At 32.5% G+C, this 72,089-nt stretch overlaps 3 protein-coding genes across 3 annotated transcripts; 2 read left to right on the top strand and 1 right to left on the bottom strand.

The window, feature by feature from the left end:
- Positions 1 to 28,723: 28,723 nt before the first annotated feature.
- On the top strand, positions 28,724 to 40,422 carry LOC134708441 (uncharacterized). Its single transcript, XM_063568966.1, has 9 exons — positions 28,724 to 28,801; positions 30,364 to 30,492; positions 31,657 to 31,799; positions 32,474 to 32,596; positions 33,049 to 33,162; positions 34,482 to 34,634; positions 37,420 to 37,628; positions 38,543 to 38,698; positions 40,144 to 40,422. Exons 2-9 carry the CDS (start codon positions 30,365 to 30,367, stop codon positions 40,306 to 40,308), a joined length of 1,191 nt encoding a protein of 396 aa, XP_063425036.1. The 5' UTR covers positions 28,724 to 28,801; position 30,364; the 3' UTR covers positions 40,309 to 40,422.
- A 2,666-nt stretch (positions 40,423 to 43,088) lies between these two features.
- On the bottom strand, positions 43,089 to 59,904 carry LOC134708439 (IQ calmodulin-binding motif-containing protein 1-like). The gene is made up of 14 exons (XM_063568964.1): positions 59,696 to 59,904; positions 58,652 to 58,814; positions 57,887 to 58,025; positions 57,109 to 57,208; positions 55,873 to 55,972; positions 55,100 to 55,195; positions 54,301 to 54,375; positions 51,290 to 51,398; positions 50,744 to 50,853; positions 49,152 to 49,294; positions 48,139 to 48,287; positions 47,053 to 47,184; positions 46,367 to 46,523; positions 43,089 to 43,923 (listed from the first exon to the last, which is right to left on the bottom strand). Exons 1-14 carry the CDS (start codon positions 59,802 to 59,804, stop codon positions 43,733 to 43,735), a joined length of 1,773 nt encoding a protein of 590 aa, XP_063425034.1. The 5' UTR covers positions 59,805 to 59,904; the 3' UTR covers positions 43,089 to 43,732.
- Positions 59,905 to 59,922: 18 nt separating this feature from the next.
- On the top strand, positions 59,923 to 71,475 carry LOC134708440 (checkpoint protein HUS1-like). Its single transcript, XM_063568965.1, has 8 exons — positions 59,923 to 60,041; positions 63,186 to 63,313; positions 64,320 to 64,496; positions 65,302 to 65,409; positions 66,955 to 67,029; positions 68,450 to 68,546; positions 69,138 to 69,281; positions 69,975 to 71,475. Exons 1-8 carry the CDS (start codon positions 59,990 to 59,992, stop codon positions 70,058 to 70,060), a joined length of 867 nt encoding a protein of 288 aa, XP_063425035.1. The 5' UTR covers positions 59,923 to 59,989; the 3' UTR covers positions 70,061 to 71,475.
- Positions 71,476 to 72,089: the final 614 nt, after the last annotated feature.

The raw sequence follows: 72,089 nt of genomic DNA, 5'->3' as shown, positions 1-72,089 counted from the left end.
CTTAAGTGTCGTTTGTTATCTGTTGGTCAGTTGTATCATTGACATTCATACCACATCTTCTTCGAGTTCTACAGGAATACACTTTTTCTTGAGGTTAACTGAGGCTTTTACCCAAAATACGGAAAACAGTTCCAGAGGTCTTTTATGTCAAGTTTTGTAGTCAACAACCTACAAAAACAATTTCGACGAATGATTTGTCTTCAAAAAACATGTATTAACAGGTAAAAAGTTGATTTACAGGTTATTTTTCATTTTCAAAGGATGAGATGACATTAAACAGACAGACAAAAATCGTCAGTACACAATTTTAGTACTCAAAATTAAGACTGGAAATTGGGAAAATGTTATAAAGACAGCAACCCGTCCAAAGAGCAGGCGAAAGCCCAACAATAAGTCTTTAATGCAGCGAGAAAATCCAAACCCCACAGTTTGTCCCCACTTGGTCCTGTCACACTAAACTCAAAACATATAAATGAACTAAAATCAAAAAAATCATTTAAGACTTACAAAGACCAGAGGCTTCCAACCTGTCACAGGCACAGAAATGCGGCGGGTTTAAACATGTTTTGTTAAATCTCAACCCAACTTCCTGTACAGCTAGCCAATGTAAAAAAAGAAATCAACGGTAATAACTGTCTTTTCCTAGATTTAGATATTTCGGTTTTAAACTTTAATTTACGACAAAAGGTACGATTTCGTTATTTTCCCGTTTGAATTGATTTTCATTGTCGTTGCGGGGCCTTTTATAGCTGACTATGCAGTATGGGCTTTGCTCATTGTTAAAGGCCGTACAGTGACCTATATTTGTGAATTTCTGTGTAATTTTGGTTTCTTGTGGAGAGTTGTCTCATTGGCAAGCATACCAAATCTTCTGATTTCTGAATAGGTAACAAAAGAAACGAAGCAAAATGACAATGATACATAAATGGTTAAAGGTCTACTAGCAGTTTACTAACATGCCTGACCTCATTTAAACTGATTGAATGATTATGTCACCATCACATAAAAATCAAGCAAAATATCTCCTGGACGGGGTGGAGTATAATATTTGTCGATATAAATTTTTTAGCTGTCTAAAGCCTTTTGTTGTCATATCTGTGATTAATCAAACGGATTTAATCCTAAAATACGCGTGGCGTGCTGATACACTGAGTTAATACATTCTGATTGTTGTTTTTTTTTATTATTTAAAAGTTCGAATTCGTTTAAGTATAAATCAGATATGAAACTCGAAGTCAATAGTTATCAAAGGTACCAGGATTATAATTTAGTACGCCAGACGCGCGTTTCGTCTACATAAAACTCATCAGTGTCGCTCATATCGAAATAGTTATAAACCAAACAAATACAAAGTTGAAGAGCATTGAGGATCCAAAATTCCAAAAAGTTGTGCCAAATACGGCTAAGGTAATCTATGCCTGGGATAAGAAATCCTTAGTTTTTCGATAAATTCAAAGTTTTGTAAACAGGAAATTTATAAAAATGAACACATAATTGATATTCATGTCAACACCGAAGTGCTGACTACTGGGCTGGTGATACCCTCGGGGACGAAACGTCCACCAGCAGAGGCATCGACCCAGTGGTGTAAATAGTTATCAAAGGTACCAGAATTATAATTTAGTACGCCAGACGCGCGTTTCGTCTACATAAAACTCATCAGTGACGCTCATATCGAAATAGTTATAAACTAAACAAATACAAAGTTGAAGAGCATTGAGGATCCAAAATTCCAAAAAGTTGTGCCAAATACGGCTAAGGTAATCTATGCCTGGGATAAGAAATCCTTAGTTTTTCGATAAATTCAAAGTTTTGTAAACAGGAAATTTATAAAAATGACCACATAATTGATATTCATGTCAACACCGAAGTGCTCACTACTGAGCTGGTGATACCCTCGGGGACGAAACGTCCACCAGCAGAGGCATCGACCCAGTGGTGTAAATAGTTATCAAAGGTACCAGGATTATAATTTAGTACGCCGGACGCGCGTTTCGTCTACATAAACAAATGAGTAATTAGAGATTTGAAAGTTAATCTCCCTTGAAGATAATTGAATGATTTTATTTTAAATAGAACAAATCGCAAAATACACTGATATTCTTTTTTGTTCAACAGATTTTGTCAATTTAGCTTTCTACCAATATTAAACGTCTATAGAAAATCTCAATAAATTCAAAACCATACGAAACATCAAATTAAAAAATAATTCTGCATATGTTTAATATAACTAAATGGCTAGGTTTTGTTTATCAAACTTATGTTCATATACCTCTTTCTTACTAAAAATCGGTAATGTGTCCATATTTAAAAGAAGCTTACTTTCTTTTCATTGCATGCTACCAACAAACTATTCGCCGACATGTTTTCCGTATGCATCGTTCCCTTTCTTGTAAAATGCAGGTGATCGTTTTACGAAAGTGTGAATGGTAAACCAAACGCAAACATAACTTAATCATCAAGATAAACTATATCTTTTTGTACCTGTTATACAAGAGCTTATCTGAATAGCCATGGTTCTTTGTTGATTGTTAACTAACTGGTTACAATCGTTAAGCTTCGGCTTCAAAACGCTGACCGATTGAAATATTTTTTGACTATTATACGAAATTTATGCGGAAAAAAATATGAATGCGTGCACATAAGACTACGTTTATGATATATGTATGCTTTATAGTTTGTTGTTCGGTGTTAGCCAAGGCTCCGTGTTGAATGCCTAACATTGACCTATAATGGTTTACTTTTTTAAATTGTTATTGCGATGGAGAGTTGTCTCATTGGCACTTACACCACATCTTCCTATATCTATTTGGTTCAAGAATTGGACTAACATTATTTTTCAGCAATCACTCGTTTCATTTGACTTTAATAAGATACAGTTGAATTATTCAATTCAGATAACAAGTTAAGTCAAACTAGTTATCAGTTGATCAATGCTTATAGAACTTTTTTATACCAGCCTAAACATCTTATAAAAATAGCTCAATTAGGAAAATCACAGACGTGCCAATTCCAAGCGCTAGTAAATTCATAGAGCCAACAGTAGTTTATCATTGTTAGAAACATTAATCGATTAAGACAAAAACAAATCTAGGTTACAAACTTAAACCGAGGGAAATACATCAATTATAAGAGATGAACATGAAACAAAAGACAATGCAACACACACAGAAACGTACAATAAGTTAACAACTGCAACTTTCCTAACTTAGAGCAGGACATATTAAGATAAAATTGTGGTTAATTCTGGTTTTCTGCCTTGCCAGATATGGAACTTTGATAGCAACGTTAAATATAACACTAAAATGACACCTTTACATGCCAGGAATACAGTACAAATTTATACAAGAACATACAGGACAGAGAAATACCAAAATAAACAATGCAATAGTACATTTCAACATGCTAGCCACTGAATAAAAACGAACATAGGACAGCATAAAAACTGACGCATATATACGCGTAAAAATTTCTCAACGTCTGAACCCGGACGTTTATTATCAAATAACAGTACCGGTAATATAGTATCAGTTGCGTTTTATTCTATTTTCTAACCTTTTGTTACCTTTTTGACGTGTGCATCATATATTTGTCAAATCCATATGTAGAGCTGGAAACAACGTCACATAGTGTTTACTTATCAAGCAAGTGTCGTAAGCTTAATCACACTTAAGCGTAGCGTATTAGTCTTTTATAGAAATTGTTTTATATGAGATATGATAGATAACAAGAGACATATTTCTTAAAAGTCGCAAATAATTTGAAAATTGAACTGTCTCGATCGAATAAATATAATACATTTGTACATGTATAATACAAATATGAATGCAGAATGTTCTCGCTGCGTACAAGAACCATCGGTGGTCTTTGATTGATTGTTTTTCTCTTTGACCGGGTTGTTCTATATTTGACACATTTCCGTTTCCATTCTCTATCTTATCGTGTCATACTTAATGCAATGATATACTCTATATTTATCGAACGTCCTCGTAATACATCGAATAAAACATGTATGAGACATACAAGTTCCTTTCTATACTGAATCTAGAGTTTGAATGCTTTTGAACATAGAATACAATATATCATTTAAGTTTTAATATGGGAATCATTCTCATTTGGTGGTATAAAATTGTGGTAATCTGCATATTTTGCTTTTTTACATCTATGTCTCAAAACTGAAATAAAATCATAAGTAAAATCATCACCCCATTCTTCATTGCTATTGATTCGCGATAATTTAAGCAAGAATCTTTTTCTGATTGTAACTTTTATTATATACAACTATTTGATATAACACATATGATACTTGTCGCGGAAGCAAGTCATTTCGTACCTCTGCCATTTCGTAACCACATTTACCATTTTGTACCCATAGTTGTCATTGCGTACCCAACATTTACCATTTAGTAGCAACGATAATATCCATTTCGAACCCACGGGCCAAATGCATCTTTCATTTCGCACCTCATGGACTTAATACATGTTAACTATTCCGTATCATTTTTTATTGATATTTTCAATATTTAAATGTTTTTAAAATGTAACATAAATAAAATAATGCATCTATACGCATTTTTTTTTATAAATACCGATGATAATTGAACACTTAGATAATTATAATAACACTGTATTTGTTTGTAGGATTTGTCCTTAATTTATTAGGAAATTCTAGAAATATGAATTAATAACCAACAAAGAAATAGTAATTATCTGCAACTGTTTTATAGTTATAAACAGTAAAATGTACGAAATAGTATACATACAAACCTTCCATGCGGTACGAAATGGTAAACATACAAACCTTCTATGAAGTACGAAATGGCAAACATATAAATCTTCCATAAGGTACGAAATGGTGTAAATAAAAATCTTCCATGAGATACGAAATGGCAAACAGAAATATCTTCCATGAGGTACGAAATAACACATCAATGAAACGCATATAATAAAATTAACGGTACCAATTTTCTTGCACCAGATGCGCATTTCGACAATACATGTCTCTTCAGTGATGCTCGTGGCCAAATATTTCATGAGGTACGAAATGACTTATATGTAAATCGTCCGTGAAGTACGAAATGACCTACATGTAAATTTTTCATGAGGTGCGAAATGGTAAACCTCTAATATTCAATGAGGTACGAAATGATAAAGGTTCGAAATGGTCAGGGTACTGAATGTGGGTATGAAATGGTTAGGGTACGAAATGACTATAATTATTACGGGAAGTCATTAGTATCATAATATAGCATAATATATAACTTGATATGTAATGATAATGTTCATATGATGAAATCATAATCTTTCAGTCAGTTTAATTGAAGTCTGGAGCTGGCATTTCAGTTAACTGCTAGTAGTCTGTTGTTATTTATGTATTATTGTCATTTTGGTTGTTTTCTTTGGTTATATCGTCTAGTATGTATTTGTTTAGGGCCCATCTGAAGGACGCCTCCGGGTGCGGGAATTTCTCGCTATATTGAAGACCTGTTGGTTACCTACTGCTGATGTTTTTTTCTATAGTCGGGTTTTTGTCTCTTTGACACATTCACCATTTCCATTCTCAATTTTATTATAATCTAGATAGTTAAGCAAAACGACGGGTTCCACAAGTGGAGCAAGATCTGCTTCTCTTATGGAGCACCAGAGATCATCTACAGTTTTTGGTGGGGTTTGTGTTGCTTAGTCTTCAGTTTTCTATGTTGTGTATTCTGTACTATAATTTGTCTGTTTGTCTTTTTATCTATAGCCAAGGCGTTGTCAGTTTATTTTCTATCTGTCCCTCTTGTATCTTTCGCCTCTCTTTTACACTGTATTTTAATTATGTATTGTATTTCAGTAATGTCCATTGACCATGAAAGCCTTGTTTTTCCACCTTTGTTGCTCCTAATTCCTAAACGGTTTGAGGCATTACCTCCAAAGCCAACTATAATATGGTATGGAAACTTGTGGTATAATTTCAGAGAGATCAATAAACTATGAAATTCTTATTTGGGCTCTTTTTTTGCTCCTAATTCCTCAACTATTGAGACCGTAACCCCAAAAATCAAACCAACCTTCCTTTTGTAATTATTAATCTTGTGTATCAATTTCATATATTTCTATTTACTCCACTTCGGACGACAATGATGAACCACATCAACAAACGACTGAGGCCAGGAGCAAACAAATGCATTTGGTTCGAACGTTTTAATAGGTACTTACCTGTACCTTTACCTAAAATAATAGTGTAACATCACATCAAAGAACAACATTATAAATTATCAATTAAAATGACTTAACTCAATCAAAAGATATATTGACACAAACAAGTGATAATATACTGAACGAACAAATTTGATATACTAGTACAACATAAAGTCAATATAAAATCTATAAAATAAGGCGTAAGATGTCAAACGATATCAGTAAGACTATCATAATAGTTAACAAAATGCCGTCTAATTGAATAATACACACAGGTAAGCGAAAATAATCTTGTTGTAAGGTATACAGTAATGAAATACAGATATTTTTTCAAAATTTATCGTATTTGTGCCTTTTATTTTACCGTTATATATGTATGCATGAATCGGTGGATTTGTGTGTTAATATGAGATTTTAGAGGGGGCGGGTGTATATTTGTAAATAGCGCATTAGCCATTCTTCAATGTAGGAGTGCGCTGATATAAAACGGCGATTTATACCGGTAGAAAGAAAGAAAGAAAACAAAACTCTGATTTTTTCAAAAAACTAAAGGTTTTCTTATCCCAGGAATAGATTACCTTAGCCGTTTTTGGCACAACTTTTTGGAACTTTGGATCCTCAAAGGTCTTCAACTTTTGTACTTGTTTTGTTTTATAAACATTTTGAATTGAGCGTCACTGATGAGTCTTATGTAGACGAAACGCGAGTCTGGCGTTCTAAATTATAATCCTTGTACCTTTGATAACTATTGTTCATAGTACGAGAACAGGAGTGAGAATTTATAGTGAACCATACACTTATCAAAGTTAGTATACATTACAAATGGAAGCAGAACAAATTGTCTCATTGGCAAATCGCCCAATAAAAAATCGCACTCCTTTTTCACCAATTCATCCCACTCTTAAAAAAATTCGCCCCAAACTGCTTTACCAACTCGCCCCATGTTTTTAACAAACGCCCCACTAGTGAAAAGTGTTAAATCACCATAACGTTTCTCCTGCCAACTCGCCCTAAAAATGTAAAATCTTGATGAATATATAATTTTCAGGTCTACCAACTCCGTCTCGCCCCACTTGAGAGTCAATACCTTAATGGGTCACCGTGGGGCCTACCTTAATGAGCACAACCCACGTCGCATTCCTTTTAGATAAAGATTTCTACAGTTTTCAATAGAAAATGTTACTTGTAGTTCAAATGAACATTATACTTGTCGTGCAAATGAAAACTGTTCATTTCATAAATATATTTCTATTCCGTATTGTTGTATTCTATCTATACCGTCTCATTTATTCCAGAAACAAGGAAGTGCAATAACCTTTATCGTATGTTATACTACGCTCAATACATTTTAATTTTATGATTAGATATAAGTACTCAACTCTACCATTTTTTCTTTATTCCTTAAATTAAAAACTTCAGAAATTATGGAGCCACAAATTTGATGGAATAGTTTCTATACACCAATCTTAGTCATGAAGTTGTTGTGCATACCGTAGTCCTCACGTCAACACTACAACCGCGACTTGGTAGACTGAAAAATGGGTTTTGACAATGTCTGAAAATGACAAATACTTCTATAGTCTAATGGTTTAGAAAAAAGTAAATCACAAAAATACTGAACTTAGAGGAAAATCAATTGGGAAAGTCCATAATGACATGGCAAAATTAAAATAAAAAACGCATCAAAAACAAATGGACAAGACATAGATGTTTGTCGGTGTTAACTTATAATTTCACTGTTTTCATAACATTTATAAGATATAAAACTGCTTAAAAGGAAAATGTGCTTTCTGCATTGCAAGGCAAAATGATGGCAATCGAATTACATACCAACAGAAGCTTTTGATGATTTGTTTTGGTGGCAACCGAATGTAAAACAAATCATAAAATATAAGCCCCAAATGGAATCATTGATTTAGTGTTCACAATTAAAAAACGTTGATGAAATTATTTACAACAATGGTGTACCAAACGTGACTCTATGATCCTATTGTATTCATTACTTTTATACTTTCTCGACGAACTTAAGGTACATTGTGTATGCTTTATATGTCCGAGATAGTCATGTGAACAATATGTGAAGGAAAATGTTGCTTAGACTGAAACATCGTAGCAAAATTCTTTAAATAGTTTGAACTATTTTAGATTCTGTTCTCCCATGTACACAATAGTGATTGGAATTCCAAACCTTTTTATTTTTTTCCATAGATTGCTATATCAGGATGATCTTCGGCAAAGAACGTTATATTTCTCTTTGTTACAATCAAAGATTGCTATATCAGGATGATCTTCGGCAAAGAACGTTCTATACCCCTTTGTTAAAATCAAAGATTGCTATATCAGGATGATCTTCATCATAGAACGTTCTATATCCCTTTGTTACAATCAAAGATTGCTATATCAGGATGATCTTCGGCAAAGAACGTTCTATATCCCTTTGTTACAATCAAAGATTGCTATATCAGGATGATCTTCATCATAGAACGTTCTATATCCCTTTGTTACAATCAAAGATTGCTATATCAGGATGATCTTCATCATAGAACGTTCTATATCCCTTTGTTACAATCAAAGATTGCTATATCAGGATGATCTTCATCATAGAACGTTCTATATCCCTTTGTTACAATCAAAGATTGCCCTATCAGGATGATCTTCGGCAAAGAACGTTCTATATCCCTTTGTTACAATCAAAGATTGCTATATCAGGATGATCTTCGGCAAAGAACGTTCTATATCCCTTTGTTACAATCAAAGATTGCTATATCAGGATGATCTTCATCATAGAACGTTCTATATCCCTTTGTTACAATCAAAGATTGCTATATCAGGATGATCTTCGGCAAAGAACGTTCTATATCCCTTTGTTACAATCAAAGATTGCTATATCAGGATGATCTTCATCATAGAACGTTCTATATCCCTTTGTTACAATCAAAGATTGCTATATCAGGATGATCTTCGGCATAGAACGTTCTATATCCCTTTGTTACAATCAAAGATTGCTATATCAGGATGATCTTCGGCATAGAACGTTCTATACCCCTTTGTTACAATCAAAGATTGCTATATCAGGATGATCTTCATCATAGAACGTTCTATATCCCTTTGTTACAATCAAAGATTGCTATATCAGGACGATCTTCGGCATAGAACGTTCTATATCCCTTTGTTACAATCAAAGATTGCTATATCAGGATGATCTTCATCATAGAACGTTCTATATCCCTTTGTTACAATCAAAGATTGCTATATCAGGATGATCTTCGGCATAGAACGTTCTATATCCCTTTGTTACAATCAAAGATTGCTATATCAGGATGATCTTCATCATAGAACGTTATATATCCCTTTGTTACAATCAAAGATTGCCCTATCAGGATGATCTTCGGCATAGAACGTTCTATATCTCTTTGTTACAATAAAAGATTGCTATATCAGGATGATCTTCATCATAGAACGTTCTATATCCCTTTGTTACAATCAAAGATTGCTATATCAGGATGATCTTCGGCATAGAACGTTCTATATCTCTTTGTTAAAATCAAAGATTGCTATATCAGGATGATCTTCATCATAGAACGTTCTATATCCCTTTGTTACAATCAAAGATTGCTATATCAGGATGATCTTCATCATCGAACATTCTATATCCCTTTGTTACAATCAAAGATTGCTATATCAGGATGATCTTCGGCATAGAACGTTCTATATCCCTTTGTTAAAATCAAAGATTGCTATATCAGGATGATCTTCGGCATAGAACGTTCTATATCCCTTTGTTACAATCAAAGATTGCTATATCAGGATGATCTTCGGCATAGAACGTTCTATATCCCTTTGTTACAATCAAAGATTACTATATCAGGATGATCTTCATCATAGAACGTTCTATATCCCTTTGTTACAATCAAAGATTGCTATATCAGGATGATCTTCGGCATAGAACGTCCTATATCCCTTTGTTACAATCAAAGATTGCTATATCAGGATGATCTTCGGTATAGAACGTTATATATCCCTTTGTTACAATCAAAGATTGCTATATCAGGATGATCTTCGGCATAGAACGTTCTATATCCCTTTGTTTCAATCAAAGATTGCCCTATCAGGATGATCTTCATCATAGAACGTTCTATATCCCTTTGTTACAATCAAAGATTGCTATTTCAGGATGATCTTCATCATAGAACGTTCTATATCCCTTTGTTACAATCAAAGATTGCTATATCAGGATGATCTTCATCATAGAACGTTCTATATCCCTTTGTTACAATCAAAGATTGCTATATCAGGATGATCTTCGGCAAAGAACGTTCTATATCCCTTTGTTACAATCAAAGATTGCTATATCAGGATGATCTTCATCATAGAACGTTCTATATCCCTTTGTTACAATCAAAGATTGCCCTATCAGGATGATCTTCGGCAAAGAACGTTCTATATCCCTTTGTTACAATCAAAGATTGCTATATCAGGATGATCTTCGGCAAAGAACGTTCTATATCCCTTTGTTACAATCAAAGATTGCTATATCAGGATGATCTTCATCATAGAACGTTCTATATCCCTTTGTTACAATCAAAGATTGCTATATCAGGATGATCTTCGGCATAGAACGTTCTATACCCCTTTGTTACAATCAAAGATTGCTATATCAGGATGATCTTCGGTATAGAACGTTATATATCCCTTTGTTACAATCAAAGATTGCTATATCAGGATGATCTTCGGCATAGAACGTTCTATATCCCTTTGTTTCAATCAAAGATTGCCCTATCAGGATGATCTTCATCATAGAACGTTCTATATCCCTTTGTTACAATCAAAGATTGCTATTTCAGGATGATCTTCATCATAGAACGTTCTATATCCCTTTGTTACAATCAAAGATTGCTATATCAGGATGATCTTCATCATAGAACGTTCTATATCCCTTTGTTACAATCAAAGATTGCTATATCAGGATGATCTTCGGCAAAGAACGTTCTATATCCCTTTGTTACAATCAAAGATTGCTATATCAGGATGATCTTCATCATAGAACGTTCTATATCCCTTTGTTACAATCAAAGATTGCCCTATCAGGATGATCTTCGGCAAAGAACGTTCTATATCCCTTTGTTACAATCAAAGATTGCTATATCAGGATGATCTTCGGCAAAGAACGTTCTATATCCCTTTGTTACAATCAAAGATTGCTATATCAGGATGATCTTCATCATAGAACGTTCTATATCCCTTTGTTACAATCAAAGATTGCTATATCAGGATGATCTTCGGCATAGAACGTTCTATATCCCTTTGTTACAATCAAAGATTGCTATATCAGGATGATCTTCGGCATAGAACGTTCTATACCCCTTTGTTACAATCAAAGATTGCTATATCAGGATGATCTTCATCATAGAACGTTCTATATCCCTTTGTTACAATCAAAGATTGCTATATCAGGATGATCTTCGGCATAGAACGTTCTATATCCCTTTGTTACAATCAAAGATTGCTATATCAGGATGATCTTCATCATAGAACGTTCTATATCCCTTTGTTACAATCAAAGATTGCCCTATCAGGATGATCTTCGGCATAGAACGTTCTATATCTCTTTGTTACAATAAAAGATTGCTATATCAGGATGATCTTCATCATAGAACGTTCTATATCCCTTTGTTACAATCAAAGATTGCTATATCAGGATGATCTTCGGCATAGAACGTTCTATATCTCTTTGTTAAAATCAAAGATTGCTATATCAGGATGATCTTCATCATAGAACGTTCTATATCCCTTTGTTACAATCAAAGATTGCTATATCAGGATGATCTTCATCATCGAACATTCTATATCCCTTTGTTACAATCAAAGATTGCTATATCAGGATGATCTTCATCATAGAACGTTCTATATCCCTTTGTTACAATCAAAGATTGCTATATCAGGATGATCTTCGGCATAGAACGTTCTATATCTCTTTGTTACAATCAAAGATTGCTATATCAGGATGATCTTCATCATAGAACGTTCTATATCCCTTTGTTACAATCAAAGATTGCTATATCAGGATGATCTTCGGCATAGAACGTTCTTTATCCCTTTGTTACAATCAAAGATTGCTATATCAGGATGATCTTCGGCAAAGAACGTTCTATATCTCTTTGTTACAATCAAAGATTGCTATATCAGGATGATCTTCATCATAGAACGTTCTATATCCCTTTGTTACAATCAAAGATTGCTATATCAGGATGATCTTCGGCATAGAACGTTCTATATCCCTTTGTTAAAATCAAAGATTGCTATATCAGGATGATCTTCGGCATAGAACGTTCTATATCCCTTTGTTACAATCAAAGATTGCTATATCAGGATGATCTTCGGCATAGAACGTTCTATATCCCTTTGTTACAATCAAAGATTACTATATCAGGATGATCTTCATCATAGAACGTTCTATATCCCTTTGTTACAATCAAAGATTGCTATATCAGGATGATCTTCGGCATAGAACGTCCTATATCCCTTTGTTACAATCAAAGATTGCTATATCAGGATGATCTTCGGTATAGAACGTTATATATCCCTTTGTTACAATCAAAGATTGCTATATCAGGATGATCTTCGGCATAGAACGTTCTATATCCCTTTGTTTCAATCAAAGATTGCCCTATCAGGATGATCTTCATCATAGAACGTTCTATATCCCTTTGTTACAATCAAAGATTGCTATTTCAGGATGATCTTCGGCATAGAACGTTATATATCTCTTTGTTAAAATCACAGATTGCTATATCAGGATGATCTTCATCATAGAACGTTCTATATCCCTTTGTTACAATCAAAGATTGCTATATCAGGATGATCTTCGGCATAGAACGTTCTATATCCCTTTGTTACAATCAAAGATTGCTAAATCAGGATGATCTTCATCATAGAACGTTCTATATCCCTTTGTTACAATCAATGATTGCTATATCAGGATGATCTTCATCATAGAACGTTCTATACCCCTTTGTTACAATCAAAGATTGCCCTATCAGGATGATCTTCATCATAGAACGTTCTATATCCCTTTGTTACAATCAAAGATTGCTATATCAGGATGATCTTCATCATAGAACGTTCTATATCCCTTTGTTTCAATCAAAGATTGCTATATCAGGATGATCTTCATCATAGAACGTTCTATACCCCTTTGTTACAATCAAAGATTGCTATATCAGGATGATCTTCGGCAAAGAACGTTCTATATCCCTTTGTTACAATCAAAGATTGCTATATCAGGATGATCTTCATCATAGAACGTTCTATATCCCTTTGTTACAATCAAAGATTGCTATATCAGGATGATCTTCGGCAAAGAACGTTATATTTCTCTTTGTTACAATCAAAGATTGCTATATCAGGATGATCTTCATCATAGAACGTTCTATATCCCTTTGTTACAATCAAAGATTGCTATATCAGGATGATCTTCATCATAGAACGTTCTATATCCCTTTGTTACAATCAAAGATTGCTATATCAGGATGATCTTCATCATAGAACGTTCTATATCCCTTTGTTACAATCAAAGATTGCTATATCAGGATGATCTTCATCATAGAACGTTCTATATCCCTTTGTTACAATCAAAGATTGCTATATCAGGATGATCTTCATCATAGAACGTTCTATATCCCTTTGTTACAATCAAAGATTGCTATATCAGGATGATCTTCGGCAAAGAACGTTCTATATCCCTTTGTTACAATCAAAGATTGCTATATCAGGATGATCTTCGGCATAGAACGTTCTATATCCCTTTGTTTCAATCAAAGATTGCTATATCAGGATGATCTTCATCATAGAACGTTCTATATCCCTTTGTTACAATCAAAGATTGCTATATCAGGATGATCTTCGGCAAAGAACGTTCTATATCCCTTTGTTACAATCAAAGATTGCTATATCAGGATGATCTTCGGCATAGAACGTTCTATATCCCTTTGTTACAATCAAAGATTGCTATATCAGGATGATCTTCGGCATAGAACGTTCTATATCCCTTTGTTACAATCAAAGATTGCTATATCAGGATGATCTTCATCATAGAACGTTCTATATCCCTTTGTTACAATCAAAGATTGCTATATCAGGATGATCTTCGGCATAGAACGTTCTATACCCCTTTGTTACAATCAAAGATTGCTATATCAGGATGATCTTCGGCATAGAACGTTCTATACCCCTTTGTTACACTCAAAGATTGCTATATCAGGATGATCTTCATCATAGAACGTTCTATATCCCTTTGTTTCAATCAAAGATTGCTATATCAGGATGATCTTCATCATAGAACGTTCTATATCCCTTTGTTACAATCAAAGATTGCTATATCAGGATGATCTTCGGCAAAGAACGTTCTATATCCCTTTGTTACAATCAAAGATTGCTATATCAGGATGATCTTCGGCATAGAACGTTCTATATCCCTTTGTTACAATCAAAGATTGCTATATCAGGATGATCTTCGGCATAGAACGTTCTATATCCCTTTGTTACAATCAAAGATTGCTATATCAGGATGATCTTCGGCATAGAACGTTCTATATCCCTTTGTTACAATCAAAGATTGCTATATCAGGATGATCTTCGGCATAGAACGTTCTATACCCCTTTGTTACAATCAAAGATTGCTATATCAGGATGATCTTCGGCATAGAACGTTCTATATCCCTTTGTTACAATCAAAGATTGCTATATCTGGATGATCTTCATCATAGAACGTTCTATATCCCTTTGTTACAATCAAAGATTGCCCTATCAGGATGATCTTCATCATAGAACGTTCTATATCCCTATGTTACAATCAAAGATTGCTATATCAGGATGATCTTCATCATAGAACGTACTATATCCCTTTGTTACAATCAAAGATTGCTATATCAGGATGATCTTCATCATAGAACGTTCTATATCCCTTTGTTACAATCAAAGATTGCTATATCAGGATGATCTTCGGCATAGAACGTACTATATCCCTTTGTTACAATCAAAGATTGCTATATCAGGATGATCTTCGGCATAGAACGTTCTATATCCCTTTGTTTCAATCAAAGATTGCCCTATCAGGATGATCTTCGGCATAGAACGTTCTATACCCCTTTGTTACAATCAAAGATTGCTATATCAGGATGATCTTCATCATAGAACGTTCTATATCCCTTTGTTACAATCAAAGATTGCTATATCAGGATGATCTTCGGCATAGAACGTTCTATATCCCTTTGTTACAATCAAAGATTGCTATATCAAGATGATCTTCGGCATAGAACGTTCTATACCCCTTTGTTACAATCAAAGATTGCTATATCAGGATGATCTTCATCATATAACGTTCTATATCCCTTTGTTACAATCAAAGATTGCTATATCAGGATGATCTTCGGCATAGAACGTTCTATATCCCTTTGTTACAATCAAAGATTGCTATATCAGGATGATCTTCGGCAAAGAACGTTCTATATCCCTTTGTTACAATCAAAGATTGCTATATCAGGATGATCTTCATCATAGAACGTTCTAAATCCGCTTGTTTCAATCAAAGATTGCCCTATCAGGATGATCTTCGGCATAGAACGTTCTATACCCCTTTGTTACAATCAAAGATTGCTATATCAGGATGATCTTCATCATAGAACGTTCTATATCCCTTTGTTACAATCAAAGATTGCTATATCAGGATGATCTTCGGCATAGAACGTTCTATATCCCTTTGTTACAATCAAAGATTGGTACATCAGGATGATCTTCATCATAGAACGTTCTATATCCCTTTGTTACAATCAAAGATTGCCCTATCAGGATGATCTTCGGCAAAGAACGTTCTATATCCCTTTGTTACAATCAAAGATTGCTATATCAGGATGATCTTCATCAAAGAACGTTCTATATCCCTTTGTTACAATCAAAGATTGCTATATCAGGATGATCTTCATCATAGAACGTTCTATATCCCTTTGTTACAATCAAAGATTGCTATATCAGGATGATCTTCATCATAGAACGTTCTATATCTCTTTGTTACAATCAAAGATTGCCCTATCAGGATGATCTTCGGCAAAGAACGTTCTATATCCCTTTGTTACAATCAAAGATTGCTATATCAGGATGATCTTCATCATAGAACGTTCTATATCCCTTTGTTGCAATCAAAGATTGCTATATCAGGATGATCTTCGGCATAGAACGTTCTATACCCCTTTGTTACAATCAAAGATTGCTATATCAGGATGATCTTCGGCAAAGAACGTTCTATACCCCTTTGTTACAATCAAAGATTGCTATATCAGGATGATCTTCGGCAAAGAACGTTCTATATCCCTTTGTTACAATCAAAGATTGCTATATCAGGATGATCTTCATCATAGAACGTTCTATATCCCTTTGTTACAATCAAAGATTGCTATATCAGGATGATCTTCGGCAAAGAACGTTCTATATCCCTTTGTTACAATCAAAGATTGCTATATCAGGATGATCTTCATCATAGAACGTTCTATATCCCTTTGTTACAATCAAAGATTGCTATATCAGGATGATCTTCGGCATAGAACGTTCTATATCCCTTTGTTACAATCAAAGATTGCTATATCAGGATGATCTTCGGCATAGAACGTTCTATATCCCTTTGTTTCAATCAAAGATTGCCCTATCAGGATGATCTTCGGCATAGAACGTTCTATACCCCTTTGTTACAATCAAAGATTGCTATATCAGGATGATCTTCGGCATAGAACGTTCTATACCCCTTTGTTACAATCAAAGATTGCTATATCAGGATGATCTTCATCATAGAACGTTCTATATCCCTTTGTTACAATCAAAGATTGCTATATCAGGATGAATTTCGGCAAAGAACGTTATATTTCTCTTTGTTACAATCAAAGATTGCTATATCAGGATGATCTTCGGCAAAGAACGTTCTATACCCCTTTGTTAAAATCAAAGATTGCTATATCAGGATGATCTTCGGCATAGAACGTTCTATATCCCTTTGTTACAATCAAAGATTGCCCTATCATGATTATCTTCGGCAAAGAACGTTCTATACCCCTTTGTTACAATCAAAGATTGCTATATCAGGATGATCTTCATCATAGAACGTTCTATATCCCTATGTTACAATCAAAGATTGCTATATCAGGATGATCTTCGGCATAGAACGTTCTATATCCCTTTGTTACAATCAAAGATTGCTATATCTGGATGATCTTCGGCATAGAACGTTTTATATCCCTTTGTTACAATCAAAGATTGCTATATCAGGATGATCTTCGGCATAGAACGTTCTATATCCCTTTGTTACAATCAAAGATTGCTATATCAGGATGATCTTCGGCATAGAACGTTCTATATCCCTTTGTTACAATCAAAGATTGCTATATCAGGATGATCTTCATCATAGAACGTTCTATACCCCTTTGTTACAATCAAAGATTGCTATATCAGGATGATCTTCATCATAGAACGTTCTATATCCCTTTGTTACAATCAAAGATTGCTATATCAGGATGATCTTCGGCAAAGAACGTTCTATATCTCTTTGTTACAATCAAAGATTGCTATATCAGGATGATCTTCGGCATAGAACGTTCTATATCCCTTTGTTACAATCAAAGATTGCTATATCAGGATGATCTTCGGCATAGAACGTTCTATATCCCTTTGTTACAATCAAAGATTGCTATATCAAGATGATCTTCGGCATAGAACGTTCTATACCCCTTTGTTACAATCAAAGATTGCTATATCAGGATGATCTTCGGCATAGAACGTTCTATATCCCTTTGTTACAATCAAAGATTGCTATATCAGGATGATCTTCGGCATAAAACGTTCTATATCCCTTTGTTACAATCAAAGATTGCTATATCAGGATGATCTTCGGCATAGAACGTTCTATATCCCTTTGTTACAATCAAAGATTGCTATATCAGGATGATCTTCGGCATAGAACGTTCTATATCCCTTTGTTACAATCAAAGATTGCTATATCAGGATGATCTTCATCATAGAACGTTCTATATCCCTTTGTTACAATCAAAGATTGCTATATCAGGATGGTCTTCATCATAGAACGTTCTATATCCCTTTGTTACAATCAAAGATTGCTATATCAGGATGATCTTCATCATATAACGTTCTATATCCCTTTGTTACAATCAAAGATTGCTATATCAGGATGATCTTCGGCATAGAACGTTCTATATCCCTTTGTTACAATCAAAGATTGCTATATCAGGATGATCTTCGGTATAGAACGTTCTATATCCCTTTGTTACAATCAAAGATTGCTATATCAGGATGATCTTCATCATAGAACGTTCTATATCCCTTTGTTACAATCAAAGATTGCTATATCAGGATGATCTTCATCATAGAACGTTCTATATCCCTTTGTTACAATCAAAGATTGCCCTATCAGGATGATCTTCGGCATAGAACGTTCTATATCCCTTTGTTACAATCAAAGATTGCTATATCAGGATGATCTTCATCATAGAACGTTCTATATCCCTTTGTTTCAATCAAAGATTGCCCTATCAGGATTCTTCATCATAGAACGTTCTATATCCCTTTGTTACAATCAAAGATTGCTATATCAGGATGATCTTCGGCAAAGAACGTTCTATATCCCTTTGTTACAATCAAAGATTGCTATATCAGGATGATCTTCATCATAGAACGTTCTATATCCCTTTGTTACAATCAAAGATTGCTATATCAGGATGATCTTCGGCATAGAACGTTCTATATCCCTTTGTTACAATCAAAGATTGCTATATCAGGATGATCTTCATCATAGAACGTTCTATATCCCTTTGTTACAATCAAAGATTGCTATATCAGGATGATCTTCATCATAGAACGTTCTATATCCCTTTGTTACAATCAAAGATTGCTATATCAGGATGATCTTCATCATAGAACGTTCTATATCCCTTTGTTACAATCAAAGATTGCCCTATCAGGATGATCTTCGGCATAGAACGTACTATATCCCTTTGTTACAATCAAAGATTGCTATATCAGGATGATCTTCGGCAAAGAACGTACTATATCCCTTTGTTACAATCAAAGATTGCTATATCAGGATGATCTTCATCATAGAACGTTCTATATCCCTTTGTTACAATCAAAGATTGCTATAGCAGGATGATCTTCGGCATAGAACGTACTATATCCCTTTGTTACAATCAAAGATTGCTATATCAGGATGATCTTCATCATAGAACGTTCTATACCCCTTTGTTACAATCAAAGATTGCTATATCAGGATGATCTTCATCATAGAACGTTCTATACCCCTAGTAATGTAGAAGTTATAATTATATTGAAATTTATTTGGATTTAATGTTGACGATCGTACAGTGACGTATTGTTGTTAACATCAGAATGTATCAGGTTGGTATCAGTCTCATCAAACCGCATCTCTTCAGTTTAAGTCTTTTTTACAGCTTTCTTTTTGGATCTGAAATTGGGTTATATTAATAGATATTTACTTTATGATTTTTTATTGTAATTTTAGTAATTTGGTGTTTCGATCAAATATGCTGGTTTAAGCCATTTTCATTTTTTTTTTTTTATATTGTACAGTTATTTCACATTTTTAAATTAACATTGATATGGTCATGATTAAAAGCTAAACATTTATTATCTGTTACTGTGTAGCAATAATAAGGATATTCTATCCAAGGAATAGATTACCTTAAATATATTTGGGATAACCTTTCCGAATATTGGTTCCTTATTCCCCTTCAAATTCGTATTTTACATGGCCCTTTTTTTTATTAAACCTTCTTTGGTCAAGCGTCACTGATTAGTCTTTTGTTGACAAAATCCTTCCATCTATGATGAATTTATTTGTGAACGATGCCAACTGTGGAACAGAATCTTCTCACCCTTCCGGAACACTTACGATCTTTCTCAGTTTTAGTTGCGTTGATCAATATTTAGATTTCTTTGTAGTGATTTGTGAACTTAGTTGTCTTTAATTCCTCACTTAATTATAAAGTTGTCTTTTCTCCATGATTTTTGATTTTGAATGCCCTCTTAAGAAGTGTTTTTGTTGAAGTTATTGGTTGACTAGTACGGAGTGTATGTTTCACAGATATCGACGGGTATGTTCCATTTGTCGTAACGACATGCAATCCCGTCCCACTTTCGAGCTACCTGTATGTTTCATATAGCAGAAAATATCTATTCCTTTTGATCGCTGTTGAAGAGTTGTATCATTAGCAACTATACGACATGTTCTTGAATGTGTCACTCAAAGTATATTTCAAACTTACACTGGCGTTATAATTATTTATTTTACAGATGGAACAAAAGTTTGTTTCCAGATTTTGGAGAAGAAAAAAAAAATTGTTTTTGACCCTGAGAAAAAAAAAATGTTTGTTTCATCCTCTACCGCGCCGCTATATGTAAAACTAAAATTGAAAGAAGAAATTGTTTTCGACTTGTCGACAACAACACAGATTGTTTTTGTCTGAAGGCGAAAATAAAGTTGTAGCACACGAAATAAAACAAACGTTGTCATTAATGTTCACATCTGAAATAAAGGAAATTATGTAATACTATACATTTCAGGAAATATCACTTTCTGGACTTACTTAAATCACATCGGAAATGAGATGCAAACATATACAAGATGGCATGCAAGGAATCAGTTACAGAGAACGTAGTTCATAATGATGCACAAATTCCTTCTATAAATATCGACAAAGTAAAACTAACTCATGTAAAAACACTTAAAGTTGGTTCAAGTCGGGAAGAAAAAAATGTAACTAGTATTGTTCAATTACCAGATAAGACAGTTATCATTGCTAGTTGTGATTTATTAAACAATAGGGGAACATTATATTCCATTTCCTCAGATGGTATGACAAGATCATTTAAATGTAAACAAGCACCGTATGGAATGACATATTTTGATGAATCTGTTCATGTTTCATATCCAAAGAAACAAACAATCGATATTTTATACCAGGATTTGAAATTTTGGTATACCTTTGCACAAGGATATGAATTTCGAGGACTATCATCGAACGAAACGGACATTGTTTCCATTTCAAAGTTTAAAGGTTTCAGTTTTATGAATAAATCGGGTAATATATATAAAGAGTTTCCTCTCAAATCAACAAACGGAATAGATTACATTCATTTTAACAAGGAGTTTATTTACTTTGCTAATGACAATGATCAAAGGATAACATGTATCAATACTGCTGGTAAAATGGTATGGCGTCGTAGATTCACAAATAAATATCATGACTTCTTAGAACCAGGTGGATTGTGTACCGACCTGTATGGCAATGTTTTCCTTGCAGACACATGGCATGGGAAAATTTTCGTCGTTGCAGCCGACGGTTCAAAATATAGTCATCATAGTGTAGATGAAGTAAAAGAACCTACTGCATTATGTTTCGATAAGGAAAATTGTCAACTAATTGTTGCAGACAAAACTGGAAGTCCTAGCATATACCAAGTTACATACAGATAACAATCATGTGTACTTTACTTTTTCTCTTCATGTATTTTCAATCATCATTTATCAAATATCCACATTATCATTGTAGTAAAATGATTAATGATATGTGGTTTTTGCGATTAACAATACTTAAAGATTTCTGTACTTTTTTCTTTAGTTTTTTCATGTTGGTTTTGTAGCAGTTCGGATAATACGTTTAATGAGTTCAAATTTCAATTGAAAATAAATATTTTATAAAATCTACAATAATATTTATTTATAAATCATAACATTACATATGATTCATGCTGTCACATCTGGAACATTGCTGCTTATCTTTTGTGAGTGCATACCTATGATCGGATGCTCAATAAAGAAAATAAAGAAGCTGTGATATGATTGACAATGAAACAACTGTCAACCAGAGACCAAATGATGTAGCAGTTAGTCTTTATATTTTTCATATATTGTTTTGTTGTTTGTCTTTTAGTCGATATGTTCTGGGTTTTTTATTTATATATTATATATTCTTTTTGAAATGAAGATGCCAAGTTCTCTTCGTCTCATTAGATGTAGTTTTATTTGACGCCTCTATTTTACACAGGACTATCATGACTATCATATCAAACTAGCTCAAAAAAGAGGGACAAAGATACTAGAGGGACAATCACACTCATAAATCGAAAATAAACTGACAACACCATGGCTTAAAATGAAAAAGACAAACAGACACACAATAGTACACATGACAGAACATAGAAAACTAAAGAATAAACAACACGAACCCTACCAAAAACTAGAGGTGATCTCAAACTGGCAGCTAAATTCATAGTAAATTAAGAGAAATATATGACCAAAAAAACGCTTTAATAGATATTCCTTCTGCAGTTGATAGGGTCTTTGTTTGGTATTTTCAGTTGTTATTGATTCCTCTTTTAAGATTTATTTTGGAGGTCAGTGTTTTCAATTATGCCTGTTTACGTCATATCACATGTGTTTTCGTTGATGACTTTGGCTAACTCGGCTGATGTGCTGGTAAAATTGTTGTTTTATGTAATGTATCCGTTTTTATTCTGTACAAGACTTCGGTTTTATCATGTATAGCTATTATATATATATTTATACAACTCGTCTAAACATCAACCCAACAATGTTAGATCTGTTAATTTGCTTTCGCAAATTTTTGGTTCTTCCCTCGCCGGGATTCGAGCACATGCTACTGTGATATCGTGACACCAAATCGCCTGCACTGCAGCCGTCCCGCTAGACCACACGACCACCTGGGCTCTCAATATATAAAAAAGAAGTATGGTATGATTACCAATGAGACAACAATGAGCAAAGCCAATACCGCATTGTCAGCTATAAAAGGCCCCGAGAAGTCAATGTAAAACAATTCAAACGAGAAAACTAACGGCCTTATTTATGTAAAAAAAAAATGAACGAAAAACAAATATGTAACACATAAACAAACGACAACAACGGAATTACAGGCTCCTGACTTGGGACAGGCACATAACTAAATACTTAGTAATATGGCGGGGTTAAACATGCTAGCAGGATCCCCCTAACCTCCGACAGTGGTATAACAGTACAACATAAGAACGAACTATAAACATCAGTTGAAAAAGGCTTAGCTCGTCAGATGAACAAAAATACAAGTGGACGTGGCCGGGTACTTATACATCCCGACACAAAAAGACTACTGGTAAATGAACAGATCTGAGAGTACTCTCAGTTATCGTACAGCTAGTTTAAAGCCACTAATAAAAAACTAAACTATCAATCCGTACACATCCAACACACAATGAATTTGGTGTAAAGACGTCATAAAACAGCCAGAGAAAAACATGACCTTGTGCAAGGCCAAGTTACAGGTATCGACAGATTGTAGATTCATTTTATAAAGTTTACTATTTTCAAAAGTATGAATTATTCTAAATAATAAGGATGTTCTTATCCCAGGCAGAACACCTAAGCCGTATTGGTCACAACGTTTTGGCACTTTTGGTCTACAGTTCTCTTCAACTTTGTACTTGTTATGGCTTTTGAGATTTTTTTATCTGAGTGTCACTGGTTAGTATTGTGTAGACGATACGTACGTCTGGTGTATTAAGTTTTAAACCTGATACCTTTTGTTAGCTATTATTCATGTTTTTTTCTTTCCTATATTTTCCCCTTTTTATTTGTATTGTAGTTCTGTCATGTAATATTGTCATTTTAATGTTATATTTAACATTGCCATTAAAGCGGGAGGTTTGGCATGTCACAAAACCAGGTTCAATCCACCATTTTTTTCTTAAAATGTTCTGTACCAAGTCCGGAAAATGACCATTGTTATATTAAAGTTCGTTTCTGTTTTGTTTTCTGTTACATTTTAATGTTGTGTTGTAGTTCTCCTCTAACATTTGCTGCGTTTGTACTCAGTTTTAGTTTTGTCACCAGGATTTGATTTTTTTCTCCTCCATCGATATATGAAATTCTAACAGCGGTATACTACTGTGGCCTTTATCTATTCTTCATTTTAGAGACAACAGTTCAGCATTTTTGTTCTTGAAAAAATACAATTTCCCGCGTTGTTTGCTAATGTTAACGTTATTGAATATCTTCGATTTAACCACTTTTGAGTATGATGTCCATGTCACTGTTACTGCTTACCCTTCCGGAGCACCTGATATCATCCCTAGTTTTTGTGAGGTTCGTGTTGCTAATTCTTGAGTTTTCTATGGTATGGCATGTTTTCTATTGTTTGCCTGTTTGTCTTTTTCATTTTTAGCCAGGCCTTGTCAGTTTAATATCGATTTATGAGTTTGACTGTCCCTCTGGTATCTTACATTCCTCTTTTACATGATGGCAGGTCACATAGTTTTAAATCGTACTGGTGTCTGTTCGTCCCAAATCAAGCAATATAGGAATACTCGGTAAAAGAGGGACGAAAGATACCAAAGGGAAGTCAAACTCATAAATCTAAAATAAACTGACAACGCCATGTCTGAAAAAGAAACAGACCAACAGACCAACAATAGCAAACATGACACAACATAGAAAACTATAGAATAAACAACACAAACCCCACCAAAAACTAGGGGTGATCTCAGGTGCTCCGGAAGGGTAAGCAGATCCTGCTCCACATGTGTCACCCATCGTGTTGCTTATGTGGTAATAAATCCGGTAAATCGTCTAATTCGGTGAGTCACATTCATGAAAGGGAATGCGATTGTAGTTACGACGTAGGGAACATATCCGATATCATTTGTGAAACGACTATTTCATAACGATCAACACACTCGTGATTCCGTTCGTAAAATTTACGAAGGGATGATTTCAACTTCACCATTTGGAACTCTTGGATTAATAGCTTCCTTGTGAGCAGCAACCCTCTATCAAGAAATCATAATAATAAATGCAAGCATGGGCATATTGTATCTATTGGGAGATATTTATTGAAAGAAAACATCATCTATATAGCGCAAAGTAGAGTTAAAGGATATTGCTAACTTATTATCTTTCTTCTACAAGTTCCTACATGAAGTCAGCCTCATAATGATAAAGAAACAAGTCGTCAAGTAGAGATGCACAGTTTGTTCCCATTGGAATGCCCACAGTCTGTTAAAAAACACGTCCTCCGAACGTAACAAATATGTTGTCAATCAAGAAATCAAGCATCTTGATAATATCAGTTTCAGAGAATTTTTTGTTTGAATCAGAGTGATCCTTTACAAAGTAGGATTTATCCCTCCCTAAAACAAGATTTTTGTACCTGCGTTGGCCATTCTTTTTTATGAAGCAAAGCAATACCAACTCTTTAAATTTGTCTTTTAGTTTGAAATGTGGGTTACTTGTGTAAAGTGTAGATAAGTCAAATGTTTTAATACTGTTACAAGATGAAAGAGAGTTAGATGGTATGTACTCTAAAAAAATCTTTGGAATTTTTAAGTATCCACATCTGATTCACGCCACCTCTAGAATAGGCAGTTTCACAATAACTTTGAAGCCCGTCTTTGATTGTTGATAAAATATATGTTTATAGTTTAGAAAGAGGTTTCGTTGAGCACTTGGAAGACCCAGCAATATACCGTTATTTGTAAGGACACTTATGTAGTTTAGGTATCCAATACAGTGATGGAAGATCCAGATCTTTATCTTTGGTTAAAATTCCAAAGGAACATAGAACTGACCTATGATTATCAAGGATATCCTCTTTGGTAAGTGTCGTGAGGGTATATGTTGATATATTCCATCTGCAGTTGATAGGGTCTTAGTTTGGTATTGTCAGTTGTTGTTGATTCCCCTTTTGTGATTTATTTTGGAGGTCAGTATTTTCAATTATACCTTTTTTCGTCATATCTCATATCAGACTTTGGCTAACTCGGCTGATGTGCTGGTTAAATTGTTGTTTTATGCAATGTATCCGTTTATATTCTGTACACCACTTCGGTTTTATCACGTATATCTATTATATATATAAAAAAAAAAAGAAGATGTGTTAGGATTGCCAATGAGACAACTATCCACAAAAGACCAAAATGACACAGACATTACCAACTATAGGTCACCGTACGGACTTCAACAATAAGCAAAGTGCATACCGCAATGTCAGCTATAAAAGGCCCGATAAGACAATGTAAAACAATTCAAACGAGAAAAATAACGGCCTTATTTATGTAAAAAAATGAACGAAAAAAAAAATATGTAACACATAAACAAACGACAACCACTGAAGCACAGGCTCCTGACTTGGGACAGGCACATACATAGATAATGTGGCGGGGTTAAATATGTTAGCGGGATCCAAACCATCCCTCTAACCTGGGACAGTGGTATAACAGTACAACATAAGAACGAACTATAAACATCAGTGGAAAAAGGCTTAACTCGTCAGATGGACAAAAATACAAGTGGACGTGGCCGGATACTTATCCATCCCGACACAAAAAGACTTAATGTACAGATCTAAGAGTACTTGCAGTTATCTTACAGCTAGTTCAAAGCCACTAACAACTAACAAAAAAATCATGCATCTAAGACTTAACTATCAATCCGTACACATCCAACATACAATGGATTTAGTGTAAAGACGTCATAACACAGCCAGAGAAGAATATGACCTTGTGCAATGCCAAGTTATAGGTATCGACAGATTGTAGATCCATGAATATAGCCATTTTATAAAGTTCACTTTTTTCAAAAGTATGAATTATTCTAAATAATAAAGATGTTCTTATCCCAGGCAAAACACCTCAGCCGTATTGGTCACAACTTTTTGGCACTTTTGGTCTACAGCTCTCTTCAACTTTGTACTTGTTTTGGCTTTCAAAATCTTTTCATCAGATCGTCACTGGTTATTATTCTGTGGACAAAACGTATGTCTGGCGTATTAAGTTTTAAACCTGATATCTTTTGTTAGCTATTATTCATGTGTTTCTTTGTCCTATATTTTCCCCTATTCATTTGTATTGTAGTCCTGTCGTGTAATCTTGTCATTTTAATGTTATATTTAACATTGCCATTAAAGCGGGAGGTTTGGCATGCCACAAAACCAGGTTCAATCCACAATTTTTTTCTTAAAATGTCCTGTACCAAGTCAGGAAATGGCCATTGTTATATTAAAGTTCGTTTCTGTTTGTGTTACATTTGAATGTTGTGTCGTAGTTCTCCACTAACATTTGCTGCGTGTGTACTCAGTTTTAGTTTTGTCAGCAGGATTTGATTTTTCTCCTCCATCGATATATGAATTTCTAACAGCGGTATACTACTGTGGCCTTTATCTATTCTTCATTTTAGGGAAACAGTTCAGCTTTTTTGTTCTTTAAAAAATACAATTTCCCGCGTTGTTTGCTACAGTTAACGTTATTGAATATCTTCGATTTAACCACTTTTTAGTATTATGTCCTTGTCACTGTTACTGCTTACCCTTCCGGTACACTTGAGATCACCCCTAGTTTTTGGCGGGGTTCGTGTTGCTTATTTTTTAGTTTTCTATGGTATGGAATGTGTTCTATTGTTTGTCTGTTTGTCTTTTTCATTTTTTAGCCAGGCGTAGTCAGTTTATTATCGATGTATGAGTTTGATAGTCCCTCTGGTATTATACATTCCTCTTTTACATAATGGCAGGTCACATGTTTCAAATCGGATTGGTGTCTGTTCGTCCCAAATCAAGCAATATAGGAATACTCGGTAAAATATGTAGATTTGAAGTCAAAACATTATATATTTGTATCGTGCATAATTTTATCTAAGGAATAACTTGTCCATGTTGGAAGTAAGCTTGTAACCAGGAGTTCAGGAATGTTTCCCTCTCATTTATTTTTCTTGTTCATTTCCGGATTTGAAAATACTTTTTGTCCTTTTTCACTTATATCAGCTACTCTACATTTCCTTAGGTTTGTTATTCAAATACTTTAATCTCTAGCATCATTAAAGAGATGTTTATTGACTAAATGTACATTTGGTGAAGTAAAAAAATCATAAAAATGTATTTATTGAAGTATTGCATTCATGTATATTTACAATATAAAGTAGTTAAAAAATTTAGTAAAAAATTGACCTTCTAATATTCAATCAAAAGTTAAAAAACAATTTAAAAAAAAATCGGTTTTTTATTACTTTGAACAATACAGTTTACCAGTATAGTGTGCATACATATACAATTTACAAGTTGTATAGCGTTAACAAACAGATACATAATAAACGTCAGAAATATCAGTAACTTATTATACAGTTTGTGAATTTTAGAATACATTATATTCAACAATATTTCCTTCCTAAGGATTATTATAATTATTATTTTAAATGCAAGTCCTGAAATTGTTTACTAGATCGATCATGTGTACACATATTACATATTATCTATACATGTATCATATTTTAAAAAATAAGCATAAATACTTTTTACACATACTGTCCATGAAACAGACAGTGCCTTTAAATATAAAACTGTCTCTGAAAAAAAGAGTGGAAAAGATAGCGAAATAACTTTAAATGTCAATGAATTTGCAACATATGTTTAGTTAAATTAAATGTTAACTCTTATCTTGTTTCCACTGAACCGTAATACATCTGCTAGTTTATTGTTATCATACAAGAGTTATATAGAGCCAATAGGTAAATATAAACTTATATATGTAGAAAAACAGCTCAATTATGCATTGCATACAGTAAAGTCCTTTACACGCTTAAAATATCTAATATAAACAAGAACTAAAAGGCTATAAAGGAGTGGTACATATATGTATTTATAAATCATTAACATGTCGATGACCATTGTAAACGTGCTACACATAATTTATTATACTTAACTTCATCTATTTAAATATTTTTGGTTATTGTGTCGTTCTTTTTACTATATGATTGTATATTTTATTTATACGATGTTCATGAATTGAATTATTTTTATCCCGATAACTTATATAATTGTATGTGTTTGTACTATATGGAACACACATCTAAAGATTGAAAGTACACATGAAATACGTCACAAATGACACACTGAACTGTTAATTATAATGCCATTGCGCAAAGGTCGATTGAGGACAAAGGAGAAAATGGAACATACATTCGAAATTTAGCTAATATAGTTATAAAATAGCAGTCAATATATTTTACTTAATATATTACTAAGATTTAAAGGGGCACTATAACTGTCAAATTCATGTTCACCGATTTGAGCTGGAGATTTGACTCGATTTTCATATTCGACTTATTAACATAAAACGTATATCCAAATAAAAAAAGAGTATAAAATAAACAATTTACGATTCACAAACTCGTAATTATATTTCAGCATTTGATGTGAATTTTTGTCTAGAGGCCAACTAATTCACAATCGAGGTGACATTTCGAAGAATGCCGACGATTACATAACCTGTTGTAAACATAGTTATAAATAGATAGCAAACTCGTGCTATTGGATCTTTGTATGTCTAAAATAAAAAAAGAAGATATGGTATGATTGCCAATGAGACAAATATCCACAAAAGACCAAAAAGACACAGACATTAACAACTATAGGTCACCGTACGGCCTTCAACAATGAACAAAGCCCAGACCGCATAGTCAGCTATAAAAGGCCCCGATAAGACAATGTTAAACAATTCAAACGAGAAAAACTAACGGCCTTATTAATGTAAATAAAAATCAAAGAAAAACAAATATGTGGCACATGGACAAACGACAACCACTGAATTACAGGCTCCTGACTTGGGACAGGCACATACATAAATAATAAGTTCACATAAATACGGATTTAATGAGGTCAACTTATTCACTTGCATAATTCATTTGACAAAACTGAACCAAACTGGTTGTTAAAGTGAACTTTTACTTCACCCTTTTACATTCACTTGTGATCGAACAAAAACAAAACTTATTTTATTATTTTCTAAACCTCGTAGCTAAGGCCCTTTAAATTAAAAAAAAAAATGCATACATATATATTCATCTCTACTAGTTTTCAGACACATACAAAAAGAATTCTGCCATAATTTCACATTTAACAGGTTTTCTGTATGGGTGGAAGCTGAAAGAAAATGGGTGTCTCTGATGGTTTTCAGGACAGCAATTTTTCGATAGTGAAGAATCGAACAATTCATACGAAAGAAAAAGACATTCAGTCGTTATATAGAAATCTCAATTTGTCTTATTTATGTCTTTGTATTTTATATTAGAATGGGAGACATGCCTGCCTTCGGTAAGGAAATGCGCGAAAAAGAATTTGACCTGAAAGATGGCGTCACATTCATTAACCACGGATCATTTGGTGTTGTTCCATTGCGAGTACAAGAAGCACAAAACAGGTACGGACCAAGTGATGGTTAACTAAAATTCAAAGAAAGTCTGTCATGATGCTGTCATCACTGTAGAATCATAGTAGATAGTATAGGTAGTTCGAACAAGAAAAATATGGTTAGATTTAAGTTTTGCGTCATTTTCCTTATGTGTCTCTATTTCAGTGGCTGTCGTTGGTGCATGATTTTTACTGGTATTGTTTTGTATTCGTCATTTGAACTCTGGTAGACAAATACGCATTTCCTATCCGTTTATAGTTGACAATTCGTTTTTTTCATTGTCGAAGGCGTATGGTGACCTATAGCTGTTAATTGATGTGTCATTTGTCTCTTGTGAAGAGTTGTCTAATTATCCTAGTATCTAGGTATGAGTAATCATACCACATCTTCTTATTTTGATAAACATGTCACATCTTGAACTTTTGTAATGTTCTATCAAAACCTATTTCTAGTACTACCATATTACAAAAAGTTGAACTTCATAGAACGCGCATGCTTAGATTTAAATGTACACGACACAACGTAACATAATGTACATGGATGTTTATTGCATGTGTATCTATAACTAGCTCTGTTTAATGCAAATAAGCAAAGCGGTATTGGGTGGTTTTTTTTATTTCTTCCGAAAAATGCGTTACTGTGTTCGCTACTTGCTTGTAAGAAACTGTCAACCAAAACAAAAAGTAAAATAACAAAAATATCGAACAAATGTCTTTCCAAGTAACATAAAACATAACGTTGCATGAAAGTAGATAATGTTTCCCAAAACCCTTTACATATCAATCGAATTCATACTTGGTTTCCTAGCAAATAAAACAAGGTAGCGTTTTGATGATTACTTATCTTATGTATATAGATCATAACCTGTTTTAAACAGTCACCGAACAAACTATCAACATAAATAGACCAATCCATGTTTGACATGCAGAATGCAATATATAGCAAAGAGCTAAATTTAAAAATGTCAAATGCATGGAGAGCTTCATTTATTGTAATTAACTTTCCACGTTTTTAAACAATTATACCTGTTATGACCTGTAAAAAGCAAGCGGTTATGATTATATGTCAATGAAACCAAATGGATAATGAAGAAAACAAAATTAAGGAGGGATAGATTCCTTACAGAAAGGATACTAAAATATACTTTTCTAAGTTGTTGTAATTGTATTTAAGAGTTCTACGCGAAATCAACAGCTTTCCTGATCTATGGTTCCGAATAAACAGACGAGTAAAACAAGATGCATCTCTACGATTGATTGCTGAGTTTGTAAATTCTGAAGCAGACGACCTGGTTTTCGTTCAAAATGCTACAACAGGTCTGTATTAAAAAAGTTAACTACTGACAATACTTATCAAATCATAATTTAAAAATGTAGTATCATTTAAGCTGTGACTTTCATGACAAGATTATAAAGCATTGTACCATTCAAGAATTAGATCATTTTTCTTGATATTTAGATTGCATGATGCCTTTTCTCTCCTACATGGTAATTTTTGCTTAATTTGCTTCACTATTTATAATACAAGTAAAATAGTTACTTGCCCCGAATTTCCATACAAAATAGCTTGCAATACAAGTAAAATAAGTTTTAGATAAGAAATATTTCTTGTGATTAAAAGTGTATTGTGATGGGACCATTCTTTACTTACATGAGTTAAAAATCAACTGACTCACAACGTTATTTTCTATTAATATATTTTGTGATAAATGTTAATGTAAAACACTAAAATTACAAAATTAATAATTTCAAAGGAATTATTTTAATGATGCAAGTCAAAAGCACCATGACAGATGAGCAAAAGGAAATAAGAAGTTTAACAAGTAACAAAACCTAAACACATGGCAATGCATACTCATATCAGATTTGGAAGGATGATTTAACTTCTAGATCTGCATCGAAGGCAAAACTTGCGATACATGGGATCACTTTGGATATAGTTCTAACATAAGTCCAATTCTGATGGATGTATTTACAAAACTATATTTTAGGTGTAAACACTGTACTAAAGTCATTCAAATTTGACAAAGGAGACGTCATTCTATGCACTGACAATACTTATGCAGCTATCAAAAGTACCTGTAATGCAACTTCAGAACTACCTGGTGCTAAAGGTAATTTATTTAGTATAGATACCGATTTCTTTTATTATCTTGACTCCCATACATTTCTTAAGGTTAAGGAGAAGACAAGTCTTTAGCAGTCATATACTATAAAATAGAATGAGATTCTATACCATCTAAGTCAATCAAAGTATTTGGTCATTTATTTTTACGGCTGTGACTTTTAAATGAAGCATTCAAAACCAGGTAACAGAAAACTTGTAAAAGAAACGTTGTCTCCTCACTCATACATATACCCATGGATATACACACACGAACACTTTGCGCTAGTACATTACATTAAATAGTAATAGTTTATTTTGATAAATGTCATACGTTTTTACTTCAATACGATTATACTGGTATCATATTCAGGCAAACCAACTCATTCAAAAATATTAGTTGTTAAAACATTTGTAAAATGTGATGTTTTATCCTTCACTTAAGCAATTTTACTTTTTCAGATCTTCGCGTAGAATATATAGACTTAAAATTTCCTATTGGGAATGAAGATGAAGTTGTAGAAATGTTTCGGGAATATTTCAAGAATAACCCGAAGGTTAAATTAGCAGTTATAGGTATGTCTTTATCTTTTACTCTTACGAATGAATCAAAAATCATTTTGAAATTCCATCATTGTGAAAATATTCGGATACAAGTATTGCGTAAAAGACACAAAGACAACAAATAAAAAAATATAAAAACAATTGTACTCCGAGGAAAATTCAAGATGGAAAGGCTGTAATAAATAGGCAAACTCAAACATGTCAAAGCCCAAACACATCATACGAATGGATAACAACTGTCATATTCCTGGCCTCATACAAGCATTTTCTTGTTTAAAAATGACTGATTAAACCTTATTATTATAGCTAGCTAAACCTCTCGCTCGTATAATATAGAGAAACGAACGTTATTCACGTCGCATGAGACTTCAAAAGACTTTGGTAGGCTGATAGGTCATCTAATATCCTTCACCAGTGGGGAAAACCCATAAAGAATAATCAGCGTCAGCTATAAGAGCCCGCATTAAATATAGAAAACATTTCAGACGAGGAAATTCAAAACTGCCAGCGACCCAGTCTAACTTATAACAATATAATTTACAAAATACAAACAAGATAGGCTTGAAACATCGTCGACTTCTTAATAACAGGCTCCAGACTTTGGACAGCCACAAATATAATGTGGCGGGGTTAAACATGTTTGTAGTGAACACTCTACCCCTCTAACTTGGTTCAGTGGTGTAACAGCATTACATAAAAACAAACTGTTAATGTTAGTTGCAAACGGCTTAACTCAAGAAATCATACGAACCACAAATATCCAACACACATAAAAACAAACACAAAGCACATTTATAAGATAACAATCACTGTTATTCAAATGTTGCTCAAAGCCAATTACTACTTCTAGTTATACATAACATTTTATCGATATGTTATCTCAGACAAGTACACTTCCAAAGGCTATTTAGTAAAGTAATTGATAACAAACCAAAAAGGGGTATTTTCGTATTATCTTACTTTTAAAAAAAGTGGAGGGTATAAGAAACGTTCAGATAGGATTTCATATTTCAGGAACTTATCAACTTGATTCCATTCGTCAATTTGTGTTTTGTACATGTAAAACAGACAGAGAAATATTGATTACAAATTACAGCACATTTCAGTCAGTATGTAGCTAATGATAATATCTTTGGTTAGCTTGCTTTTTAGCTGAACCGTGAAGTCATTGTTAGGTAAGGTAAACTTCCCTCCTTTTAAAATAGATTAGTCCTACAGAGTGATAGATTTCTTATATGTTGGGCTAGTCTACTATTAAAGGACACAAGCTAACCAAATATATTATCATTGGCTACATACTGACTGAAATGTGCTGTAAAATGTCATTGTAGATCACATAACTAGTCCATCAGCCATAAGAATGCCTATTGAAAAGTTAATACCACTTTGTAAAGAGTTTGGAGTATTGTCATTAATAGATGGTGCACATGCGCCTGGACAGATTCCTCTCAATCTGAAAGAGTTGGATGCCGATTTTTATACAGGTACTTTCACAGGAAAGGAACTTTGAAAACTTAGAAGAGACTTAAAAGCATAAAAAGATGTATAGACATGTAGTTAAAACGATTTTGAAATTTAATATATACGGATCAAGTATCTGTAAATAACCACAAAATAAGACGTATGGTTATTCTTTAGGCTATAAAATGGTCAATTCAATTTTTGAAATATTTGTTTAAGGACTATGAACTGCAAATGACTCTTTTATACCCGTCCGTCGATAACAAAATTGAAAAAAAATAACGAAAGATACACATATTTGTAAAATACTTATAGTGTAGAAATCGCGAAACGGTCAAAATACAAGGAGCATGAAAGCAAAGCATACGTTAATCATTTATAAACATAAACCAGATAAAAAAAAGAATCAACCTTAGAGTGTATCATTAAAGCTATGAAGGACAACATGATTGAAGTGAACTTTTAAAACTGAAAGCGAAAAAGTAGATTTGAAGTAAAAATTTAGAAAGTCCGTCTGGTCTTGTTGGCACTATAACGTGTATAATTCATGCCAGACTTTTATGAAATTTATATCATAGATTCATATCAGGAATGACTCTTGCACTTTAACATAAATACGTACAACGCGGGGAACATTCAAACTCTGTTCCTTGATGTATTCAGTAATTTTGTTTATTTGTAAAGACTTGTTTTTATATGACCGCAAAATTTGAAAAACATTTCGTCGTATATTGCTATCACGTTGGCGTCGTCGTCGTCGTCGTCCGAATACTTTTAGTTTTCGCACTCTAACTTTAGTAAAAATGAATAGAAATCTATGAAATTTTAACACAAGGTTTATGACCACAAAAGGAAGGTTGGGATTGATTTTGGGAGTTTTGGTTCCAACAATTTAGGAATTAGGGGCCAAAAAGGGCCCAAATAAGCATTTTCTTGGTTTTCGCACTATAACTTTAGTTTAAGTTAATAGAAATCTATGAAATGTTGACACAAGGTTTATGACCACAAAAAGAAAGGTTGGAAATGATTTTGGGAGTTTTGGTTTAAACAGTTTAGGAATAAGGGGCCAAAAAAGGGCCCAAATAAGCATTATTATTGGTTTTCGCACAATAACTTTAGTTTAAGTATATAGAAATCAATGAAATTTAAACACAATGTTTATGACCACAAAAGGAAGGTTGGTATTGATTTTGGGAGTTTAGGTCCCAACAGTTTAGGAATTAGGGGCCAAAAAGGGACCCAAATAAGCATTTTTCTTGGTTTTCGCACCATAACTTTAGTATTTATAAATATAAATCTATGAAATTTAAACATAAGGTTTATGACCATAAATGGAAGGTTGGTTTTTGGGAGTTTTGGTCCCAACAGTTTAGGAATAAAGGGCCCAAAGGGTCCAAAATTAAACTTTGTTTGATTTCATCAAAAATTGAATAATTATGGTTCTTTGATATGCCGAATCTAACTGTTTATTTAGATTCTTAATTGTTTGTCCCGTTTTCAAATTGGTCTACATTAAGGTCCAAAGGGTTCAAAATTAAACTTAGTTTGATTTTAACAAAAATTGAATCCTTGGTGTTCTTTGATATGCTGAATCTAAAAATGTACTTAGATTTTTTATTATTGGCCCAGTTTTCAAGTTGGCCCAAATCGGGGTCCAAAATTATTATTTTAAGTATTGTGCAATAGCAAGAAATTTTCAATTGCACAGTTATAAATTCAGCATTAGCAAGACATCTTCACTTGCACAGTAGTGTGCAATAGCAAGAAATCTTCAATTGCACAGTATTGTGCAATAGCAAATATTTTCAATTGCACAGTATTGCACAATAGCAAGAAATATCTAATTGCACAATATTGTGCAATAGCAAGAAATTCCAATTGGATTTCAATTGAATTATCTTTCTTTGTCCAGATTAGTAGTTGAATCAACTTAAATCATTGTTTTATACAATATACAATGTATATTCACTTTTACTACCAACTGATAGATTAAAACAATCTTTACCATTCAGTCATTGTCAGTGATAACAAGAACTTTTTTTACATTTTAATATTTTATGATGTATTTAAATGAGTAGTTATTGTTGCAAACTTCATTTGAATTGAGATCAGTTTTGAAATAAGGGAAAGGGGATGTGAAAAAAAAATTGGGGGGGGTCAATTTTTTTCAATTCAGATTTCACAAATGAAAAGAAAATGTCTTCAAACATTTTTTTGAGAGGATAAATATTCAACAGCATAGTGAATTGCTCAAAGGCAAATTTTTTTTTAAGTTCATTAGACCACATTCGTTCTGTGTCCGAAACCTATGCTGTGTCAACTATTTAATCACAATCCAAATTTAGAGCTGAATCCAGCTTGAATGTTGTGTCCATACTTGCCCCAACCGTTCAGGGTTCAACCTCTGCGGTCGTATAAAGCTGCGCCCTGCGGAGCGTCTGATTGTGTCCTGTTAACTTGTTCCTTTTAAAATTGTTCCTTTTAAAATTGTTACACGATGATGACTGCTGTACCCATATAATGACTATTTTATTTGTTATGTCTGTTTAGTTCACGGAATTTGATGAAACTGTCAAGAAAGTGAAAGGTTTAGCGCTATAAAACCAGGTTTAATTTGAAAATGCCTGTACCAAATCAGGAATATGACAGTTCTTGTCCATTCGTTTTTGTTGTGTTTTTTTATTTGTTTTTGCCATGTGATTAGGGACTTTCCGAATTGATTTTCCTCTGAATTCAGTATTTTTGTGATGTTACTTTTTGATTATGTTTGATAAGTTTTAAAAGCCCCGTGGCTTGGTTTAATTACAGGTAATTTTCATAAATGGCTGTACACACCACGTGGATGCGCGATACTTTACGTTAAGAGGACACACCAGAATTGGGTTAGACCTCTTGTGACATCGCATGGGCATAAAACAACATTCCAGAATGACTTTTTCGAACAGGGAACGCGAGACGACAGCCCATATTGTGTTGTACCGGACGCTTTGAAATTCTACCAAGATATTGGCGGATATGTAAGTAAACTGACCTCACCAAGATAAAAGCCAAAACCAACAGGTCAATCTACTTAATATGTTGAACTTTGATCAAATACAATAATTAATCCTATATATAAAATTATACGTTACCAATATCAAGTACTAGCCCAACGCGTCAATGAATGGTTCATCCATTATGCGGTCAAAGCGCTTAGTAACCTTTGTTATGTTGAGTTAAAGAAGATCTTCGAAACGTGTGTGAACAAATTTATACAGATTGATTTATATTCTAAAAGTCTGAATACATCAAGACTTCATTAAATATTTTGTGTTTTGAAATCCGTCAAGGAAGAAAGAAAAAGCCCGTTTATGACAAGGATTTGATAACAAGTTTCTACTAAACAAATTCTTGTTTGAGACAACTAAAACACTTTCGATATTTGTTTTCTTCCTTGCTCCTTGAGATATGCATTTACTTTTTCCTTTTCAATTTAAAATTATTAATTACTGAGAATTAAATGTTTGAATCTATTTATCAGTATGGATTTCACGTACATCATATAATATAATAGCAAGTCAAACCCGCAAAGTCAAAATTATTCATGCATTGGGTATTGTATTGGATCTGGAATTATCATACTGCATTGTTTCCCGTATCTAATATCTTCTTTCCGATTTGTGTTCCGAATTCTTCATTTCATTCTAGCCAATATGTTTCTTCCAACATCATAAGACAGCCAATGAGAACAGATATATGTCACGCAATAATTTCAAGATGGCGCGAATATCGTAAAAAACTAATGGCGTCACATTATGCGGCGAAGCAGTTAAGTGTTCTAACGTTTTTATCAAGTATCATTTCGACACAATTATATATGTTAAAACTAAGCAATACTTGAATGACCACCTTGCATGCATATATTTCTTGAAGATTGAGAAATGTCTTGCAGGATAAACTGAACGCTTATGTAGATGACCTTTTAAACAAATCTACCAACATGTTAACATCCGCATGGAAGACAGAAAAACTGCAAATTCCAAGATCAATGGAAGCACCATTTATGCGAATGGTTCGTCTACCAAATCTGGAAGGACTTTCATCAGGCGTAAGTAGTCTGTTTAATAATGTTCTCGTAAATTTAACTGGAAATACTTTCTTTTGAATCCTTTTGATTTTAAAGGAATAAACATGGTATGATATACGAAAAGGGGTCATAAGGAAATATTGTCGTTATACTTATCGTATTTATCTATGAATGCAGACGATCGGTTATCATTTGTTTTTACATTTTCCTAACTGGTTTAGAGTGTAGATAAACTCATCATAGATACCAGGATTAAATTTTGTATCTACTCCAGACGCGCGTTTCGTTCACACAAGACTAACCAGTGATGCTCGAATCCAAAAAAGTTTAAGAGGACAAATAAAGTATGAAGTTGCAGAGGAGGACCAAAATTCCTAAAAGTTTTGCCAAATACAGCTAAGGTAATCTAATCCTGAGGTAGAAAAGCCTTAGTATTTCAAAAATTCAAAAGTCTTAGTTCATTGTGTCTTGGTAGATGTTTGTTTTGTATATCTCGTTTTTTTATAGTGATTAATAGAATAACACAACATTGACTGCTGTAAACCTATTTTTGACAATTGTGCTTATTATGTCTGTATGTTTTGTTCACACATCGTCATCAATATAATGGAATTTTATACAACTGTCATACAAGTGAGAGGTTTAGCTAGCTAGAAGATTATGTTTAATCCGACATAGTTTACACAAGAAAATGCCTGTACCAAGCCAGGAATATGACAGTTGTTGTCCATTCGTTTGATGTGTTTGAGCTTTTGATTTTGCCATTTCATTAAGGACTTTCCTTTATGAATTTCCCTCGGAGTTCAGTATTTTTGTGATTATACTTTCTATTTGTCCAAATTATTGTACGAAACTTTTGTAGGCTGCGTGTGAAACACGCATTAAGGACAACATACTGAGACATAACATAGTTTGCCAAATCTCATCAGTAAATGGAATCGCCTATTGTCGATTGAGTGCCAACATTTATAATACAGAGGAGGACTATGAATTATTGTGCGAATTTATTCGAAGCAAAAATTAGGTAAAGCATACTAGTACTCGCCATGAATAAATGAAATAACACACTGCAGAACAAAGCCTTCTTTCATAGATATAAGAAGATGTGACATGAGCGCCAATGTGACAAATCTCCATCCAAGTAACACGATGTAAAACATTGTAAAAGTAAAACATTAAAGGTCAAAGTACGGCCTTCATCATGTAGCCTTGACTCACACCGAACAGCAAGCTATAAAGTGACTCAAAATAACTAGTGTAAAAACTAAAATAACAAAAGTAACGAACTCCGGGGTAAATTCCAAATGGAAATTCCGTAATCAATGTTTGTAACAGAAATAATTAATCATTATTAGTAATTGATTTTATTTTAAAAAAGATAAATTAAAAAAAGTTGTGATCATGTGATTACTTGGACACCTCCAGTAAGGACATATGTGTAATATGATGTTCATTATGTTTTACAGTCGAACAGCAATCAGTACATAGTGGATACCATGTTGAATTACCAGATTGTTGTGGCTATAGTGTTCGTAGATGGTGACTTCTATTGCCGACTAAGTGCCAATATCTACAACACAGAACTTGATTATCAAACGTTGTGCCATGTAATAGAACGTCAATTTGAATAAAGGAATATAATCAAACGTCCGGAGCTCTGATTAACTTTCTTTAATCTTTATTTGTGTCCTATGAACTAGATTTTTTTCTCTTTGCAGAATTTTTCCCCATTGTAATTGTGTAACTATTCTGCAGACCCATTCTCCGACAATCGACAGGCCATTTTTGTATTATTTCCTTGTGAGCGATATTTACTTTATCAGGAAAACTTATTATTCTTGTACAATACCCTTGTTATGTCAATCTTTAAAGACCCAAATGTTGCAAAACACTTGTCCTTCCTCAATGACAAATATGTTGTTGTCTCCGCAGATAAAGGCCCAATCAACATCGCTTTTGTATGTACATTTCATTAAATACATTGCTTGATAAATTAATAAGGTTTGACAATTCACTTGGAAACTCAACATATACCCTCACGACACTTACCAAAGAGGAAAATCCTGGATAATCATAGGTCTGTGCTATGTTCCTTTGGAATTTCAACTAATGATGAATGACTGTTTCTTCAATCGCTGTATTTGATATCTAAACTACAAAAGTGTCATTACAAGCATATTGCTGGGTCTTCCAAGTGCTCCATGAAACTTCTTTCTAAATTATTAACATCTATTTTATCAGCAATCACAGCAGGGCTTAAAGTTATTGTGAAACTGTCTATTCTAAAGGGAGCGTAAAACAGATATGGATACTTAACAATTCCAAAGATCTTTAAGGTTACATACAATCTAAGACGCCCTCATCTTGCAATAAAACATTTGACTTATCTACACTTTACACAAGTGTTCCCATTTCCAAACTAAAAGACAAATTGAAAGAGTTGGTATTGCTTTGTTTCATAAAAAAGAATGGCGAACGTAGATACAAGTATCTTGTCTTAGGAATGGATGAATGCTACTTTGTAAAGAATCACTCTGACATTATCAAGATGCTTTATTTCTTGATTGACAACACATTTGTTACGTTTGGAGGACGAGTTTTTCAACAGACTGTGAGAATTCTAATAGGAATCAACTTTGCCCTTCTTCTCGCCGACTTGTTTCTTTATTATTATGAGGCTGACTTCATACAGGAACTTCTTAGGATGAAAGATAAGAAGCTTTCAGTATCCTTTAACTTTACGTTCCGCTATACAGATGATGTTCTCTCTCGAAAGAATACAAAATTTGGTGAATATGTTTCCTTGATAGAGGGTTGCTCTCACAAGGAAGCTATTAAACTAAGAGTTCCAAATGGTAAAATTGAAATCATCCCTTCGTATATTTTACGGACGCCCTCGCGAGTGTGTTGACCGTTATGGAATAACCATTTTACAGATGATATCGAAAATGTGCCTTATGTCGTAACTAAATTCAGTGTGTACCTAGTGTTCATAACATTATTAGAGAAGGGAATTTTGACCTTCTGTCTAAATTTCATATTCTTGTAATTCATGAACGTTTTACAAATGTATTGAGAATTGAAAACTATAACCTTATAGAACTTCATTTTACTGTTAACTGTAAACAGAACATTACTAATCAAAAATTTAAACAAAGATTTGCCTTGTTTACTGTATTTTGTTATTACAGTGCTTATCCAGTGACCTTTGGGGTATCACATTAGAAACTTTTTCAAATGTCATTGTATAACTCAATTACAAACAGAATATTGACTGGCTCAACAAAAATATTCTCTTGAATTTGAAAGTTGTAGGAAAGAGTAAAATACAACCAAAACGTCTTTTATCAAATGACAAAAATCAAAAGCTCAAACAACAATTGTATGGCAACAAACAAATACTATATGCCTGACTTGGTACAGGAGTTTCCTTATGTAAAGAATGATGGGTTAAACCTGGTTTTATAGCTAGCTTAACCTCTCATTTGTATGTCAATAACATAGAATTCAATTAACTCTTCATTTTATGCAGCAAAAATATCCGAGTCATAATCATATGTTTATGAAAAAAAGCTTTGGAAACGTGAAAGTAATTTAAAACTTAAATCATGGCAGCAAAAAGAATGCTGTCAATGTTGGCTTAACTTGCAAAAATTATATTTTTCACTATTTGCTATAGAAGTTATGATTTTTTTTCAGTACATTCTTTTGATTGAATAGTTTTCAATGCCAGTTAAATGGATTGGTCATATAATCATGTGATCCCTAATGGCCAACATTTACTGAAGAAAAAGATCATGAAAAGGTTTGTATGTAAAGAAAAGATGTTGCATGATTGCCAACCTGAACTCAAAGACAAACAAGATTGTGTCCGAAGTACATGGATGCCCAACTCACACTTTCATTTTCCATGTTCAATGGACCGTAAAATTGGGTAAAAAAATCTAATTTGGCATTAAAATTAGAAAGATCATACCATAGGGAACATGTGTACTAAGTTTGAAGTTGATTGGACTTCAGCTTCAGCAAACCCTACCTTGACCAAAAACTTTAACCTGAAGGGGGACAGATACACAGACAGATACACAGACGGATGGACATACGGACTGACGCCCAGACAAGAAAACATAATGCCCCTCTACTATCGTAGGTAGGGCATAAAAAAACAAAGAACAATAGAGTGCCCTGGTCAGTAGCCTGTTAAATGCGTCTCAATTAACAGATTATAAGACTTTTAATCTGTGTTGTCTGTCATTATAAAGAGTTGTGTATGGTTTGTAGCAAAAAATCACGTTATAAGCTGTAAATTAGGAATTGTTTTTTATTTCTTTAGCTATATAAAACATAAAACAACAAATTGTTCAACTGACTCCATATGTGTGTATTGAATAAAAACAAAGAAGATTGAATGTATAGAAATATAATATTTATCATTGAAAAATAAATATATATACAGTATCACAGACACTAAATGGACGGATTCAATGGTCTACAAACAAAAATATGTGTTTAATGCAATCTAATATTAATAAAAGGTGTCTTTAATTATATTAAATGGATAAAAGTGTTAATATGGTTTCTAAATAACTTGATAACTTTCTTTATTTTTAAAGCATGCACTTTAATTACCTTGAACCATCTTTAACCACATTTTCATTTTTTTTTTATACTCATACCATTGCAATAGTGAACAAAAAAATGGCTACAAATGTGTTTGAAAATAATTTCTTATTTTGATGTTTTATCATTTACTCCACCTAAACCTTTCCATTTAAGTAAAAACTACTATTAATTGTTCTATTACAAATTCCCTGTAGAATTTAACTAACAGTAAGCCAGCACTATTTGATGGTAAAGCACTTCTGTAGTACCACTTGTTTACATTAACTATGTTTTAATAAACATAACTTTTTAGTCATCATTGGTTATTACATGAATTTTGATCAATATCATTGCTTATAGAATATAACATTCAACTATGAACAATTTTAACCAAATGCAATATCTTTATTGTACGTCAGAGAGAACTTATTCTAAAATCATGAAAATCTAGCTCTAAAATATAATTTGTTCATCATCAACATATTCCTGGTCCTGATATTCATCACATAACTTTTTCCACCAGGGTTGCCGTAGTAATCGTAATTGTTCAATATGATTTGTTTTTGCTTTGGTTGCTACTGGTAACAAATTACTTGAATACATTTCTACATCTTTATCTGTAACACTGTTTAATGGTGGTGCCACTGAAATTATAGTAATAAAATGAAAATAACACTTTACTGTCATGACTGTCTATTCTATATAAACTAGAGGCTCTCAAGAGCCTGTGTCGCTCACCTATTACTGTATTTACTGATGTCGGTCATCTTGGTAAGTGGGGTCATTAGACACTTTTTATAAATAGATACCATAGTAATGATTGTGGCCACGTTTAGTTTATTATGGCCCATAGTTTTAGAAAAGAAGATTTTTGTACAAGTTACAAAAATGACGAAAAGTTGTTCAAAATTGACTATAAAGGGCAATAACTCCTTAAGGGGTACTCTTAAAATTTTTATCATGTTGACTTATTTGTGGATCCTACTTTGCTGAACAAAATTGCTGTTTATAGTTTATCTTTATCTATAATAGTATTCAAGATAATAACCAAAAACTGCAAAATTTCCTTAAAATTACCAATTTTAGGGCAGCAACCCAACAACCAGTTGTCAGATTCATCTGAAAATTTGCGAGGGGATAGATCTTATTCTGATGGACATTTAAATCTTGAAAGCTTTGCCCTAAATGTCTTAGTTTTTAAGATATAAATCAAATACTGCATTTTACCACTATGTTCTAATTTAAGACATGTCAGCCATTTTGTTTGTTAGGCGGTGTCATCAGACACATTTTTTAAACTATATACGACAATGATAATTATGGTCAAGTTTGGTTTAATTTGGCCATGTAATTTCAGAGAAGAAGATTTTTGTACAAGTTACAAAAACTGACGAAAATTTGTTAAAAATTTACTATAAAGGGCAATAACTCCTTAAGGGGTTGACCGACAATTTTAGTCATGTTGACTTATTTGTAGATTTTACTTTGCTGAACATTAATGCTGTTTACAGTTTATCTCTATCTATAATAGTATTCAAGATAATAACCAAAAACTGCAAAATTTCCTTAAAATAGCCAATTCAGGGGCAGCAACCTAACAACGGGTTGTCCGATTCATCTGAAAATTTCAGGGCAGATAGATCTTGACCTGATCAACAATTTTACCCCTGTCAGATTTGCTCTTAATGTTTTGGTTTCAAAGATATAAGCCAAAATATACATTTTACCCCTGTGTTCTATTTTTAGCCATGGCGGCCATCTTGGTTGGATGGCCAGGTCACTGGACACATTTTTTAAACTAGATACCCCAAGGATGATTGTGGCGAAGTTTGGTTAAATTTGGCCCAGTAGTTTCAGAGGAGAAGATTTTTGTAAAAGTTTACGGACGACAGACGACGGACGACGGGCGCAGGACGACGGACGACGGACGCCAAGTGATGAGAAAAGCTCACTTGACCTTTCAGGTCAGGTGAGCTAAAAATGAGATAGGAGAAACGCCTATGAAACACACTATCAAATGAAAATCACTAAACAACAGGCACCTTGAGTTTTGACAGGTGCATATAAATGCAGAAGGTTTTAAATGGCACAACCCTATTTGTTTTATAGACAAATATTGGGAAGACATCCTCTAATCATTAAGTGAGATTAAGTCCTTTAAAAGTCTAGTGAATTTATTTGATTTGGATCAAAAAAGGGTTTCAATACATTTTTGAAATCAGTATAGTTTAAAATTGATTCCATATACTCTTTTTAATGCACTTTTAAAAACGCCACAAAAACAACTGTGAAAGCAGCTAGTAAAAAACTGAGAGAAAAAAATAATAATCATTATCCTTTGAGCCTCTTGTTTAATGAATCCTTTAAAATGTCATCAATTATGCAAATACTTTCAATTTATTTTAGATTGCAATATGATGCGCATATAATGTAATTGTTATTTTAAGATTTTTACAGCATTTATCCTTAACCTGACCTATTGATTATTTTCGTTTAAACTAATTTTGTTTGATCTCAGTTATTCATTGGTCAATATTTAATTATGAGGTCAAACTTTCTTGCTTTCCTCTGAATTTGCAATTGTGATGTCATGAAAAAAGGCATCCATGCACGGCACAAAGACAGAACACTTCTTATGGCAAATCATTCTAAAGAAGGGTTGAATTTGTCTGCATAAAGTACAAAAATCATTTAACAAACAGATTCCATCACCAAGTCTTGTGCAATACACTATTTATCCACTCTTGACAGTTAAATCCTAAATATTTTAGGCACTTTGCACGTCCATTTTAAATTTGAAAATTTCACTGACTTCAGTGGATAAATATCACACTTGGTACACTGGTCGAATCTTTATATCTCCGATAATGCAAAACTACAAAATTAACGATCTATAATTTTAGATTTTTTTCTAAACAAATTTTTATAGATCTTTTCCTTATTAATGAATTAAATGATTAATGCAATTAATAAATTTTCAATATAATCATTTTCGTGATTGTAGATAGATGATAAAAAGTCATCCCTTTTTACAAAGTAAATTTAAACAATTAGAAAATTACACAAAGCATTACAAACTATACTTACAATGTACAAGTTCAGAGTCTACATTTAATCTGGCTATTAAAGCTTCCCTGTGGTGTTGTTTTTCTCTGTTTACCCTTGCAGATTGATAATAACGAGCTAACATTTCTGATGCTTTTTTATGTCCTTGTTCTAATTCTTCTCTTGATGTATACACAGTCTGAAGTAAAAGTTAATAATTACTTAATTATAATTCTCTTTCAAATGTCTTTTTTTGTGTGTAAGATATTAGTTTAATATTAGTTCACCTCTGAACTAACTATCATATGAATATTTTCAATCTTTTCATATCTAATAATTTCATCTGGTACAGTGTTATTTCCATACAACCTATTTTATTTGCATTATAATTTTGCTTTGGGTAAAGCAGGTACATATTTAATGTTCATAGTCAATATTCTTTATGCGATAGAAAAGGGATGTTTCCATCACTTTGTGGTTCAGTTTTGTCCTATACTCACTTTTTCCTTATAAATAGTCTCCCTGATATACATTTTCCCTATTTGTCTGCCATTACTGGACAACACAAAAGTTCTCATAAAATTTTAACGTGGTAATAGAAAATATCTGATGCCACAATGGAAAAGTGATTGTTGTATGACGTCAAATGTTCAAACATCACAAATTCTCAGGTCAAATGGGGCAGATTTTCAAAAAGCGATAATTCTGATTCTGTTTATAAAACTTACTGGTTTTAATTCCCTGTTCTGGTTAATAAGTCTTTGTATTTCTACTCTTCTGTCATCAGTGAGTCCAGGAGGTTTGAGTGATGCTTTAATTTTATTTCTTTTGTCTTCAAGCTTCTTCAACCATTTTCTAACCTGTATGTGAAAAAACAACATATTGTTCAAGTAACAAAGAACTTTTAATTCTATTTCTTTTGTCTTCTTACTTCTATAACCATTTTCTAACCTTCAAGTGAAAAACAACATATTGTTTAAGTTGCAAGAACTTCAGAGTAAAATTGTGGGGATATTTTCAAATACGAATGTACTATAAAACAGTTTATGCTAGAGGTCATCTTGTACATGTTTACAACAATTTTAACCTTGCTTGGTACCATCATGAACTTGAATAAACCATAAAATCTTAAATTCGTTGTCAAGGATGTACCACTTTCAATCTAAGTAACATATACATTTTCAGGACATTTTCCCCCGTTTTCAATCAAACAATACGCTTTCATATCCTATGAGTTTGTATTTTCATAACCACTCAAAGTGATTCATTCTTTTAGTGTATCATTATAGAGTAATAGTTACATTAGATGGTGTTTGTTTCATTATAACAAATTATTTTGATTGGCTAACATCTTGAGTCAATCTGAAATTAACATTCAAAATAAATAGTAACATTCCTGATGACACACATTTCCACAATAAGCGTCAAGCTCTTACTAAATTGCATGTCACAGCTTTGTGATATTAAATATATTGACCCGTCCTTAATAACGTTAACCATACAATCAAAGACATCATAATATATAAACCGATCATAATAAGTTTGACCTTTATCACATCAACTTCTGGTTTGCTGGTGAAACAAATAAAACACTTGTTTTATCATGAAAAATACACATATACAACCCAATAATCATTATCTGGATATCTGTATATTTATATTGTAAAATATCAGCTGCTAGACACAATATGAAGCTCTTCCATCTCATTTGCTACGCTCCCTCAACAATAAGCTTCATATTGTGACTTGCAGCTGATATTTTGAATATCAATATGTAGACAACCTGATAATCGATTCAAAACTTCTATACTTACAGCACGCTGGACAGTTATCGCTGCTCTATAACGTTTAACAAATACTTCTCGGTCTTGCATGCTGTTTCGTGCATGATGACCCCTCCAGGATTTCTGTATAAGAACAGCAGATTTATTCTGTTGTCTCTGCATGTACCTTTCCAGCATGGCTACAATTATATAAAAGAGTTTTGACTAAATAATAAATTGATCAAAGTAATATTTGGGCTGATACCTCAAAATTACACCCCACTGTTTCAAAATATCTGGCAGATTCTGGTTTACTATACAAGTATAATTGTCTATGGTGTACTCATTTTGAGAATTTAGTTGCCAATAATAAAAATTTGATACCCTACAGGCAGTACAGGGACATTTTATATCTGTATTGCATGATGTTTATTCGCACATATAAAAAAAATCAACCCTTGTTCTATCCATTAATAAAAAGAAAATGAAACTCCATGTCAAAAGTATTAGAAATTATAAAAAAATAGTATCATCTTTGTTTCTTTTTTTCAACAAAATACATGAAATATCACATGAACAGGTTATGTTGATTTTTTCTGAACAAAATTACAAATATTATTGGTTTCTTATCAATGAATTTTAATACTTAAAAATATCTTTCAATCAATTTGTAAACAAAGATTTTTTCATTACCAGTAGCTAAGATAAAACTTCATCAAAACTCAGATTTTGTTGGAAACTGATTATATTAAGTATGCAATTATATGCAACAAGTGAATTACAATATTTCTCCACTCCAGACAGTATTTAAATATTGAGAGCGAGAGGTTTGGCAAGGTCACTATAGGAAATTCAGAAGAAATCAGGGAAATTCAACGTCAATTTGACCAATTATTTGCAGAGAATTTTTCTCACACAGCTCAAGAAATGTGAAAATAGCACAAAAATTAGAGAATGTAATTTTCTGGATCTTCCACAATATTATTTTGCAAATATCAAACCATGAAACTGTTGATTTTTTCCCAATGATATGTAGATCAGTCCGCTATGTTTCATTACATTACCTGCTGGTAAAATTTCTACAGTATGTAATTGTTTCTCTTTAAATTCCCTCATTATTCTTTGTCTATTTAACTTTAGTTGTCTCTGTAATTCTATAGCTTCCTTTGCCTGTACTTTTCTTTCTTCTAATACCCTTTTCTTTAATCTAAAATATAAACATATTTAGTCAGCTGGGTTAAAGCTTTTTTAATATCATGTAGCTTAAAACATGACTCACATGATTAATGACTTGCTGTTTTGTGAACTCTATGAACAATTACGAACAACATTATTTAATGATATCCGAGATAAATACAAATAAAATTAACGGTACCAATTTTCTTGCACCAGATGCGCATTTCAACAATACATGTCTCTTCAGTGATGCTGGTGGCCAAAATATTTGAAATCCAAAGCTTATATAAAAGGTGAAGAGCTATAATCCAAAAGGTCCAAAAAGTATAGCCAAATCCGTGAAAGGAATCAAAGCTTTGCAACAAAGACTTAACTAAGCTACCAGCGAACATCAAATTAAAACATTTATTTTGTAATTACAGCAAGCTTGTTTCTAACTTTATTTTGAACTGTTTTACCATTAGACAATCTGTGATAAACTGATAACATGCCTTGCTATAATTTGCGTGTAAATTTGAACTATATTTATTTATTTATTTTATTTTCAATAATGATACACAATGTACAGTGCATCATAAGACTATTTGGCTGGCTGAAAATTACTTGTATATATGAATGTAAATTTTGTTATAATTCAGGTTGCACTTTAATATTAAAATATTCTATTCTATTCTATTCTATATTTGTTTATATCTAAAAACAAAACATGGTATATACTACATTGAGTATAGTACAATCAATTTCTACCAATCTTAATTTAGATCTCCAGTCACTTTATCCCACATTTTATATATTTCATGTGCTGAACCAACATCATTGTATTTTTACACATTTGTACTATTTTGTAGAGATCAGCTTCTGTACGTAGCAGTAGGAAGATCTTTTGGGGTAAACCAACTATCTTTGAAATTCAACTTATAACTCTATAAAATCAATTAAAGTGTACCTTCATTCTTTTGCAAATAGACATGTTTCCAATTATTGCTTTATACTGTGGATTCATTTATTTTCATTGGTATCAATTTTCGTGGATGAAGGAAAACTTGTATGTTCTTAGATACTGTAAACCAACTTATTTTCGCGGATACTTTATTTCACGTTTCAGCCTTTCTTGTCCACTTCACGCCAAATTTAATTTCGCAATTTTGTAATTTACCTGATGTAGTTTAATAATGAGAGATCCAAGCTTTACATTTTTGTGACGATTTACATTTGTGTTATTTTTTACTCATGAAAGTAACAAAAATAAATGCTTGCAAAAATAAGTTGGTTTACAGTATTTAATTTCGTGATTTTGTTGAGGTCTGTATACAAGACTATAGAACATTTGTCATTTGTTGAATATTTCATTTTGTGGTTTACATTAACCCATGAAATCCACGAAAATTGGCATACAACGAAAAATAATGAATCCACAGTATAGCAAATACTATTATGAAACATAGTAAATTCACAGAACAGAAGCTTAACTACATGATACCTATATTGTTGTTGAAATTTGGAGAATGTTTTGTTAGCTTTCACCAGCTTCTTTCTTGTAATAAATCCTTTCCATACAGCTTGGATAGTAATAGCAGCTCGAAAAAATCTCTGGAATTAGAAATATTATCAAAACATATTGACACCATTATTATTCCATAAATATTTTTTTTAGGTTCTTTAGCCAATTTTACAGCAGAGGAATATAAACTGGTACTAGCAAAATTAGTTAATAACTTACTATATTGTAAAATGTATACTGTGGATTCATTATTATTCGTTGGATACCAATTTTCGTGAATTTCGTGGATACAGCAGAACCACGAAATTAAATTTTCAATGAATACAAACTTTTATATAAGTTTATAAATACAGACACGGCAAAACCACGAAATTAAATATCCACAAACATGCTAGATTTTCTTAATCAACGAAAATTGGTACCCACGAAAATAAATGAATCCACAGTAATCTAGATAAAAAAACATTTTTTTTTAAATTAAATGCAGTAAATCAATATATACAGCAGTGTATTAAATCCTTTTACCTCATTTTCAGCTTTCTGTGCATTCCCTGCTTGAAGTAAAAGATGAATTTCTTTCAAATCTCGACTAAATCCTGCTCCTTCCCATTTGGCTAATAATGGCCTTAAGCCTCTGCAAAATAATCAAATGCATTTTCATGTTCTGTTCATAAGTTCATAATAATTTTGAAACATATAAAAAAATACATGGAATAACAATGTACATATACTGCAATCAAAAATGGAATAATGATTAACATATATTGTAATCATAAATTGAATAACGATTAACATATATTGTAATCATAAATGAAATAACGATTTACATATATTGTAATTATAAATGGAATAATGATTAACATATATTGTAATCATAAATAGAATAACATTTACATATATTGTAATTATAAATGGAATAATGATTAACATATATTGCAATTAAAAATGGAATAACGATTTACATATATTGTTATTATAAATGGAATAATGATTAACATATATTGTAATCATAAATTGAATAACATTTACATATATTGTAATTATAAATGGAATAATCATTAACATATATTGTAATCATAAATAGAATAACATTTACATATATTGTAATTATAAATGGAATAATGATCAACACATATTGTAATCATAAATTGAATAACATTTACATATATTGTAATTATAAATGGAATAGCGATTAACATATATATTGTAATCATAAATTTAATAACATTTACATATAATGTAATTATAAATGGAAAAATGATATAATTAGAATAATGATTTACATATATATATATATTGTAACCATGAATGGAATAAAGATGTTCATATATTGTAATCATAAATGGCAAAATGATCTACATATACTATATTACAATATCTACTTGAATTGACATAAAACTAGAGGCTCTAAAGAGCCTGTGTCGCTCACCTTGGTCTATGTGAATATTAAACAAAGGAAGCAGATTGAAAATTGACTACAAAGGTCAATAACTCCTACAGGGGTCAATTGACCATTTCGTTCATGTTGACTTATTTGTAGATCTTACTTTGCTGAACATTATTGCTGTTTACAGTTTACCTATATCTATAATAATATTCAATATAATAACCAAAAACAGCAAAATTTCCTTAAAATTACCAATTCAGGGGCCGCAACCCAAAAAACAGGTTGTCCAATTCATCTGAAAATTTCAGGGCAGATAGATCTTGACCTGATTAACAATTTTACTTCATGTCAGATTTTCTCTAAATTATTTGGTTTTTGAGTTATAAGCCAAAAACTGCATTTTACCCCTATGTTCTATTTTTAGCCGTGGCGGCCATCTTGGTTGATGGCCAGGTCATGCCACACATTTTTTAAACAAGAAACCCCAAAGATGATTGTGGCCAAGTTTGGATCAATTTGGCACAGCAGTTTCAGAGAAGAAGATTTTAATAAAAAAAATATATAAAATTTACGAAAAAATGGTTAAAAATTGACTTTAAAGGGCAATAACTCCTAAAGAGGTCAACTGACCATTTTGGTCATGTTGACTTATTTGTAAATCTGACCTTGCTGAACATTATTGCTGTTTACAGTTTACCTATATCTATAATAATATTCAATATAATAACCAAAAACAGCAAAATTTCCTTCAAATTACCAATTCAGGGGCCGCAACCCCAAAACAGGTTGTCCAATTTATCTGAAAATTTCAGGGCAGATAGATCTTCACCTGATTAACAATTTTACCCAATGTCAGATTTGCTCTAAATGCTTTGGTTTTTGAGTTATAAGCCAAAAACTGCATTTTACCCCTATGTTCTATTTATAGCCATGGCGGTCATCTTGGTTAGTTGGCGGGGTCACCGGACACAATTTTTAAACTAGATACCCCAATGATGATTGTGGCCAAGTTTCAAATAATTTGGCCCAACAGTTTCAGAGGAGAAGATTTTTCTAAAAGATTACTAAGATTTACGAAAAATGGTTAAAAATTGACTATAAAGGGCAATAACTCCTAAAGTGGTCAACTGATCATTTTGGTTATGTTGACTTATTTGTAGATCTTACTTTGCTGAACATTATTGCCTTTTACAGTTTATCTCTATCTGAAATAATATTCAAGATAATAACCAAAAACAACAAAATTTCCTTAAAATTACCAATTCAGGGGCAGCAACCTAACAACAGAATGTCAGATTCATCTGAAAATTTCGGGGCAGATAGATCTTCACCTGATTAACAATATTACCCCATGTCAGATTTGCCCTAAATGCTTTGGTTTTTGAGTTATAAGCCAAAAACTGCATTTTACCCCTATGTTCTATTTATAGCCATGGCGGCCATCTTGGTTAGTTGGCGGGGTCACCGGACACAATTTTTAAACTAGATACCCCAATGATGATTGTGGCCAAGTTTGGTTAAATTTGGCTCAGTAGTTTCAGAGGAGAAGATTTTTGTAAAAGTTAACGCCGGACGACGACGACGGACACCGGACGCAAAGTGATGAGAAAAGCTCACTTGGCCCTTCGGGCCAGGTGAGCTAAAAATGTGTGGCTTCATTATAGCAATTTCTGAACTGCAAACAATACTTTTATCATTTAAAAGTGGAGCAAAATCAATCATTTCAGACCATTTTTTATAAGTAAAAATATTTTGTTGTTTGTCAATCTCCTTATACAAGGCCTATTCAAAATATGATATTGGTTGAACATCTGAATTTGTGGTTAACCTGCCCCCACAAAACTCACGAAAATTGGTATCCAACACGAATTATAATGAATCCACAGTAATTAGTGTGTAAAAAAGTAGTTTTTTTGTCTTGTTTGTCTTCATTGGTCTTTAAGTCTTTTTCTTGTTGTTCTGGTTTGATACAAAACATATTGATTGCCTCTTGATATCTTCTCCTCAATTTTTTTATATCAGGTTGTCAAACAATCTTACAAGATGATTTGTTGCTAATATTTGTTAGATTTTTTGTAGATAGAAGACTTAAAAGCTTAAAAACTAATAACTTTGGGTCTTGTGAGAGTTATCAATTATCAATACTTACTTATATCTTGTACACAAGGTTTCTACTAAAGGTCGATGATTCTCACAGATTCTCAATACACACTTGCAAGCAGACCTATACATATATAAAAAAATATATAATTCTTGGATACATTTTAAAAACAAACTCTTTAATAAGGACTGTTTGTTTTTCTGTTGTATAAAATTTTAGTTCTTGTTGTTTGGTTTTGGTTCACACATTTGTTTCTAATCTTGATTGTTATATTCAATCAGCAGTATATTGTTTAAACATGCAGATATAAAAAAGTGAAACAATGAAAAGAATCATAACCAAAGAATTAAAATTTAAAAAAATACAGAATGATTCATCTTTAATTAATCTAACTTGATTCTTTTTGTACAGAATTATTTTTTGGTGTAACTTTATTAATATAAAGATGTCAATTCATACATCTGTCTGAGTCGTTCTAATGCCATAGTATACATGTAAGTTTTGGCTTAAGTTGGTCAGACCTAAATACTTATACATGACTGTCAGAAAGAGCAAGCATAATACTTTTTTTCCCTTTTTGGGGTAATATATTGTACATCTAATAATATTGTACTACCTAAAACCCAAGTTTTAATATTTTCTACATAAGAAAATGCATGTACCAAGTCAGGAATACAACAGTTGTTATCCATTAATTTGATGTGTTTGAGCTTTTTATTTTGCCATTTGATTCTGTTTTGAATATTCTTAAGAGTTCTGTATTTTTGTGATTTTACTTTTCTCTTAACCATTTGTTTACATATTACTTCTTTTTAATCCATAATACATCATGTTATTGGTTACTTACGCTCCAACACTGACTTCATTACTAACAGACAGTTTATAAATTAATTCATCCATTATACTGAGAATTAACTTCTGGTTCAAACTTCTTAGGACAATTCTGGAAAATAAAGAATATTTACAAATTAGTTTGGCATATTTAATATTTGAAATTATTTTTGTACTGTTTCTTTTTTGTTTTTTTCATGACATTCTTATATGTAATTTTCAAAGACTTTGGTTAAATGGTAATTTAAGGTACAGTTTCAGTGCACCTTTAACTGAACTTTCTTCAGGTATGGATTTGTGAGGTTTTCTATGTACACCTTATCAAACTTTTTTTTTTGGCTTACACTTTCTTGCCTTTTAAAAAGGTTAATAGTATACCAAATGATAACTAGAAAAAATATCACTTAACAGTCATAAGATTAACAAGTATTAAGAGTGGTTATGAGACACAACAAGATAAACCATTTTTTTTCAAATTTGGCTTCACAGTGTAAAACCATTATGTAGGTTGGTTCCCTCTGTTAAATATTAGAAATATTGTAAATTCTGAAATTATTGCAAAAATGTCACAGCGTCATAATTGCAATAATTCAAACTCACATTTTTTAAAAATTTTAAATTAATAAAAACATCATTTTCTGAATATTGCAAAAATCAAAATGGCATTTTAGACCAAAATAATAAAGTCACATTAATAAATGCATGCAATAATTTCTGAATAACAGTATTCAAATATTGTGAAAAATTTCAATAACGGCTGGGTTCATCTAGACCATATGTAACAGTTACCTGTTAACCCTGAGTATTTTTGGTATGAGATCCATTATAGCTACAACTGTGTCGGTGTCATCTGTGATCAGTAATTGTAATAACCATGGACATTCCAATACTGCAATATGTAAATAGTTAACATAAAGAATATACTTCAACTGTAACAGCACACTTAAAGAGATATCTAATTGATAAAACAGTACTAGAACATGTAAAATCTAAAAAAAGATACACTGTGCTGTATGGATTAATTTATTTTCATGGGTACATACACCAATCTACCGGGTTGAGGTTAACCTACATGAATATTTAATTTCAGGGTTTTACCACAAAGACTGCAAACACGAAAAATTGATTTGTAACATACAATTATAACTGATATCCAGGGATAATATACAGTAAAACTTATCTTATTTTATACATACAGGTAGTCATTTAATACATTTCTATGTCTATAATTACTTCATGAATAAATATTATATCATATCAAATCTTATCACAGTACTAAAGATGTTACAGACACGGTGTCTTGAAATTTCCCGAGAAAAATCTGTTATCGATTCTTAGATAGTTAGAAAGTCTTCAATGATTCTCAACTGCCTACAAATTCCATTTAAAAAATATAAATAACAAAAACTTCATGAATACATTTGGTGATGATGGAAGTGTTTAACAACCTTGACTGGATATACATCCCTCGCACGGTCGGTATAACATTGGAGTATACTATTATATCAATCAAATCAAAACTTTCAAAACCAAGGTGATTTCCTGACTTGTATGATTCAGATTTGGATATGTTTCATGAAAATTGTGTTTTTAAGGTAGGTGTTTTAATATGTTCTATAATATTGTATTAATCAGACATTTGTGGATTCCAGAAATTCAATAAGGTGACATCAGACATGTTAATTGTAGATTTGATGGTAAATTTATGCCAATGAAAACATCAAACAACATGTCAATTATAGATTTGATGGTAAATTTTAGCCAATGAGAACATCAAACAACATGTCAATTATAGATTTGATGGTAAATTTTAGCCAATGAAAACATCAAACAACATGTCAATTATAGATTTGATGTTAAATTTTAGCCAATGAGAAAACTGTTATATAAGAATTGCATTAGAAAACAAAATGTTCATTAAAGTCTGATTGAACAGAAAACGTTCAATATCTTACTGCATTCAAATTCAATATTGTTTGATATGACTATACACTAAATCTAATTTCTTTAAGCAGTTATATTTACCTTTTTTGGGCACACTTGTGTGACCTGAGGCTAAATATACAATAGATTCCAAAACACCTCTGTAACATGCAAGTAATTTATTTCTTTCCTTCATGTGACCCTACAAATAGAAAAAAGAAATCTTAACATTGCACTCAGTAATAGCAAATCTCTGCCATTTATCATAATCATACCTATTACAAAAAAAAATCAGTCTGCTCACCCAGTATGATATGTCTTGTATTCTAAGTGGTAAGTTGCCATGAAAATTATCTATCTAATCAGTATGCAATTACAACATAGTCACCATGACATTAAATTAATCAGATCTACCATTCAGAGTTCTCACTATGGTGAGTCCAGGATTCAAGAAAATCTGTCTGGACTCATGGGACATTTTCAAAACTGGTGAGTCCAAAGATGCATCAAATTTGAAATATTTCGTATAAACTGAACACACATATCATCATTTTATAGAAAAGTTTAAAAGTGATACAAATTTAATGTCATTGCATTGCTTTATTGTGCCATTCAGACTAATACATATATGTATAATACATAAAATTGCAAAAAAATATCTTTTCTTACTGTTTGACTCACCATGGCCAAAAATGACGAGTCCCTGAACTCACTTCAAAAATTTTAATGAGAACCCTGACCATATATCAGGGGTCAGTAAGAATTACTCACAGCTGTATCTGGAATCTTGACATATATCTAACTTGAATAGGATTGGTCACCAAAAACAATTTGTTCATTTAGTCTACATATGATTGGTCAATAAGAGTATGAAACTTACAGCCCTGTCTGGAATCTTGGCATATCTTGCTTGTATACGCCTGGTCACTAAGAACATATTGCTGACGGCTTCAAGTAGCACCTCATCCTCAAACTTCTTTACTTCTGCACTAGGAAGATCTAGGCCTGTACATACTTGACTAAAAATGGTTAAGCAGTGAGATGTCAAACTAGAATTTTTTTTTTCTGATGATTTAATCAATAAAATTAGCAAATGACAAAAATGACTCATGACCGAGTTTTAACATGAAGCAAAAACCTGGACTCTGTTTATTCTAGCTAGAGTTACATGAGGTATAGGGGTTGTGATCTCACAAAACACATTTAACCCTGATATATTTTTGCACCTGTTCTATGTCAGGAGCCTCTGGCCTTAGTAAGTCTTGAATGTTTGGGTTTATTTTTTATCTTAGATCATGATTGGGTGTTTCAGTGTGATTTTCACTGAACTTATGTTAATAATGTACACATGTTTGTTAAGGGCCAACTGAAGTCTCAGACTCTGGGTGATAGATTTTCCTGCTGCATTGAACACCCATTGGTGGCCTCTGGCTGTTTTTCTGCTCTAAGGTCAGGTTTTTGCCTCTTTGACACTTTCTGCATTTCCATTTTCAACAGAAAACAGTTGATGGAAACCATTATATATAGTAAACCATGATTCATACCTGAGTATAAGTAGCCAGTGAAAACATATACTAGTAGTAAACAATTATTAATTCCTGAGTTTAGCAGCCAGTGAAGACATATAGTAAACAATGATTAATACCTGAGTATAGCAGCCAGTGAAGCAGCAATTTGCCATTCTCCATCCACAATGGAAAAGTCTTGTTTCAAAACTAAAACCAGGGCTTGCAACAGATTGTATTCCCATATTTCTTTCCTAATTCTCATACCATCTTTGCTTCCAGCTACAGCTGTGCTAAGGATTTCTAATAAAAAGTAAGTACAATGTCATGAATGTATATAGAACAAAATCTATTTTACTAAATATAGAGTGAAATTATGACTGAAACTACTTTTTTTTACATGCCAGAAGTGGTTCATGGCAGAACTAATTATGCTCAAATCAACCAATTGTGAACTGGGTCCATAGCAGAAATGTCATGTTTCCATTTACACCAGTACAAAATGAAGTTCTGATATAGACACTGAGACAGATAATTAAGTACGAAAAAATGAGGTAAAGGATAATTGTGGATTATCGTTGATCATCTAAAGGAGATTGATTTTCTCACTTGAGACAGTACGGCGTAAGCGAGAAAGGCAATCAAGTTGAGATGACCATTGATAATCTGTTTATCGCTATTTTACCTATGACAAGGTTGTCAATTTCTTGTCATTTTCGTTACTTGCCTGCTTAGTTTCTAGCAATAATTTTCCATCTCAAGCGAGTAGTATATATATATATGTACACATGTACTGTTCTTTTGTTTAAATATGAATCATATTATAATGTTTAATTTCATATTGTTTCTAAACATGTATTTATGTTTTGTCTATTATCATTTATTTGTTTGTAATTCATATGCCTATAAGGGCCCTTCGATTAGGAAATAAACATATTTGATTTGATTTGAGTAGCATGATATGAAAAATTATCACAAAAAAAGATCAAAGAAAAAATGCACAAAAAAGCGACAATCTTATATATTGTTATTTCTCTGTCAACATTGATATTTTTCTTCATTTGAGGAAGATTATGATAATGATTTTTGTTTCTATCTACATGTAGGTTTAAATCTTTGTGTATAGTAGATATTTGAGCATGACTGGTCTTGTTCAAATCAAAATTGAATGACTATATAATTACCTTTCAGCCTTAGTAGTAAAATTGGAATACGTCTGTCTCGTGTCTCTGCTACCTCAGATGCTAAATTGATAACACGTTTATCTCTGGTAGGACTCGGCTGTCTTGACATTTTAAAAATATAAGTTGAAACTTGCCACAAAAAGATGTTGTTTACATGGTCATTTTGGCGCTTGCGACTGAATCACCATTACGTTTTTAAATTTAGCTGTCTAAAATAAAAACAAACCCGGTAAGCATCAAAACGAAAGTAGGAATGGCGGGAAATATGTCACAGTTCTAGTTAAACATAACAACATGAAGTTTAGAGGGAAAATCGTTGATATAGGATGTATTCACCATTTCACAAGCAAGTCCATTAACATATTTTTTTATTCAATCAATATTTTAATAACATATCCTAGACATGGCACAAAATGTGCAGCTGAATCACATGCACTTGTTTCTATCCATGGGAAGACCACTGGTAAATATAGGTTGATAGTGGGTCTTCCCATGGATAGAAACAAGTGCCTGTGAGCGGAATATAGGTATCTTGTTTTGTAATCGTCGTGTCATATGTATTCGTATGTCATGGTCTAGTCCGAGATTACTCTGACGCCCGACGGCTGTTTTGCCAGACAAGCTGTGGCTGTGGGACATCAGAGCTTGTCCCATATCAAAAAGTGAATATTTTCCCACCCAAAATAGATGCGCTGCTTTGTCGCTTCTGGAGCTGACTGAGGGCCTTGGAAATATATAAATCAGGCTTCAATCTCTTCATATGAAAAATGAAGAGATTGATGCCCGATTTATATAATTCCAAGGCCCTCAGTCGGCTCCAGAAGCAACAAAGCATTGCATCTATTTCGGGTGGGCAAGTATCCACTTTTTGACATGGGACAAGCCTCTGACATCCCTCGGCCCCAGCTTGTCTGGCAAAACAGCCGTCGGACAATAGAGTCGGACAATAGAGTAATCTCGGACTAGTCATGGTCATTCAAATGCCACATATATAAGGTATCTTATAATTCAAATTTCATTGGTTTCGATTTCACAGGATCGATCACTATAACCAAAAAATTTCTGTGGGACTTGAACATCACCTCTGTAACTGTTTATTCCAACTTGCCAACAGGTGTAACAAGGCAGCGCTTATACTTACTGAGATAAAGAAGTACTTCCTGAGCTCAACCACTCACACTGATGCTTTCACTGACTAAGTTTCAACCTCATTTACCAAGGGAATCAATCCTGTCGCAAAAATAAAACAGTTTACATGTTTCCTGGTTTCTTTTTTTGAAACAACAACACTACAATATGTACAACTTGACAAATGTTAAACCAGGAACATGTATTTTGACAGGACTTGACATTACCTATCACAATGTATTAATAGCAGATTTTATTGTTGAGTCATATTTAATAAATAAATTACACAATATGGAAATGGACATGTGTAAAATGAGCTATCACTATTATCTTAATAATTTCTAAATAATAATATCAATAAGGCTTAAATTAAAATATTGTTTGTTTGCAGTTTACCGACCGACCCTTGAAAATCCTCCCGACTGTGAAAATTTTATTGCTTTAAATTTAAAGAAATTATTTTTAATACTTCTATAGACGAGATCCGGAAATTCGGGTCCTTTCCGGAATTGGTTGTTTAAGTCTAGGTGTATTACACGTTTTAAGTTCAGTTTTTCTTGCCTTCCCGTCAAGCGTTCATGTGACCGTTTAATGATAAAGCACATGGAAATTGTTTACAGGTATCCATGAAGAAATGGAGGAGTACTTTACGCTGTCGACTTCTGTCAATTCTAAGACTAATAACAAACAAACAAGTTGAATAGTAAACTGATTCAGGCACATAAAATGATGTCTTTGATGATATCATTGATCATGTTGAAGAAGAAGAAGAACTGACATGATAACTCATCTTTTTCAACAACTTTCTGTCTCAAACAAATCGGGTACAGAATCTTTTGAGCCTGACTTTATAAACCAATTTCAGTGGTTAAACAATTAGACAGCAGCTTGAAGTATGTCTTATTTTCTATAAATCGTTGTGAAGAAGACAAAGATGAAACCATTCCTCCATGAATTTATGGATACCTGTTATCATGCCTTTACGGAGAAAGAGCTCATTTGAAATGTAAATGGATAGAGACCATGCCAAATCAACCCAAACTACACAAAGATGTAGACAAAATAAATGATTAGCTTGAAAAATAAATATACTATTATATATTGAATCTATCTTGAATTGCAATGAGTATGCTCCTTTAGGATAAGGGGAGTTGCCCCACTCATTGCAATTATTTTCTTTCTTTATACAATATTAAATAAATCCAAACTTTGTGGCCTGTGTGAATTGAATTAAAACAGGTTCCTAGGAGCTATGCTGCCAATTTTTTTTATGCAGTCAAAACATTTCAGTACAGACCGTTTACTTTAATGGGGTGCTATGGATTTCACCCCAAACTAGCAAGTTTTCTTTGGTTTTCATTTAAGCCTGGCATCAACATATCTTTCAAAATATAACCTTATTACATATAATTAAATATTGTTAGAAATATGAAAACAGTCTTTTTTGAGTTGCCTTCTTTTCAATTGAGGAAGATTCAATGGCTGATTTTTTTTTTTTATTAAAAATACACTCTTTAAAATACATTGTTTACTAAATATTTAATATCTACATTTTTTCTGATGAAAATACTCTACTCATGAAAACATTCTAGTCAAGAAGCATATATGTCAGTGAATATATTTCTTTAAAACAGTTCTAGTCATTCCTTGTTTATAAGTGTTTCAGTATATAATAAGAACATATTTTATGTCATAAATTGGATAATCACACTATGTTAAAATTTCAGTTTTGGTTAAAAAAAAATTTTTATCTGACAATGCCTATTCATTTCATGTTGGTTTTCAGTGTTTCTTTGTTGTTTTTTTTTCTTCAGAAACTTGGTTTGTGTAACTGCTTGTTTAAACTTTTTGGCTGATAAAATAAAATATTTTTCCTACCTACCGACCCTCTAGTCTGAAGGTACAGTCGGAAAACTGCAAACAAACATATTTTTAAGGTTGGCCTAAATGTCATTCACATGATTCAGTGATCCATGAGAGAACAACATCTATAAAGTGTAAACAAAAGTTAAGGATACCGCTAATATCATGAATATGAACTTCTTTTTTTCCATGTTAGAAGTTTCTGTTTGAAGTCAGCATCATACATGTTATATGAACATGATGAATAAAATAACAATTCAGCGTGAAGAGGTGCACAGTTGGTTCCTATGGGACTGTAGATTGTTTGTTGAATTGCCTTTGTTTGGAAAGTCTATGAAACCTTTATTGTAAATTTTATGCAGTTTATTCACAATTTCTTAAAAGCATTTATGTACATTTCATTCTCAATTTTATGTACATTGTAGATGTGATTCTTATTTATTATCATCATGATCATGATTTTTATATTTATTATAGTATGAAACATTTTAATTTTCAGGAGTGATAGGAACTCTCTCAAAACTAATTAAAAGTTGTGTCTTGAGAATAACCCCTGGCAACTGGTATTTTATACTTGCTGAAAAGCTGGCTAATGGAGGAATCCAGATCTGGTGTGAACTACCTCAGGTAAAATTGGTGTGAACTACCTCAGGTAAAAATTGTACCAGTATATTTAGGTGGTGAAAACATGAAAGCTTATTTTTTTCTGAACATTACAAAATGTATTTACAAACTATTTCATAATACACAATGTAATATGTTCAGACCAGATTAAACAACATAAAATGTAGTAATTTTAGCATGTTCTATCATAACATTCACTATTTCATTAAAGGTTTGCATGCATTGTGCTTCTTACAAGTAGGTTTTACAGTATAAATGACAGATACTTCTGTAAACTTAGTAAAATGGAAAGATTACAAAAAAATCTTTACTGTTTTAAACTCTGAGTCTAGTGCTATAAAAAATATAGAGAGTTACCCTATTTTAAGAGATATTCCAAGAGAAAAATTATTGTCGGTTCAGATAATCATTGGAAATAAAAGTTGAGCTTTTGCTCAATGCTGTTTTAATATCAAATATGTTCCTAACATCATGAACATAAGCCTACATTTTGCTAAAATCTGCAAGATGATGTAAGTTTTGTCATTTTGTCAAGTCCAAGCTCATGTCATATTTGCATTTTCTGAGAACCTGAAACATTCAGAGTGTGATGTATTTTAAAAGTGATAGTGATATTGACAAAAAATGATTGATATTGGTGTTACTTAATTTAGATGAAGGCAAACTGTTGTTGGGTAGACAGTGGTGGCTTCATCATTGTATTACAATTCAATTTAACATGCTTAAGTTGATGCAAAATATGTCAAGTTAAATATCAAGTTTAATATAAAATTAAAGGGATGTGACATGACTGGGAGACAACCATCAAGAGTCCAACCTACATCAAGTAACCATAATTCACCTTATTGCCTTCAACAATCAGCAAATCCCATTTTGAATTGTAAAGTTTTTTTTATTGAAACTCTATTTTTAAGCTTTGAAATGTACAATGTCTTTTAGAAATGTATTACTTAATACTGTTGCCAGTGTCCTAACAAATAATTACTTATTAATTTATTTATTTCCTCAGGGTCATTTCTTTGACGAATATGCAATGGAAGGTGTTTCTAAGGAAGCTAATGAGATTTACTTAGAGGTTGCTCCAGATAATATTGTTAAAGCACTAAAAACAGCTAGCAATGCCAAGTGGATCAAGATTAAATTGACAAAAAAACATGTCCCTTGTCTTACTTTTGAAATTGATCAGGTAGGTGTATTATGAATTGAAGGGTCCTTTGTGTCCGAGGGAACTTAACCAGTTTGTTTTCAGGTATCACCAGCCTATCAATGATGAGGTTCTAAGTTTGATCTCCACGTGTGACAAGGTGTGTTTGATCTCCACATGTGATGAGGTGTGTTTGATCTCCACATGTGACAAGGTGTGTTTGATCTCCACATGTGACAAGGTGTGTTTGACTCTGAATAAATGTCCAAAAATATAAATAAAAACAATATGTAACACAACAACAAACGACAACTACTGAATTATAAGCTCATTATTTTGGACAGGCACAAACAAACAGAATGTGTCCGGGTTAAACATGTTAGTCAATGTTAATTAGATCCCAACCCTCCCCTAACTTTGGAGTGGCTTGGACAGTGGTTAGCCTCTTGAACTTTATTCAAGCTGTAGGTATGTTCAGGCTTAGCACATTTAAATGACAAATTACAAAAAAATAAGGGACAAAAGACAAAATAACATCCTTTATCGACACTTAAGAATTTCAAATTACTTCTGGTACAGTATTTTTCAAAAAAGCTTATTTAGAAGAATTAATAAATGGTGATGAAAGGTATAAACATAATGCTGATCATGGACAAAAGATGAAAATAAAATAAATAAAATGAAAAATACATGTATTTAAAAAAAATAATAATGATGATAAAGGTTAAATATAATGTTGAAAGACGAAATCAACCACAACAACATAGTGATAAATGCATTTACTTGGCATGTAATAAAACACAAAAAAACTAGTAAAAAATATTGCAAACTATTATTGTACTTTTAGCCAACCCTCAGTTCCCACAGCAGAACAGTAGTCCATGATGTTCCAGTTTCTGTTATACCCAGAAGATTATGGGAAGACTATGAAGAACCAGAACTTCCACACTTTGATGTGAGAATTCATTGCTCAGATTTTATTCATGTATTGAATACTGAGAACTCAGTGTTGACTTTAGAATGGTTTATGTATAATTAACCCATAATCCCAAAGTGAAGTTTATGTCTGTTCATCAATGTTTTTGTTAGTCACTCTGTTCTTTGAAAGTTTTGCCACACATAACTCTGGCCCAACAAATCAAAGCTTTCTTTAAATTTAGTTTCAAGCTTCGTGTTAGCATTGTTTACTGTGTGGGGATGTCTCAAATTTTGTAAGGAAGTACACATCAGGGTAACAGTAATATATTTGCCATTTAAGTCTTATTCGGAATGGCTTATGCAAGGATCTGGATTTTTTTTTACCTAATTTCGTTCATTTTAAGATAACTTAAAAGTTCAAAAAAGATTGTCATATTCACAATAAGAAATTATGGCGGCCAACAAACGACAGAATCAGAAGCAGAAGTATATTACTGTGGACATGTATGCTCACAGTCACGCTCATAGCATCAACAAACTTGTGTAACTGTTGCATCCCATTTACTGCAAAAATTTCCCTATCAATTTTTTAAAAATTGTTCAAGAGCAATTAAGAGAATGCAACAGTCTCGAAATGATATGATTTTAATGACTCAAACGATAATTTTCTATGACATCGCTACGGTTTCTTTCAGTTTTGGAGACAGAAGTCAAAGGACAATACTAAAACGAACAATTCCGGACTTATTTACAAGATTAGCATGATTAGTTTTGTTTATCAAATTTACAGGAAATCGTCAGCTTTTTAACTCTTTACCTTTGATTGTGCTTGAATATTAATGATAAACACTTGTTTAATTTAGCATGAAATCATTTGGATTTACAATTTAGTGTCTAATCTGTGGAAAAGAATTTCTAGCATGCGTATTACATAGTAAATAAAGCATGTGTGTTAGGAGTCAAAAATATTTGCTTCTACGTAAATGAAATCAAGTTTAAATGTAATTTAAATCAGAATTGACAATTTTCTTGGCTGAAGAGTAATTAAATTATGAAGACAGTTGTTTTGGAATTTTAATTTCTTTATTATATAAGTTCTGAGGTTCTGATTTAATAATAAAAACGCAGGTAAAGAGATAAGCGATCACTAGCCAATAATTCCTTAAGGCATTAATGTAGTTATGAGGAGGGCCCTTAGGATTATAACACTGTACTGGAGTGGCAGTTTTATTACAGGAAAGGAATAACAAAACAAAAACAAGTTCAAAATAGCGATTTAGAAACTTGATCTAAACAAAATGTACAGAAATTATTTTTGTTTTAAAATTTGTCCTATATCCCATTTGCTCATTTAGGACATATGCTTTCAGTTTAGGACAAGACTGGCACATATGACTGTTTCCAGAGCCTTGGCCACTAATGACTAATATGGTATTTTAGATAGTTCATGAAAACATAATGGTTTAGAAATAATTCCTTTCATTTCATTGAGATCAGCTGTTTATACAAGTTTGTTTTATGCCATGAATTTGAGTCAGAATAAAGAATTAATCCAACTTACAATTATTCTCTGTTCCAACAGGTCAGTATAGCTATGCCACAGATGAAGTTATTGAAGAATATGATAGATAAAATGAAGAATCTCAGTAATCACATGGTAAACACAGGAATATAGTTTTGTTTTTTCAATTTCACAGCTCATTCAAGCCAATAGACAACTTTTGAGTTTCGATGCATTTCCCTCAAAAACTTTGGTTTTAATGAGCATCATTTGTGTGTTTAGGGGTGTTGTCACTTCTGTTCCAATATTTAGGGAGTGGTTGGAAAACTATGAAGCTATATTGCACAAATTATTCTCCTAATTGAATTCTCATAATTGTCTTAGTACTGCTGTCAATCAATAGGGAATTGTAATTAAGTACCTACAGCACAAATATTATTTCTAGTGTATCCTGTACAATGACGATCACTAAGACGCTTGATGAACGTTTATAGTGTAGGGATACAAGCAATCCCCTCTATTTGGTAAATAAAAGCACTTATAAAAATTGATGAGTTTTTTCCAGTGACTGACAAACTCGAAAATGGTCTATTGCATCTTTGGAACACAATTAACAACCAATCAGAACTAACTGTTGTTAAGTTATAGTTTCAAGATGACTTGTATATCGACTGAAACTAATAGCTAGGCAATATGAGCGAAGCAAACCGAATATTGACTCAAAGCACAACTTAAACTTTTCTAAGATGTGTTTTAATGGTCATTGAAGCATAGAGAGATACATATTTACTGATTTATATAAAAAATAAGAAGATGTGGTATAATTGCAAATGAGACAACTCTTCACAAGAGACCTTATAACAAAGAAACTTAACTACGTAAGGTCATTGTGTGGCCTTCAACAATGAGCAAAGCCCATATCAAATAGTCCATAAAACATACATGAGACCCCAGGAATGGCAGTTTTGAATTTATCAAGAATTGATGATGAATTTTGATGGAATAAGTTAATGGTTCCAACAACTGATATATTGGTAAACAGTTTTTGACACAGACAAATTTTACACGCATGATTCATATATATGACTTTTTATGGCGGTTTTTCAGTTTCATTTTTCCACTGAAAATGCATATGGTACACACTGCCTGTGAAAATAGGCAGTACCTCATCTGTTATAGAGAACAATATGTAGTGAGTAACAGGAACAGCCTTTTTTATGCAGGTACTTGTTTCATTGATGTGCCAGTTAAAATGAGTTTGGCTTATTGTCTTATTGAATCAAGATATTTCACTAATATTACACTCAGGTTATCACAGATACTATCTAAGTATTTTTTTGTTTGGTGAGTGACCAGTTATATTTCTACTCAGCTTTTCAAACAGCGAGAGCCACTTAATTATCAAAAAAGATGAATTGGTATGAAGAATACTCCCTTCTTTTGATATATTACAAGCAGTATCAGATAATTGGAATGGACTAATTAAGATGAATGTTGAAATAATGCTATTAGATATAGGAAGATGTGGTGTGAGTGCCAATGGGACAACTCTCCATCCAAATAATGTTTGTTTCAGGTTCTATCAGCCAATCAGAATGGAGAGATGAAATTAAGTGTAGAGACGGACATGGCAGCAGTCAGTACACATTTCAGAGACCTGATCAACCCTTCTAGTAAGTATGCTATATATATAGTGTGATTTTAATGTAAAGCACCATTTTCTATAGTAGTAGAGGGGGCCTCAGTGACCAAGTGGTCTAAGTAGTCAAACTACTAAATTGCTAGCCAGATTGTAAGTAAGAAACCCAGCACAGGGCAGGTGCACTCAACTCCAATCTTAATTGACTAGGATAGGCTGTTTTCCTACAGAAGGAAGGTCGTTCTTTCTTAACACTCCAGCTTCCATCAATGAAATCTGACAGCTTCAAAATAGCACAATAGAAATGGTGTTAAATACCAATCAATCTATACTAGTTGTCGTCACTAACAGTTTCAATGATTGAAGTGATTTGACTTGCGTTAAAAAGGTTATAACATTATTAAAGACTATGTACACCAATCTGTGAAAGTAATTAAACTCATCATAATCCAGTACCGTTGTGGTAAAAGGGTTTTGTGATTTGATGTGTTTATAAACAGCAACCCCAAACACAATAGATTATTTTAGGTAAGAAAAAAGAAGGATACAAAAGTAAAAAAGACTTTAAATCTGTCAACAATTTACATTGTTTGTTATTTTGTCATTTGATTATTTCTATGTTTAGCTTTAGACCAAGTACCAAGTTCTCATGACAGTTCTCCAGAAAGGGTAAAAGATCCCAATGAGTTCAGCAAGGCCAGGATAGATATCAGAAAATTTGCCCAGTTTCTATCAGGACAGCTGGTTAATCCAACTAAAGTTATATGTAGTGAGTATTTGTGTTACTGTAAATTTAGAAAATATTGCAAAAAATGTGACCTGGTTATAATCACAATAATTTAAACTCACATTTTGAGTTTTTTTTATATGAATTAAACAGGAAAATTCTCAATATCTCAAAAATCAAAATCGCATTATAGTCTAAAAATGACAAAATTGCAATAGCAAATGCACACAATAATTTCTGAATTTACAGTATTTATATACTTTTCTTCATAATTGAATGATATATAGTAATCCCAAACAGTTTCTGCTATAAAAGCACTTAAATAATGAGGGTTGCCAGTGCTCTTTATTTTTGTTTTAAAGCACTTTTTAAATATAGCTTCTTGAAAAACCAATTGGTTATAAAATTATAGTGTGATGTCCCTTTTATAACTTACAATTTTTCAAATTTGTGTGAACTTTTTTTTAAATGTTTTACAGAATTTATGTAAGAATGATTTTATTTTTTGTTTGTATTTAATCTGAAGAAAAAAAAACAATAAAGCAGACCTGTGAAACATAAAAGCTCTTTTTATCAGAAAATGAGAAAAAAATTTCATTGAAGTTGTTGCAAGGCATTCCATCTTATAATGTGACATGAACCATATATAAATGCCTATTTTTTTCAAAGATGTAAAGGGAAACACACATTATTTTTTTTTTTGGCCTGATTATAAATCATGATTTATTTTCACAGATATTGTTCACAACAAAGTTGTCCATTTCCTTCTGCTGAATGAAGATGTCTCATTACAGTATTTTATGCCAGTTGTAGCTTCATGATATAGGAAAAGAAGTGTCGTCTGGTTGTGTGAAGAGAGACAACCTGGTATTGATGATTTTCAAATTGTGTCAAGGGAGATAATTATGTAAAGGGAGATAACTGGGTATTGATGAGTTTCAAATTGTGTCAAGGGAGATAACTGGGCATTGATGATTTTCAAATTGTGTCAAGGGAGATAATTATGTAAAGGGAGATAACTGGGTATTGATGAGTTTCAAATTGTGTCAAGGGAGATAACTGGGCATTGATGATTTTCAAATTGTGTCAAGGGAGATAATTATGTTAAATTTACAAGTTGAAGTATGCTTAGGTGGCAGAAACCAATTATTTTACAATAAATCTTTAGAATTTCATGGATTTATGATTTTATTTTCTTGAAAATTCAGTCAAGCTTTTATACAAATAAAAAGTATGGTTTCAAGGAACTAAGATGTGTGCGTGCTGATGTAAATATATAGAAAACCTTTAAATTTGGGTGTCTGTCCAGCATGGAGATTTTAAAATTTATAAATGCATTGCAAATAAGGCAAAAAATGTGATTCTCTGATACAAATATAATTCTCACCTGCAGAATCCTGGTAAAAGCCAACAGAATTTTAGGCAAAATTCAAGAGATAAAGGATATTTAGTGAATTGGAGCCTTGTCAGAACCTATCATTACCATCAAAATCTTAAGATATGTTTGTTTACAGAAAAATTAGTATTTTCTCCACTATGATTGGATGCTGTCAAGTGAGGAAACCACAATTTTGACATCTGATTGGACTCATGTGTGAAGGAAATCCCCAACCTGTGTATGCAACTACTTACTTGTGTAGTACACTAGCCTAGAATTTACATTCATTTATTTTTTTAGTCCACATGATGCAATTATATACCTCAATGCTTAACTATAACAAAATTTCTGTGTGGGACACATGTTCTGGTACACCAAAACTGGTACCTGCCACCTTTACATAACTAATACTGTTTCATAATACCTTCTATCAAAATGATTTTACACAAAAGGGAAAAGAAAAATATAATCTGTTCATTGACAATATATAGTTCATAGAAAACTGTTGATATTGTGTAGAGTTTGAAAAAAAAAATATTCAGAACTCTGAAACAGATCTTCAAGCTGTTAAAGCTTGGTTATAATGGTGAAAAACTTCAATACCTTTTTTGTACTTGGTTTCTATTTGCATTGATGTTCCATATAACATTGATTGAATAACAATGAGTCATAAACTTTAATCATTGAAACAAGTTGTGAAAAGATTAATGTTGTTCAGTTTCTATTGTATGAGTGAAAGGAGAAAAGACATGTAGAAAAAATGAACTTATACTGTTAATGATATTTATTTTATATTATTACTTAACTTGTATTATTTAGTACTTGTTGCAATGTTGTTGAATAAATTACAGAGCTTAATTATGTACTAGATTTTTTGTAAAAAAGATGTTATTAACCTTTAACCTAAGGATTATTTCCCACATCAAAAAAGGTTAAGACTGGTGAAAAATAAAATCACAAAAATACTGAACTGTGAGGAAAAATTCAAAACAGAAAGTCCCAAATCAAATGGCAAAATCAAAAACACATAAAAAAAATGGATAACAAATGTCATATTCCTGACTTGGTAAAGGCATTTTCTTATGTGTTGAAAAAAAGTTTTTCAAAAACTTACCAGACCAAAATTTAACTTGTCTTGGGCATTAGACTAGTGGCTAACGAGGCAGGTTGACAACACTTCAAGGTATAAAAATGAAATACTTGCAAACTGAAGATCATGTAGAATTTTATACTGTTCCCCATAAAATGATATCCGCCAGACATTAGTTCATAGTAAATACTGTTGATGGACAATGTAAACTTATTTTAAAGCGTCCAGGATAATAAATTGAATACAGAAGCAAATCTGATATGGGAAATTAAACCCCTTAATTTCTTTTAAATGAATGTCAAATGTACATGTGATTAGCAAAAGCATTATAACTGCATATATACAATGTAATATAAAGTAGCTTAAAAATCTGCAGTCTTTA

Source organism: Mytilus trossulus, chromosome 2 (assembly GCF_036588685.1).
Source record: "Mytilus trossulus isolate FHL-02 chromosome 2, PNRI_Mtr1.1.1.hap1, whole genome shotgun sequence".
Taxonomy (NCBI): domain Eukaryota; kingdom Metazoa; phylum Mollusca; class Bivalvia; order Mytilida; family Mytilidae; genus Mytilus; species Mytilus trossulus.
Note: the sequence above shows the minus strand (reverse complement) of the source record. Positions and strands in the feature narration are given on the sequence as shown.

Excerpts from the sequence above, each read along its gene's own strand:
- LOC134708439 (XM_063568964.1), bottom strand. The coding sequence starts at position 59,804 with ATGTCAAGACAGCCGAGTCCTACCAGAGATAAACGTGTTATCAATTTA. Across the intron at positions 55,196-55,872 it reads AAAATACTCAGGGTTAACAG|AATTGTCCTAAGAAGTTTGA; the intron begins GTAACTGTTACA and ends TTTATTTTCCAG. Across the intron at positions 54,376-55,099 it reads AATGAAGTCAGTGTTGGAGC|GTCTGCTTGCAAGTGTGTAT; the intron begins GTAAGTAACCAA and ends ATATATGTATAG.
- LOC134708441 (XM_063568966.1), top strand. The coding sequence starts at position 30,365 with ATGGGAGACATGCCTGCCTTCGGTAAGGAAATGCGCGAAAAAGAATTT. Across the intron at positions 33,163-34,481 it reads GGTTAAATTAGCAGTTATAG|ATCACATAACTAGTCCATCA; the intron begins GTATGTCTTTAT and ends ATGTCATTGTAG. Across the intron at positions 37,629-38,542 it reads ACCAAGATATTGGCGGATAT|GATAAACTGAACGCTTATGT; the intron begins GTAAGTAAACTG and ends AATGTCTTGCAG.
- LOC134708440 (XM_063568965.1), top strand. The coding sequence starts at position 59,990 with ATGAAGTTTAGAGGGAAAATCGTTGATATAGGATGTATTCACCATTTC. Across the intron at positions 64,497-65,301 it reads TTACTTTTGAAATTGATCAG|CCAACCCTCAGTTCCCACAG; the intron begins GTAGGTGTATTA and ends TTGTACTTTTAG. Across the intron at positions 69,282-69,974 it reads TCCAACTAAAGTTATATGTA|ATATTGTTCACAACAAAGTT; the intron begins GTGAGTATTTGT and ends TTATTTTCACAG.